The sequence below is a fragment of the Ictalurus punctatus genome, chromosome 21, assembly GCF_001660625.3.
Source record: "Ictalurus punctatus breed USDA103 chromosome 21, Coco_2.0, whole genome shotgun sequence".
Classification (NCBI taxonomy): Eukaryota; Metazoa; Chordata; class Actinopteri; order Siluriformes; family Ictaluridae; genus Ictalurus; species Ictalurus punctatus.
Genome location: NC_030436.2, coordinates 10,631,352 through 10,703,440, shown reverse-complemented (window position 1 = coordinate 10,703,440; position 72,089 = coordinate 10,631,352). Strand labels below are relative to the sequence as shown.

General features: G+C 41.3%; 2 protein-coding genes and 1 long non-coding RNA gene across 6 annotated transcripts in view; 2 read left to right on the top strand and 1 right to left on the bottom strand.

Moving 5' to 3' along the window:
* cdc42 (cell division cycle 42) overlaps window positions 1-3,367 on the top strand; it is an 11,171-nt gene extending 7,804 nt beyond the window's left edge. Inside the window, 1 exon segment of one of the 2 annotated variants that reach the window (NM_001201248.1) lies at window positions 3,180-3,367. In NM_001201248.1, the coding sequence (NP_001188177.1) occupies window positions 3,180-3,269 (90 nt within the window). In that variant the 3' untranslated portion in view covers window positions 3,270-3,367. 2 annotated transcript variants of the gene reach the window in all.
* Window positions 3,368-12,650: 9,283 nt separating this feature from the next.
* wnt4 (wingless-type MMTV integration site family, member 4) lies at window positions 12,651-25,852 on the bottom strand. Of its 3 annotated transcripts, none has more exons than XM_017450934.3 (5): window positions 25,632-25,852; window positions 15,110-15,345; window positions 14,888-15,019; window positions 14,571-14,713; window positions 12,651-14,125 (listed from the first exon to the last, which is right to left on the bottom strand). In XM_017450934.3, the coding sequence occupies exons 1-5, from the start codon at window positions 25,706-25,708 to the stop codon at window positions 13,655-13,657; spliced, it is 1,059 nt and encodes a 352-aa protein (XP_017306423.1). In that variant the 5' UTR covers window positions 25,709-25,852; the 3' UTR covers window positions 12,651-13,654. The 3 variants fall into 3 exon arrangements, with proteins under 3 accessions (XP_017306423.1, XP_053529910.1, XP_053529909.1); XM_053673935.1 differs by lacking the exon at window positions 25,632-25,852 and adding an exon at window positions 22,972-23,909; XM_053673934.1 differs by lacking the exon at window positions 25,632-25,852 and adding an exon at window positions 21,613-22,076.
* A 292-nt stretch (window positions 25,853-26,144) lies between these two features.
* Window positions 26,145-27,360, top strand: LOC108255179 (uncharacterized). The gene is made up of 4 exons (XR_001810040.3): window positions 26,145-26,268; window positions 26,379-26,428; window positions 26,577-26,828; window positions 27,160-27,360. It is a non-coding gene; the product is annotated as an uncharacterized LOC108255179 (long non-coding RNA).
* Window positions 27,361-72,089: the final 44,729 nt, after the last annotated feature.

Sequence of the window (72,089 nt, the reverse complement as noted above, 5' to 3'; positions counted from 1 at the left end):
TAAGACCTTGTGCAAATTGTTCAGTAATGCTCGTTACGACGTCGACTTCGAGGTAAGTTTAACGAAAACTCTGCTAGTGAACAAAGTGGAAGAATTTGTACAGAGGCTCAGAGACACAGTTGGTTCATTTCATTGTGGTGTGTTTTGTCATGTAGTTACTTCACTTTTAGAGTGTCGAGATTGTTTCCGATTGTTGTATATATTGGCAAAGTATATTCCTTTATTCAGGGGTGGACATATCTGTAGCTGAAAAAAACCCTAAGTTTTATAATTTAGGATGACACGCCCCCAACCCGGAAACCTGGAGTTTCCCTGCTCGTAATGACTACTTAAATACGATCTTACCGACACGACGTGAACGCACCATTATCTTCGTCACTTGTCAGAGTTTTTGCTTGCCCAGCGAACTAGCTAGAAGATTTGATTTGTCCACCCTTGATGTTTAAAATAGTTTGAAGCAATGAGTTTTTTCAGCGTAATGCATGAAGTGAGCTGGTCATTAGTGTGTTTCTCATTGCTCTTGATCTGAAAGGATACTAAAGAACTAACATATTAGCTAATAATGAACGAAAATATACTAAATCGCTGTGAAATACTGGATGTACAAAAAAAAAATCCAAATCAGATTTTCCAAATCTGAAAACGACCCCGAGCTATGTTGAAGACATTTTAAAAAGCAAATTGTTGCAGCCTCACGAGCTCGTCTGGCGATGGTGCAAGAGCTTTTGACACAAGTCATCGTCCTTCACCAACCCCCCCCCCCCCCCCCCCCCCCCCCCTTCTGTGCTCCTGCGGTTCTTTGGGCTTCCTTCCTCTTCTCAGAGGAAGCTTTCAGCTCCTTTTGTCGCACCACTGCAGTAGTCTAGCACTTTTCTTAGCTTATATCTATCTACACTGTTCTTCTGTTTAGTCTTTTTTTTTTTTCCTCTCTTTTTAAAACCTAACATCTGTGTGCTGTAACTGCTAACCTTGCTGCTTATTCTTTTCCCTTCTTCCTCTGTCTTTGTAGAGAGGTCTGAAGAACGTATTTGACGAAGCTATCCTAGCTGCTCTCGAACCGCCCGAAACGCAGCGAAAACGGAAGTGCTGTATATTCTAAAGTCTCGTTTTCTCTCTTTATTACGCCTAACCCCCCCCTCCAGATGTTTGCTGCTTCCTAGTTTACCTCTTGCTCCTGATTACTAACAAAAGAAGCTTGTTTTATGTTTCTTGCTTCATATTAATGTAGTGTTTTTTCCATCCACTCTTTCTTTTTCTTTCTTTCTCTCTCTCTGCAATCATGTGTCTTAAGATTTTTCCTTTTGTCATTTTCGTCACCTCTTGTATTAAATGGAGATTTTGTCCTCTCCAGATGTGGAGCATTATTATTATTAGTAGTAGTATTACAATTGTTAGTTTGCTTTCTCTTTTGTTTTTTTTTGTTTTTTGCACTTAAACCTGTAACAACGATTAGGTCTCATGTCGATTGTTGCTTTCTCGTTTCTTCATTCCTACTGTCTAAGAGAGTGGGCGGAGCCAAAGAGGTACACTGATCAAGCAGCTCAAACGCATTGCGCTCAAGTCTTTTTATCTTCCCCCCCTCTTCATTCCTTATTTCAATGTATTATTTTATACTGCAATCATTGTATCATAGAAATTAACTTCTGCGCATAATATTAAGGCTACACCCTGCAATCAGGTGCCGTTGATCAGGTGCACTGTCTTGGGATTTACTTATAACCTTGTGAAATGATTTGTGTCATTAATAAAGGTCGGCTAAAATCGCCATCTTGAGTGTGTCGTCAATTCCGAGAAACACTTTTATTTATTTATTTTAAACATAAGGTATGGGATACAACAAAACAGGTTTTAGTTTTCATCGTGTATCTGTGTGAGCTCTCTCTCCTATAGCTCTGTGTGTGTATTCTATGACCAATTGTTTTCAGAACGTTCTTTCGAGAGGGATTTCTTTATGAATTTGTGCATCATTTTCATAAAAATGTAGCTTCTCGGATGTTCTACCACTTAGAGGTGTGGCTCATCAAATCATAAATATAGTGCTTAGACTACCGTTCTCATGTGCCGCCCAGTCTCGGCCATGTTCCGGCTCGTTGCAAAGGTGTTCAGTGGGGTTGAGGTCGGGGCTCTGTGCAGGACACTCGATTTCTTCCGTTCCGACCATAACATCGTCATGCTGAAACAGGTTTGTGCCTCTTAGTTCCTGTGAAGGGAAATTGTAATGCTACAAAGCCATTCTGTACAGTTGTGTGCTTCTAACTTTGTGTTGTGGAGGTTGGGTGTCCACATACTTTTGGCCATATAGCGTCCTCAGTCTGATTACATCTATCCGTGCTGATTAATCCACCTAATAAAAATCGTTCTGCGGTAGATGTTGTAGTGCGTCAGGTAGTGAGATGCGGAACCAGTCGTGCACGATTTAGTTATGAGACGCATCGTGGACTACCTCAGTGTGACGCGCACGTTAATCTTAAACGTGTACACCAAATGAAATCTTGTTCAACACTACTCCTTACATCTGTAAATATCCTACGAATTAAATTTAAAAAAAAAAACAAATAACAGCCCAGACATGAAATCATGGCATCGTGCATATCTCTGATACTATGTTTGGTTTTTGTTTTTCATATAACAGTGGTTGAAAGCTAGTGTTTCCAAAATGGCCATGGTCTACCAGAACAGTCTCTCTCATTGCTTTGTAGCACTCCTCACAGATCATGTGTGTTAATTTAGTGTCTTTGTTTGTTTGCATCCCCCTGACCAGCCCTTATGTGTCTCTGAGCTCTGTTTGTATCACGTCCACTTTGTTTTGTCACAGAATGACCTGTTAGCATGTCCAGATCCAAACCAAGCAACTCTTTTTATATGTGAATTTGGATTTTAAATTTTAAAGGTTATGATTGGTTGGTTGGTTTTTTTTTGTTTTGTTTTGTTTTTTTTCCTCTCTCTTTTGCATTAACTCCTTAAAGACGATGCACTGTCCTGCTTTCTCATTTCGGAAACCCTCCAGCATGTAAACCTTTTTTTTTTTTTTGTTTGTTCGTTTTTTTTCCTCCTCTCCATTCACATGATCACATTCCTACCTGGTTTATTCCCTCATTTCCGTTTCTTTAACTTTTTTTTGTCAGCATCAGTGTTGACCCACATTGAGTCTCCATTTCTTCCCTGCTTTGTGTCCACAGAAAGGCCTAAAGAATGTATTTGATGAGGCGATTTTGGCAGCCCTGGAACCCCCTGAGCCCAAGAAGAAGCGTAAATGCGTGCTGCTATGAGCGCCCTTTTCGTTCTCTCTCCCCTCCTTTCCTCCGCTAAGGCTGGCCAATGGCTTTGTACTCTTAAAAAGCATTGCCTAAGGAAAAAAAAAAAAAAAGGAAGTGAGTTAAAACATTTTTTTGCTCTGCAATAAATATAATCTAAAGAATACCCTGCATACACACACACACACACACACACACACACACACACACACACAGAGGGCTTGAATCAGTTTATTGAGCTCCCTATCATACCACAGATTAATCTAGTTTTACATTTTAAATGTGTTACTTCACGGTGAACCGTAGACATGGAATTTTTTTTGTCATTTAACCAAGTTTTTACTGGCTAATAGTTCACCGACACGTGGGGTGGAGACGGTTATTAGCACGTACTAGAGACGTACGCTAGCAGCGCCGCAAATTCTCCCGTGTAGTCGGAGTTAAACGTCTAACCTCTACTTTTACACTAGAACGTCACCAGAAGTGCTTGGAGAAAATAATAAAACTTAAAAAAAAAATAATAATAAATAAAAAAAAAGATCCTCTTTCTTTGCCAATATCCCCACGTCGTATGAGGTTTGAAAGAGTAACCATGTAAATAAGAGCGGATTATAATAAAGGACTCGTCACACAGAATCGGGTTTTCTCACGCAGGGAACTTTTAACAGTGTTAGCAGAACAAGCGGCGTGTCCTCCTGCATTGCCAGGGACCACGGAAGCAATTTTTTGTTTGTCTTTTTTTTTTTTTTTTTTTTTTTTTTTGATTGTTCGTTTTTCTTCAGAAAACTTGTAATGCATGGAGGTGAGCTCCTCTGGTTTCCTTTACATAGGTTAACTATTTCTATCATGAATTAATTAATTAATAATGTAAGCTGACATGTTGTAGGCTCCACTTGTTTTTACCAAAAATGTTGGTCGTCGTCCCCCCACCTTTTTTCCCCCCTTTGTTCCCTTTTCCTTATTGCTTGTCACTTTTGTTTTCATCATATATGGGCCGGATCCCAGCGAAACTCTGATCCATCTCTTTATTTAATGGGCGAAAAACAAACATTAGTGATGATAATAATAGTGATAACTTAAAGGCACCGTGTTTACTGTTATGTAAAAATTGCCCAGGTGGATCAAGGTTGATCTGATTTCCTGTCGTTCATCACCTGTTTTGTTTTCATTTCAGTGTGAGACCAAATGCTATGTATGAAGTCTGTCCTTTGTACTGTATATGCATTCTTTTAAAGTTTATTAAACTTGTACCTTAATTGCCTTTATTTTGTTTGCTTTCTGTCTGTCTGATGGACAAGATCGGAATCTGTTTTTCTCCCACGCCCCCAGTACAGATTTGACATGTTTGCTTCAACCGCGAATAGTCGTAGGACTTAACGAAGGTTGTAAAAGGAAGAATGCATGATTTATTGAAGGAAATAAACCTACCGAACCTTATTTCTGCCAGCAGAGGGTGCTGTGTGATATATTATGATCTCATGCTTTACACGAATACAATCAGACATGAGACCTCCTTATTGTTCGGCCCGCCCCGATTATAGATCATTTGTAGGCTAATATGTACGTTTTGAAAACTCATTAACTACAGTTAATTAAGGTTAAAGAAAACTTTGCATTATATGTTTTAAGAGCTTATCCAAGTGTGCAACGCCTAGCAAACTTGAGCTATGCGACATGCTGATCCATGTCGGTGGTGTCAAATGCACAGAGACTGTCAATACTGTAATGTTGCACTCAACCGTGATGGATGACTGGGGATGCTTTGGAGCACTATCCCGGTTCTAGATCAACACTGCCTCCCTAAGGTGTTGATGGATCGCCTGTCATTGCAGAGGAGAATGTGTGTAGTGCTTTTACCTTGTTTTTCTTCTTGGGTTGATTTATAACAAATGGGTGATCTAAGATTCCTGAATTGAGAAGGATGTTGTAGAACATGGCGCAAAATGTATGTATATATATATATATATATATATATATATATATATATATATATATATATATATATATATATATATATATATATATATATATATATATATATATATATTTTAAACTATATTTTGGCTGTTTATATGGATTGAGAAAATAACACCCTTGATGCATCTTTAATGCATAACTTCAAAAGGCCAGAAATGCACTTTTTAACCCCTTCATGCATATTGTAAAAACATATCCATATTTTTTGTTTTTTCATGGAATGGCTTAACACGAAAAATGACAGACTCAAAATTCAAAAGTGTGGGCTGACAATGAGGTGGAACTTCTGCTTGAATGTCAAGGGTTCTTATCTGCATTCTCCCTTTGCAGTGCGCTTATATCGTGTTCTCCACATGAGGGTGTAATAATGAAACAAAGCTAGGTTAATTGTACGTTTATATAAAAAAATTACAGACAAGATCCATGGAGTTGTAACAAGTTGATGCTTAGAGAAAAACATACACTTTTTATTTCCCCAATAAAAATTTCTCCACCTCCAGAGTTTCATTTTCAGTCACTCAAAACTCATCTGGACCTGGGGACCCGATGTCTCCCTTTATAGTTAGGTGTACGTGTTTGGAGATGGACACTAGGGGGAAATCCCATATACAGAACGAAAGAAAAGCCCCTCAAGACCCATACCACGGTTTGAGCTTCACCGGTGGGGGGGAGGGGGCTGTACTGAGTTGACTGTACATGGTCCCTTTACACATTCCACAAGTGTCTTGGACGATATCTGTCAGCAAGCACTTGTGCTAAATAGCTGCGGAAGGCGATTAATTATGCCGTGTGTGGAATGGCTGGTATTCTTTAGGGTTTTTTTTTTTTTAACTAGGTGTGGGCGACCTCCTGCATGAGAGTCCTGGTTATCAGCATCGCTATCACAATACAGGTTGCTCCCACCGCCAGCTCTGCTAGGACACGCATGAAGTCAAGTTTCCACGCTCCAGCTGTGCTATCGTCACATGACCTCCGTCCAAGCTCATTTACGAATGCCATATCTTTAAAGCAGTGTTGAAGTAAGAACATAGACCATTCTGATTGGTCGGAAAGTGTCGATGGTTTAATTTTCTTTTCAATCCAGCTTGGGAAGTAGTGTGAACACACGCGATCGTCCTAATGTCAGTATCGTTTCTATAGTGACGGCTTTGACAAACGTATTTAATTGTCGACATGGTGAAGGAAGTGTTATGTTTGACATTTTTTGGAAGGAGTCTCCAGTGTCAGAGCATACTTTCGTCTGCGCTTTACGGTTTCTTGGTAACACGTGGCGATACTAACTTGTTTTTAACATTAAAAGGACTTCTACGTAAAATAGAAATAAAAATTACGTATGACATTTGTTCATGCCTTTTTCTTTAATTTTTTTTATTGTAGTTGTTGACAAATTGGTGCTGTTAATGGAAAATGATCAACTTCTGAGTGGTAACAGTAACTCTGCTTCATCGCACCACTCTGTCATTAATTATTTATTTATAACACCAGGTCCCCGAGTGAGAAACTGGTAAACCAATACCACCCCTTTCTCACCCCCATCACTCTCGATTAGCGCAGCTGTACTACACGCATATCCTCAACGGTGTGATCGAAGCAGGATTGATGCTGTCCAGGTCTACTACAATAAGATTTCATTGCACGTACTCCCATTAACGTATTCTCTCAGTTCCTAAAAGTCTTATTCAAATGCTGCATCAATCAGACAGAACAAGCCATTAGTCATCTAGTGCAGATTTAAAGTGTTGTCCGTGTGGCTGCTCTGGATTTTTGCTGGCATTAATTTTAGCCGCAGTAGAGCTGACTCGAACCCAAAACAAACGCTTGGACCTCTTTGACGTTTTGCTTCTGCCGAGAGCAGCATGATCTCTGCCTCAGGATGGCATTTCTCTTGATCGTGGCTCATCACATCTTGTTTTAACCAGCACCTCTTGGGAAGCCCAATTAGGACAAAAAGGCCAAACCCGGGGCACTAAAGCGATTACAGAATGCTAGATAAGCCCCTGAATATTGCTAGCGGATGGAAGCCCAGTTCGAGCTTAACGGTGCAGTGAGTGGCGTGTCAGGAGTAAGTCAGCGCAGTGGGAGATGAAGTGTAGATAAGCCTCGTGCTTTGGAAAAGGGGCTGAAGGAAGCGTCTGATACCGTACGCCAGTCAAAGCCGAACATGCTCGGGATTTGTTGAAAAGCGAGCCTGTGGGGTGAGACAACTATGCCGCGATGAAATATCGCAGAGTCGTAAATCAAAAAGCCCACATCTCGCCGCCTCCCCTCCCCTCCGCTCCCCTCCCACCCTTTGGCCATCTGCGCCATGGCAACGTGTGAAGCCTGATCTCAGGAAGGGGCATACCTACCGTGGCCGCATTGTAGGAACACGCATGCTGTCTTTACACTGGATCGGCTAAAGGAATGCGTCGTGTTCTCTTAACTCTGCTTTTGTTTACCTTTCGCTTCCATGCACATGACACGAAGAGCTATTCGGGACGTAGCCTACAGTACGCACTTTTATAACGTGCGTGTTCTTTTTATTTATTTAGTTATTTATTTTTTTAAATGTGTATTTAATCATTTAGTGTTTGGCTTTGAATGTTTATCTGGACTTGTTCTGTGACCCGGAACACCAAACCAGCACTTCGTGCAAAGCTAAAACGTCTTAAAGACATTAAAACTCTCATTTTGTTGGCCCTCCTATGAGATGCACGAGTTTCTTTTTGAGCGTTTTGGCACGCCCTGCTCTTTTAAACGTGTGCCGAACTCTGCTCACACAAGGTAATTAAATATTAACGCGAGTCTGCTGTTACGTCATGTGCATGCGTCGTAAGACTGTTTAATGTTATCCTCTGATGCACTGTTAAAACCCAGAATGGGATTTTCCTTCTAAATTGTTTTCAGTGGGTGTGATGGTAAGAAAAGCAGACGGAGAGACGGGGCCTGCTCAGTGCAGTTCTCACCCTGTCAGTATGTGGCCCCGTGCCAGCTTCGGCATGAGCATGAGCGCCCTCAGCGCAGCAGAGATGTTTAACAGCAGGGAAGCCAACAGTGACGAGTGCAATGTTTCACCGTGGCTTATTATGACAATCGTTTTCACTTAGGGATTTGGGATACATACGTTTCATCCATGGGCCGTCTCCTCTGGTACGGGATCCGAATCCCGACAGGTGTTCGAGGTGTCCGCGTTGACCTAGATGGTCGAGCATCCATAACGTGAACCCAGGACAACCAGTTCCAAACTAGTGATGCCAGCCAGCATGGACTCAGTACAGGTGGCTGAAGAAATCCTGGGTGAAGGATTTGTGTTGTCCATATTCTCTTTATTAACGATAACAACTTTATAATATTCTCCACACCTGTGTTCTCAATCGCTAGACATGATAATGGCTTGTACGAGTCACGTTCCACCTTTTACAGATTTACTGGTGCACCTAAAAGAACTGTGGGTCCGTGACGACTCAGAACATGGATAATTTTGAACTGTAGAACCCTGTTGGGCTTCTGGTCTACTTGGCGCCCCAAGAACCCCCATACACCTCCTACCACCATCCTCATTATTACCCCCGTTCTCTTGGATTACAATTTTGTGATATTCTCCATCACAGGGCATGACTATGGGTTTTACAGGTAGCATTCCACCTTTTATAGATTTACAGCAGCACCAATAGGAACTTGGACGGGTTTCAGGGGATCCAGTCATGGACAATTTTAGATCCCCTTGGGATTCTTGTTTACTCAGGGGCCCAAAGAATCCATCTGACCTCTCGCCACTATTCTGTATTATACCCTTCTTCGGATCAAACCTGGGCATGATATTGGGTTTTACAAGTTGCATACCATCTTTACAGATTTACAGGGGCTCTGATAGGAACTTGGATGGGTTACAGGGGCTCTAATCAAGGACTATTTTGGACCCTGCTCAGCTTCCTGTCTACTCTGGGCACTCACCACCTACCACTATGCTGTATTCTGCCCTGAGTTTTGGATAAATAAATAAATCATACTGTTCTCCACATCTGTTTTCTCATCAGTGCTTGATCACATGTTTAAAGATTAGAGGGTTTTTTTTTTTTAGGAACTTTGAATCCCCAGACATCCCCCCCCACCATGGACAGTTTTGTCCAGTAGGACCCTCTTGGGCTTCCTGTTTACTCGGGGCCCAGGGAAACCTCCTCACTTACACGGCCATCCTGTGTCATGCTCGTCGAGTAATTTGTTCACACCTGTGTTCTCAATCACAGTACATATTGGTTTATACAGGTTGAATTGCCACCTTTACAGATTTACAGGGGCTCCTATAGGAACTTTGGGTCTCCTAATTGGGCTTCCTGTATACTCAGGGCCTTCTACCACCATTCTCTTTATTACACCCTGGTCTTGTACAGCAGTTCTGTAAGATCTTGGGTTGTACAGGTCACATCCCACACATCTTTACAGAAGTACAGGGACACCCATAAAGTCTCCTGACAGCCCCACTAATTTTGTTCTGTAGTACCCTCTTGGTCTTCCTGTTTGCTCAGGGCCCTCAGACTCCGTCTCATTTCCCACCACCCCCTCCTTTTCCGACACTCTTCCAGATTTGACAGTTGCATCACTATTCTGATATGCGGATTCAAATTTAGCTTCCAAAGCATAAGCACATGGACTGGAAAAGGCTTCATATATCAATGCTTGATGGACGAGCCATTGTGGAAGCATTCTTGTGGTTCGTCCTGAAACAATGCTGCACAGTAAAGGGCTGCCGTATAGGCAAAATCTGGGACGCTCGCCTCGACTTGAAATTCAGCAACGATCGTTTGAGACGTCTACGACGGCATGTCTGTCGAAAAGAATGGGGATAGGGAAGCGTGAAATTCAATTCAGGCTAAAGCACTCTTATTCACACTACCACTTTCTGCCACGTTCTCAAGAGGCTGCGCACCAAGGTTTGCATTCTTTACCACAGAAACTCCACACCGGCACTCGCCTGGGAACACATCCAGCGGGACGGGGTTGTCAAGAACCGGAGGATTAAAAGTATTGTTTGCTACATACAGTACATGCACAGGCTTCTCTAGTCACTTTTCATAATATGATATGGATGCTGTGTCTCTGGGGGGCTTTCATAAGCTTGTCCTGGAATTTTAAAAATGCCTCCGTGTGCGTCTGCTTGTGTGAGGGTTCGACACACCTGGGAAAGATGGTGAGATTTCTGAGAGGAAATGCACCTCGTCAACCAAAATCTTGGTGTAGGCACTTGCGAGGTCCTTGGTATTGGGTCACATATTGTAAGGGCCTTGCTTGTGTATTGCACAACCTGGTGGTTTTTCCGATGGTGGGCGGAGAAATGTAACTGTCATCACAAACAAGAAACATCTGTCTGATTTGTGTAACTTGTTTTCTTTTAATATGAGAAGTATGTTGGTGGAGATTTGTGTGTTTTGAGGCAAGCCTTGAAGGAGAGACCAGAGCACTTTGAGTCTCCTTATCCTTTTTTTCCTTTTGCGATTTCAGGCAAGGATTAGGAGTGACCGTAAACCGTCATTTGTGAAATGAAATGCCGAACTCGAAGTGGAAGAGTAGATCGAAACATAAGGAAATGGCGTTGTGGTTTTGTTTTGCATCGATTTTTTTTTTGTTTTCCCAGGCGCATGTGATTTGTCAGGAGTCTGTTATAGAATAGCTATAATGTGAAAATCATATAGCCTTGCCAAATTACAGAAAGCTTTCATTTCCCAAAACAAAGTCATATTAAAAAGTAGCTGAAAGGCTCAAGCCTCTGATCTCAAAGACCCTTTATTGAATTGTACCTTGATAATCATGTTATGTCTCAGGAAAATCCTCTACAGATATTAAATTACCGTGTGGTATTTCTGTCAGAGGCGGTAACAGGACCAATCTGGATTGTATGACTGGATTGTATTTCACCGAGCGACGTCCCCCCCAGGTCTTCGCGCACTCTCTCTCTGTCTCTCTCACATACTTTTCATTCGTTTATAGGTGATCCCTAATAGTGACCTTTTTAATAATCTCTTAATTTATTCGTCAACCTTATGGAAATGGAGTAGTCGATCTCATCTTTCAGTAACCACACGTAGGCTCCAAGTATCTCTAGCATCTAGCTTCGCTGAACAAAACAAAAGCGGCCCCGATATCGGTACTTCCAAAAAAGGGAAAGGCAAAACAAGAATCCACAGGATTATGAGGATTTTGTGGCCACAGTGATGCCCTCCGTTTTAATTTTGCCTACAAAAATAACAGACAACTGCCTCCTCTTTTCAAACCTGACCCCCCCCCCCCCCCCCCCCCCCCATCCTCCTACCATAATCCCGAGCTTATTAGAGCCAGACCTTTTGAGAAAACCTGCTGTAGGGCTATAAAAGAAGTTCTGGAAACCATGTGCTCTTCAGATGCTGATCATCTGACCTACACGTTAAGTGTAACTCTGGATGAGGTTGTTTTTTTTTCCTCTAGAAGCAAAGCACTGGTGTCTTTATGACGCTACACTTGTTCTGCACCGCAATTCAAGAGATTTACACCAGACCCGCTCGAGTCGAAAGTTGATATCTAAGGACTTTTGGCAGTGTTCTCCTGTCTCCTTTTTAACGTTTTTAAATTTCTGTCCACTCACCGCACACCTTAACAGTGAAATATCTTCTATTTGTGTCCTCAAGCGATCTATATTACAAGCTTGGCGATGTTAGATCTTCGTCTTTTCCTTCCAAACACCATCGCCGTGGCAACGAGCTCGTTTAAAAACTCAGTGCTTATAAAAAGCTTCATTGGGGCAACAGCTGAGCCAGTGGTGGTGGTGTTGAGGTGATTGCAGAACCATCTTTATTATTTTAGAGCACCAAACCACACGTACGTGATGGCCAACATCCCTCATTCCTGCCACATAGTTTCCATAAATATTTATTGTTCTTGGTATGACGGGTGCAGTCCAGGCCGTGTCGCCGGGCAGCTGGGGGTACGAGCTGGATGTGTCACGCACTGACCTCTGCCTTTTATCTCTTATTCAGGCTCCAGAAGTCTGAGTCTACAGTACTACCAGTGTCGTCATGTTAAATATCTAGAACATCATGTTCATATCGGATTATTTCACAATCCTGTGCTGACATTATAGTGTGTGAACACTTCCAGCCAAACGGAGCACGAAATTCTTTTACTTTACTATTTTAATGTTATTCATTTTGCAGAAGAATAGAAAATATGTAAATGACAGTTTTGTGTGTGTGTGTGTGTGTGTGTGTGTGTGTGTGTGTGTGCGCGCGATATGGACGAGCGTTCACTTGTGAAGAAATACAGCAGGTCTCGTTCTCTCGTCTTTCAGAAGGCATATATTTCATTTAAACGTACATTCATATGCAGTATAATCCTCTTCAGTGTATAAAGTCTTTTACAGAGCTATGGTTCTTTTAGAAGCGTGCCGTATAGCAAGGTTGTACTACAGGAAAATGTGGAAGTAAGTTTATTTATTTATTTATTTTTGTCCATGGTCATATAAATAGTTCAGTCACGCTGCTTGACGTTTAGTGGAAGAGGGAATGCTCTGAGATGAAAAGTGCTGGAGACACCGTGCAGCGCATCCGTGGTCTGAACAAACGACTCGTTTAATCGTGGTTTTGGAAACACGGTCACAGATCCGTCCCGATAACCGATGCTGTTTTCGATGCTGCTTAACGACTGGATTTTAATATACTTGTGCAGGGATGTTTTTTTAAGTCCTGCCTGCTGAGTTCGCCTGGTAACACTCCACGGAAATAACACGATGCTCTTCCTTTTATTTTCCCTACGAAAGATGAGAAACTCCATAATACTCCTTAATAAATTTATATAAAAGACCAATGCTGTACATTTACGTGAGTGATATTGATTTTTTTTTTTTTAAGCAGCATAAAAATGTCCACCTCCTATCTAAAATGCTGTTGTTTTGACGATTGGAAAAATAATATAGATGTACACCTGGACTGCATCTCAGTCTGTTAGAAATTCCCTTTGATGTCCGTGACTCCAGATAAGATCCTAAAGCAGCATCGATAGTGGGAGGGGGGTGGGGGTGTCTCATCTCTTCAGCCACCCCAACGTTTACTTGTCCATCCTCCACCACCCCATACCCACTCCCACTGGAGCTAATCACATTACGAAAAAAAACCCATAAAACATAATCACTCTGATTCCAATAAGTTAGAAAACCATACAAAAATAAGAAAGTAACCACAAAAAAATGGAGAGAAAAATACTCTCAAGTGGGACTTGAAATAAAAAAGAACTCTATTTGCCCCTAAAATTGTGTCCCATGTATGACATGTTCTTTTATAACTGGTTGAATCTGTGAATATCTCCGTCTTCCCTTTTTTTCTTTTCTTTTATTCTATTTGGAGTCAAAGAAGGAAAGAGGGAGTATTTCTGTTAAGTTCGGTGGAGGGAAAGCAAGGGGAGGGGTTTGCAGGAGAGCATCACCGACACGTGTGCATCTCCACCATCTTGCGGCACTGTTTGCACTTGACGTAGCAGCACCAGTGGAATTTGCAGCTGCACCTGTCTACCACCTCCACCTCTTGCGTCTGGAAGCCGCGCCCGCAGCACATGAGCTCGCAGCCGTCAATGGCTTTCGAGGTCTTGTTGCAGTAGCGGCCCACCGTTCCCAGCATGCCCGGCGTCCTCGGGTCGTGCTCGCAGAAGTCGGGGCTTGGGTCCAAGTAGACCAGGTCCTCGTCTGTGTGCGGCTTGAACTGTGAGTTGCGCGGCACCAGAGCTCGGGTGGTGCCCACCTTACGCTGCTCCACTTCAGTGGCACCGTCAAACTTCTCCTTGATGACGTTGCCGACCTTGCGGAAGGGGGGCATGGCTTTCCAGCAGGTCTTCACCTCGCACGAGCCGGAAACACCGTGGCACTTGCAGTCCACTCGCATGTGGTTCAGAATCGCCTGAGGAAGAGATATAACACCACTCTTGGTAAAGCAGTCATACCAATTTTCCGGCATTTTTTTCGATTATGTCAGATTAGTCATAATTCTGCCTATTATCAATAATCTAGCGAAATTACCATTACACCTAGTGACAATCCTTAAAAAGAAATTCTCCAATTTAAAGATGTCAGAGTCTATGATTTAGGAGATTGTTATTTTATTGTTAGAATTAGGAGATCCTTATTATGACCAAAAAAAAGTTTTTCCACCTTCAGATCAGGATTTTATCTCGAACTCGAGATCTTGCTTTATATCGCGTTGAGGCAGATAAGTGCAGAACAACCATTTTACTACTCGCTTCATCTTATCAGCATGATTCACACACTATTAATCCATGGGTATATGGTTTCAGAATTACTAATAATCTTGGAATGGCGACCAATTAAGCCTCTGTGGGCCTTACCTTCCTCCCTGCCTCATTATTATGGAGATTCATTAGGGCTCGGTTGGACGACTGCCCTTTGCTTCTTTCCCTGACGTCCACGAAGGACTGGGAGAAGGCAACTCCGTAGGCGATGTTGTCAGAGCACCCTGACCACTGGAAACCTGGAGAGAGAGAGAGAGAGAGCTTTGTAAAAATGTAAAACCATCCCTCCATGATCATTCATTAATCTTCATGACAAGTGCTTTTATGCTTTACGACAAGCCTTTTGTATCCGGAATGAACTTTTGTCCTTTTGATTAATCGCCGGATGTTAAAGGCGTTCCTTTTCATCGTACCCTGAGGGCTCACGCCGTGCACGTTGCGGTCGCAGCCACATTTCTCGAGCTCCCCGCTGCTGCACGCCCTGGTCACGGCATACGCAACACTTGCAGCGGAGATAGCGTACACAAACGCAGCCTCCCTTGTGCCTGTCAAAAGATGTAAGAAAGTGATTTTAATACAGTGTGGTGCTGCGGGATATCGTGGATATGGTCATCTCCTGATATTGATGACGGTACCTTGCGTGACAACCTTGCCGAAGACAGGCATGGAGTCCAGCGTGGAACAGTTCCACCGCCGGTTACGGAACTGGTACTGGCACTCGTCGATGGCCAGCTGAGCGCCCCGGCGTACGGCGTCCATCACCTCTACATTGCGCTTGCAGATCTGCACCTGCCTCTGGATGAGGCCTCGCAGCTTCTCACAGGTCTCCTCGTCGGAGATGCTCCCCACAGACGACAGCTTGGCCAGATACCTTTCAGAGAAAGAAGCGGAAATGAGTCAAGCAAGCTCGGAAAACCAAACGGACAACAAGTATGTTCAAAATAGAGATGGAACTGATCAGGTACTCGGGTTCAGTATCAGGATGATACTAGCAAAAAAAAATGGTGGCGCGAAGATCACCATTGTTAACCGGAGTGAAAAAGAACTAATTCAATCTGATCCTGTAATGAATCTATCCTGAATCGATATCAGAGAATTAATTGGGTGTCATTTTACAACTGTGTTGCATCTGTTTCTAATAAAGTAAAGAATATTAGATGGCTGTCAATGTCCGGTGATACTCAAAGTTTCGTTGTCTGTAAGAGAAATCAGAATCGTGCCATCGTACTCTCAATCTAGTTCATAATAACCGTGTATTCATTTAGGCAAATAAGAGAATATTAAATCTGTGTGTTAGAAGAATATATAAAATGCGTTACTGTCTGAATGAAGTATGGTGTGATGCTGAATCAAATGGTGTATGAACGCGATACTCGAATATGTTTCAGTTTCCTGTCAAGGTTGCTCAAACATAAAAAAGAAAAGGACTTCCAAACTGACTTTACAATTACAAAAAAAAAAATCATTCCACACTATTGTATGGAGCGTGGAAGACGAGAGAAGTATTTATGGGGCGGGTTGTGGTTTAGGTGGTATACCGGGTTGTCCACTACTTGTAGGGTTGGAGGTTTGATTCCCGGCCCACATGACATGCTGAAGTGTCCTTGGGCAAGACACTGAACCTCAAGTTGCTCCTGATTGCAAGCTAACTCCTCGCATGGCAGCTCTGCTCCTACTGGTCTGTGTGTGAGTGTGTGAGTGAATGAGAAACAAAGTGTAAAGTGCTTTGTAGAACCGCTAAGGTTAAAAAGCTCTATATAAGTGCAGACCATTTACCATTTAAATGAGTTTCATATATTTAAATGAGTTTCTGTGGTATATTTAATAAACTCACATTTACATTCATGTTGTTTTTTCATCTTTGTTTAAACAACACATCATTTGAAATTAGACGGTTGGAAAAGTAGACGCATTCAGAATGGCTGAACAAATAAAAAATAAAAAAAAGTCTTTATGTTCTACTCAAATAGCAAGCTTTCTAGAATGATGTTAAACATTAATTACTTTTTAGGTAACAATCTAGCTAGTCGGTTTATGCTAATGTTTGCTTGCTGATAAAAGTTAGCTGCTTAACAGGAATGTCGCTATTTCAGTAGAACATAAAAACTATAAATGCAGTTATGTCATTGCGGTTCATCTTCCGTCTGGACTCCATTTAACTCTAATACATATCTCAGGGCAGACGGGTAGGATTGGCTAACTATCTGAAGTGTGCGACCTAAAAGAGTGTCTATTTCTTCTGTGGGGATTAAAACCGCAGCCATCATTTCTATTCCTTTTAAAGCCAAGTCTTGCTTCTAGCAAGCTCAAAAATGTGAATTTATTTAATACACCACAGAAAAAACCAACCACAAAATTAATTGAATGTGAAATGTAATATAATTCACATTTTCAAGTACTTTTGTCAGGTTCCAAGCTCCATATTGCTGCATCATGCAAGCAAATATCCGAAACCAGACCAAACCCCACCGAAAAGAGCAAAGATGCTGTGCTCAAAATCATCCAAAACTGACCAAACAGAGCGTCCGGGTATCATTCCACAGGTTCAGCGACCCGTCGTAGCTATCTGTTTGTTTTAAGCATCTGGTAAGCACAAACAGTATAAAATGTAAACAGAGTGGAACTGCTGAGAAGTTCGTGGAGCGCTTACTGGAGAGTCGGGCAGACGGGCTTGACCGGGGGGAACGCTGAGGGGGCAGCTAACTACAAACATTATCTTTCACTCTCACCGCAGGGGCAGACGGGTCAGGGGCATGGTGAGGGGTTGGTTGGGGTTGGGGGGGAGGGGGGGGTGATTGAGGAGACGGTTGTGGCATTGCTCAGGCTCACACTGAGTTCCAGGTCTCTCTTAGAAGCACCTTATAAAAATAGGTTGTTTCACGAGCTCGTCAAAAACACACTTAGAAATTCCCATCCAAACAAGTGTCTACTTTGGGGTGCATTAATGGCAGCAAGCGGAGATGTCTGGGTAAAAACAAATCGTTCGAGTGGAGGGGTTCGTGAACAGATTAAAACTGTTTAATGGCTGGATTGAGCAGTAATGCAGCGTGTGTTTTAAAAAAGCTTGACATTTCCCTTCATAAATGTGATTGAAGATACCATGGGGGATACCATTTGATTGTAATTTCTCTACGTGACGATAATAATTTTGTTGTTGTTGATACTCGAGCACTGATATGAGTTTTCTCCTCGTTTTTGACCACCAGTGATCCTCATGGTCAGTCATGCCAAGTCTGAGACAATCTGTTGACAGGGGCTAATTTTGTAGGCCAGGGATGGGACAGACACCTTCTTGTTCCTGAAGCACTCATATCACCACACAGCTGCTCTGATAACCTCCTTCTCACCGTCCTCGTCCTCTATCTCATCCACGTTCAGACAAGTGGGGTGACATCACTGACTAGACCAGACTAGACCAGCCGTCCTTTCTGATCTTATTGGTACTTATTGGTACTCGGACAACACCGCTGGTTAAACCGTCTAACCAGGAAGCATACGCGTATTGAGCTCTTGAAAGGATTTTTCTCTGCGTCTAACGTTTCCCACCACAAACCTTCACGTCGTCAGCGTTGGTCCGCGCTCACCCTGTCTGTATGCGATTATAATTACAATACGGTCTAAAAAAAAAAAAACAAAGCTGAGAATATTGGTACCAGCTGCTTGTATGATGCTAGCGTTCATAACAAAAAAAAACATTCAGAAGGAAAACACCTGCTAAACCACACGCGAGAGGTTTTTTCATGTGGGAACGCTTGGCCAGACCTTGGGGGTCTTTGTTTGTGGTGCTTTACGTTTTATCTTCCATTCCCTCTTCCTCCCTTGACTTTCGCCCTTTGTTTTCCGAAAGCGTACCTTCTACATGCTAAGGTTAACAAAACACGGAGATAAAGACTGTGGGATTTGGAGTGGGAACTGGACAGTTTTTTTTGTTTTTTTCCCCCTCACAAGAGTTACGTTTGTGTTGAACTACCTTGCTTTGGCCCCTGAGCACAGCTTAGCCTGGCACGACTTAACATGCAACCGCTCAATACAAGACACAAGTCTACATGAAGGCAAATTAGGAAGACACCTCTTACTTAATGACCTACATATTCACCAGACATATCTGAGCAATTCGCCAAACTAAAGAAGGTTTACGTTTCCTCCTTTGGAGGACAAAAAAAAAAAAAAAAAAAACAATCGGTGTGAGTAACCAGACCTAAACAGATCTCTTGCCAGATGAAGACGCTTGCAACAAACGAAGACGAAAGCAAGGCCCCCACGTCGCTTGTGTTTACACCAATATTTACTATTTACATATTTCTCTGTTCTGCATCACAGGCTGCTCATGCCAGAGTGATGAAAGGCATGTTTATCCAGAGTCATTTCGCAATCCTTCGGGACGTTTCTATTCACCGCTTCAACCATTATATTCCCCTCTCACACTGTTCGTTACGCCCGTTCAGGTACAAACCATCGTTTGCTGAAGGTTGAGAAGAGAACAATGGCTTTACATGGTCACAACTCGCTGCTGGTATAATAACATAATTACCAGTCATTATGTTGTAAAGGTACACACACACACACACACACACACACAGGTATTTCTTGATTATTAACTAATCTAGTCACTAATCTCTGTGAAAATAGAAAATGCAAAAAGTTTTTGTGTCATTACGCAAGCATGCAGATATTATCCAGGTGAAATGATGCTACTACTGAAATCACACAAATCACTCGGCCGTTAGCGTTCCTTGTTGTCCGTCATGGCAGTTGGACATGACCAAACAAACAAACAAACAAACCCCAAGACAACCCAGAACCAGAATCACTTCTGTACAGATCTCTATAAATCTCATTTTAACTCTAGAGGGCAGTCTTTTCTCAGTTTCGCCCTCGAGCATCGGCTGGACAGCGCCGGTCGTCTTCGGAAAGTGTTTCTAAACCATACAAATCTGATGTCTTGGCCCAGGTTGTTGTACATCTGATGCGCATCCAGTTCATCGTGACGACAGCATGAAAAACTTCAGCATGTGACATGTCAAAGGATTCACTGTTTTTTGTTTAGTTTTTTTCTATACAAGCCATCTGATACCATGATCCTTGCCAGCATTTCCTGAAATAAAATGGATATGGAGTGAGATGGAAGATCGAGGCAATACAATGGAGACAAAATGCATCCTCTTGACACAAACGGAGCAGAGATGTGCTCAGAAATACTCCTCTATCTACACAGGAGGCATTCGGGTACATGAGTGGCCTCGAACTCTGTTAAACGCACCGTACACGAAATGCTAATTTGCTTTCTTGTTGTTGTTGATTTGCCAGTATTTTCATTCATCTTTATTCAAACAACAGCCTAACAGTGCTTCTCTGTCACCTGTCACTGATTTATACCTGCACTATAAGCAGATATTACTGATGCAAATTGACTGCAGAGTTCTGGAAAAAGTGTTCGAGAAGATCTTTTTCTTGGGGACAGAGTCTCATTCCTGAAGCTCAGCTGGCCTTCTCCGACGTTCAGCGTGATAAAACGCAGATCCTGAGGAGCGACGATGGATTGAAGAGAAGCTCAGGAACACACCGCAAACGCGGAGAGAGAAAAGGGAATGTAGAGCAATTAACCCGAATACGTTTTACTTCTGGGTGGACGTTAAAGTCAAGCAAATCCACATGTGTAGAAATAATGGAAAGATGAGAAAAAATATCAAAGTGGGAGTCTTTAATTTCTTATGACGTGACGGCCGTGGGACTGTCCTCTACTCTCTTACTCTTACCGCTTCCATTTTCTTGAAATGAAAGATTAATTTAAAGTGAGACGTTTTTATTAGGCCTGGACAGGATCACCTGCTGAAAGGACTCGGGCGTATGTGAGAACACAGCTTTCACAACTTCATTGACCTGTTGTCACTGCTGTTATTTGTGTTAGCAGCGTTAGGCGCCAGGATATATTTTGCATTAGCGGTTTCTTCTCGTGTTGCTCATCAGCTGTGGACTATTTATTGACTGCCGCACACAGAACCTTTGTTCTTTCCGTCGCAGGCGCTGTGACATAGAGCCGTTCTCTCGAGTGTGACCCGGTGCTCACGACGGTGATCAAAACTAAACAAAAAGCTAAACAAAGCTGAAGGCCAGATGAAAGAATTACCTCTGCCTTAATTTTATGCATATGGACATGGACATGGATACAAAAGTGTATCGGGGGGGATAGTTTTGGAGATTTTTATTTTGCAGTTAAGCTATTCTGGGGAAAACGCTTAAAATTTTCTGATGACGCATACAAAGCATCCAAATAAATGCTTTCTAGAATGTATATGCCCCGCCCCCTATATACATTCTGTAGACATATGCGTTCCAAACATGGTTCCCGTTCCCAAACGACATTTGGTCGAGAAAAAAAATGGCCGGTTTAAATGGTTTATTCCTCTGGAAGATGGAGAAGCTGATGAGAATCGGTCACGGTTAAGTGACGTGCTTCTTGGAGGCGTTTTACCGACTAGTGGTTCTTCCGACTGAAGTATGTCGCTTCCTCAGACTGACCCAGAACGGCAGGTGGGGTTACTCCATCAGTAAGAGTCAGCAAAAGACTTTCGCTGTCCTCTAACTTGGACGTTCTCACTAGATTTGGCATATCTTGAATCATAAATCAGTCGAGCAGTTCAATGCATCTTCACTCTGACTTCCTGTTTCAGAAGGCAGTACGTCAAAATCTAACTTAAATCTTTTTTTTAAAGCTAGATTATGTCTTTCCTGATGAAATACATATTAAATTACTGTAAGTCTGGGCAGTATAACGATATAACGTTGATATAGTGATAAATTGGGCGTATCATGATCTTTTATATTCTTTTATTTTATTCTCTTTTATTTTAAATAATAACACATTTTTAGTAACCTGAAAACAGCTGATTTGATCGTTTTCTTTATGGAATCTTTAATTTTTTTTTTTCTCCTTTTCTGTTCTATCCATCTATCTGTACATCTTCTATATTGCTTATCCTATGGGGTTGTGGGGAACCTGGAGCCTATCCCAGGGAGCACAAAGTGGCGTACACCCTGGACGGGGTGCCAATCTATCGCAGGACACGATCACATACACACTCACACTAACACACACATTCATACACTGTGGACACTTTGGACATGCCAATCAGCCTACCATGCACATCTTTGTACTGGAGGAGGAAACCGGAGCACCTGGAGGAAACCCCCGCAGCATGTAGAAAACACGCAAACCCAAGTACCGCGATATGATCTTCTTGTCACATCACTCAGCCCTGTATTAAATGTACAGAAGATTACAGCAACATGGAAATGTACAGCTTAGTACACCCCCCCCCCCACTGTGCACCATTAGACCTTCATAAGCTTTAGAATTAACCTTTTATATATACCCTTTAATTGTGTAAAACTCTTTAATCCATCACTCGACTTTGTGTTTACGCAGCCAACCCAGTATGCAGCGTATTCATATGTATTAATGATTAAGCCCATTAACCTGGCATCTCTCTGTTAACGATTGAGCTCATTAAACTGATGCTGCTTTATTAATGATTAATCCCATTAAATAAAGCCCTGCACCTGCACTAAACCGGCACTGATGATGGACAAAAGCTTTTGGCTCGTTTAAGACGTGTGCTTAATAAAAAAACAAAAAGTTGCGGCGACGATCGTAAATGGATTATTAACGATTAGGATATATTTATATATATATATATATATATATATATATATATATTTTATATGGATCAAATAATTCAGATTAGAATTTTTTTTTTAACTAGTCCTTCTCTGTCATCAATGGTAGACAGATTCTGCACAAAGATGTTGACATGGCGAGCGGAAGGATGTGAAATTCACTCGTATCGCAGATTCGGTGGTATTATCAAATATTGATTCATTGCCATAAGAATCACTATAGTGAATTGTATCATATTGTACGACAGGAGATTTATCAAATATATCTGTTATGAAATAAAATCGTATCGTATTTTCGTGTCTATTCTTACGAAGCTGTCTGAAAAAATCTGCCTCATGATTCGATATTGTTGTAATCCTCTGAGCAGGCCGCTTTATCAGCTTCTCCTTTATCAGCGAATCGGACGCAAAGGTTTGTACGTGTGCGTTTGCCTGTAGATGTGAAGAATGATCGGTTTCCCATGACTAACTCTCAACAATCCTGCATATTCAAAGTACGTCATGTAAGTAAATGAGGCATGCTCAAGTAAATAAACACCAGTGTTGTGTTTAGAGTTTAAAACAGGTATTGAGTCATTATTTTGTCGACTGTTTACATACTTGTTTCATATTCTTTGAAACTCGAAGCTGCCATTATAAATGACAGATCTGTAAATAGCTTTTATCCCTTTCATTCAAGATCCAACCACGTTTTAAGCCACAGCTTAAGGCAAACTTGCATTCAAGGCACACACACGCCTTTTTTTTCCATCATTTTTTTTTCTTCTTCTTTAATTTTTGTCAGCTCTGCCAAGCACGATGTGAAACTGCCTGCTCCTACCTGCTCCCCGGGGCTCCCGTTCAAATCGCTCTGTCAAAATAATCATATTTTTCCAGACAGGTAAAGATTTTTTTTTCTTTTTGGTGCCTTATCCTCTCGTGGGCTGCATGCCTGTGCATGTCTGAGAGCTTCTCCTGTCACCACGCCTAGAGCTCAGGTCCAAAAACACGGCCAAATAAACCGACTGACGGGCACGAAGGACGCTTGAGGGGGAAAATCTGCACAGATAAATATCAATCAGTCGCTTCTGAAAACCTGTTCTGTATCATCTCAGCTGCTCATAGGCTTCACTACTAAAATGAAAAAGGTTCCAGGATCATGTACTCGTTCTCTGAGCAGCCTCGCTATAGCAAGTGGTGTACGAATTTCAGTGGTGCACGAATTTCAGTAGGAACCTCTACATGTTTACCTGCCTACCAGATTAAATAGTGCATGAAAATATACCACCGGGTCTGACGTACCGATCAGGTGAGTTCCACCAGAAAACCTTTTGAAATTCAAGCTCATTTAGGAACCTGTTCCTCACTGTTCACGGTTCATATAAGTGCTGTGAAGGTTTCTGAGCGTGAGACTGTTCAGCGAACCTGCACCCGGAGATCTAAAACACACAGAGTAGCCGGCGTGTTGGAAAACCTTTTGAGGGTTCTTTGGATCGTTTCGGCGAATAAATGTTTCAGATGCAAACGATGAAGAACGATACTAAGGAGCTCCAGAGTTCTGCGAAGTCTTTCTTATGTACTTTATGAACATTTACATATTAAGACGCTCCATAAACAAGCGGGAAATATCAGAAAAGATCACGCAGAGTAAACTGCTAAAAACAGAAGGTTCTTGGAAGATCTTTTAAAAGTTCTTTGAAATGACACTCTTTCAGAATCGTTCACCGTGCCTATATGAGCCATAATTGTGCATAAATGGTTCCTAAAAGAACCTGATTTCAATAAGTTTGCTAATAACTGTGAGCTGGAACTCATATACAATAATAATCTTGTGAAAGATGGTGGAGTGCTGTTTCCTGTGTCCTGTATAATACATTTAGGGGTTCTTATTGAAATGATAGGGTCCTTAAAGGACCATTAGTACCTTCTAAAATATCTTCTATAGTAGGCAATTTAGCTACGCTCTAAAAACCGAAAGGTTCCTGGAAGACATTGTATAGGTTCTCTGAACAGTCTCACTATCAGAAACATTCACTGTACCTATAGGAACCTTAATAGTGCATTAATGGTTCCTAAAAGAACCCTACTTTTGATAAGAACCCCCCTAAATATAGAGGTGTCATCAGTAGTAAACAGTACAATGCAACACAACACCCTGTTTGGCATACGAGTTAAGTGGGTTCTAGCTCAGAAAATGAAAGTTCCGTTTGAAAACTTTGGGGTTCCTTAATTGAAACCAGGGTTCTTTTAGGAACTATTTGTTTCAAGAACCTTGCCCTGTTCATTTGGCAAGCCTGTCTGAAAAAAACAGCTATCTTCCAGGAACCTTTGTTTTTAGAGTTTATCTCAATTTCAGATAAGAGAAGATATTGTTGAAGAACGTTTAAGGGTCGCAGAGGAGAAGTTTATGGATTACAAACGCTTACTTAAAGAACACTAATTTCAATAAGAACGCTTAAAATAAAAAATAATAAATGTAAACAACACACAGTAAATAACACTCCACCATGTTTGACATTATTATACGTAAGTTCCAGCTCACCAAACGAAGGCTCCACTAGAAAACTTTGGGGTTCCATCTTTTAGGGAACGATTTGCACTTCGTGAACCGACGGCGTTTTAAAATTCTCCACTAATACTCTTTTCAAATGTCTTCTTTTAGGTACATTGTAAAACAAGACCTTTATGGAAACATCATTGTATAGTCTTTACAGCAGTACCTTATACAAAGCTTGTTGTCGGTTCCTGAGACAAATGATCCCTAAAGGATCTCTAATTTCAGGAAGAACTCCAAAATCTTGGACAACAAAGGTTCCTCAAGGGTTCTTTGGGTGGAAAAGGGATCCCACTTAGAGCTGTGAGAGTTTCTTCTAAGAACATAGCCTAGTCTGGTTGCAGCCAGGACCCTGACAGTTCCTCGTTTATATTCATTGTTGGTCAAGTGAACGGGAACCTAATTGTGTATCGTAAATAAACAAATGAATAAATAGGAACACATTTCCAGTGCTACGATTATCAGTACCAATGAACACTTTTGTTCCTTACTGTGTTGCTATAAGTTAGAAAAGACAGAGTTGTATTTCCTGGCATGCTTTTAAACACACGGGGGAACTTTGTGGTGTGACACACGTACAGGTGTTGTACAGATACAGCCTGAGATATCTGTCCATCAGTCTATCTATCTATCTATCTATCTATCTATCCATCCATCCATTTTAAACACTAAACTCAAATCGACACAAGAAGATAATGAGAATAAAGGTACTGAAGAGTGGGACACCGTTTATAGCGTTTCTATCCATCTTTCACCTTTAATCAGAGCTTTAAAAGATCCACACGGACCTTCTCAGGTAACAGATACACACCACTGCAGAGACAAGTTACAGTACAGTGTGTGTGCGTGTGTGTCCTGGACGCGTGGCGCAACACACTCTCTTGGTCTGATCTATCAGCTGTCACTAAGATCCATGAAAACGTGAGAAAAACGTGTGGTTCACTTACAGCCAGTTGCTCGCGTTGGCGGAGAGAAGCGCCAGAAAGAGCATCAGCAGAGACCTGAACAAACAGCCCGAGGTCATCTTGAAACTTATATCTAATAATAATAATAATAATAATGATAATGATAGTAATAATAAATAAAATTTATAACAAGAACAACAGCACAATCCACAGGATGGAGAGGCGCGAGCGCACTTATTATTATTATTATTATTATTATAATAATAATAATAATTATTATTATTATTATTATTATTATTATTATGATTGTTGTTGTTGTTGTTGTTGTCGTCTTTTCCTCTTTCTTTTTAAATTTTTTTTTTTTTTTTGAGGCAAATCCCACTTTAAGCGATTAATCCGTATCCGGGTATCCAGTCGGAGGAGCGCGCGTGTCGGTTCCTCCTCATGCACTGTTCAAATCAACTTGACTTTTTTTTTTTGCAATATGTCGCGCACGGTGTCTCCTTTGGTCCCTGTCCGCGTGCACCGGCCGTTAACTCGCAGCCCCGCGAGACTCTCCGGTGAAGTTGAGCGCGCGGTGTGTGTGAATCAGACGCAGTGACGCGCCGCCGCTCTGAGCGCCGAATTTAGTCGCTCCTGGAGGATTTCGGAGAGGGGCGGTGCGACATGTGGGGGGCAGGTTAGTGTGTGTGTGTGTGGATAGAGGCGGGTTTAAAAACGCGTTATGTATAATTTCTGCAACAGTTCATACTAGTCTAGGTCTAATTTCTCTCTTCTCTCTTTTCCCAGCATGTCAGTTGTGCACTTTAAATAAAGTGAAGGTGATATGTATGGTGAGGGTAAGTTCCATAATAATAATAATAATAATAATAATAATAATAATAATAATAATAATAGTAGTGCAGTAGTAGTAGTAGTGGTAGTAGTTAATATTATTAGTGTATATATCTCCATCCATCCATTTTCCGTACCGCTTATCCTACACAGGGTCTTGGGGAACCTGGAGCGGACCAGGGCACATGGTGGGGGACACCCTGGACGGGCTGCCAAGCCATCGTAGAGCACGCACATATTCACACATTATGGACAGTGTAGAGATGCCAATCAGTCTATAATGCAGGGTTTTTTTTAGGGAGGAAACCAGAGTACCTGGAGGAAACCCCCGAAGCAGGGGAAAACATGCAAACTCTGCGCACACCGGGCAGGGGTGGGATTTGAACCCCCAACCAACCATGCGAGGTAAATGGGTGAGAGAGCGAGAGAGAAAATTAATATTTATATTAATTTAATATTTAAAAAATTACACATTATATTCATTTTTGTTATTATTAATAATATATTACCTTAGAGACAATAATTATTATGTTAATGATTGTAGTACAGAAAATTGTTATTATTGTTACATATATCTATTAATTAAAAAAGAACATTTACTATTATGTACACTTTTGTTATGATTTTTATCTATCACCTTAGTAACAATAATTCCTATTTAGTATATTATATTATATTATATTATTAACACTGAAAACACTGTTTGACTCATGATTCTGTTGATGTGTTCGACCAGTTTCCTGAAAGCTGTATAATGCTGAGACTCCCCTGACCCTGACATTATAATGACCTTCATGATGCACAGCTTTTGGGAACTTCTGACCAAATTTCTTCAGTCTGTTTATAATATACACCAAACTCTACTGATCTGTATATGTTCACAAACAAATAAAGCATGATGATGATGATGAGTGTGTGTGTGTGTGTGTGTGTGTGTGTGTGTGTGTGTGAGAGAGAGAGAGAGAGAGAGAGAGTGAGAGAGAGAGTGTGTGTGTGTGTGTGAGAGAGAGAGAGAGAGAGAGAGAGAGTGTGTGTGTGTGAGAGAGAGAGAGAGAGAGAGAGTGTGTGTGTGTGTGTGTGTGTGAGAGAGAGAGTGTATGTGTGGGTGTGAGAGAGAGAGAGCGTGTGTGTGCGTGTGTGTGTGTGTGTGTGTGTTGGGGAGGGGATTATCTGAATCTAGAAATGACCAACAGAGGGAGAGAGTGAGTGAGTAAATCTGATAGATGCTTTGGTATGCGTCATCTGAATACAACTTAGACTCAAGCCATTAAAGTGACAATTATAGAAATATAATTACTAAAGCCATGATCTTTTTCTGACCACTTCCTGACTGATTATATGTATCATCATCATCATCATCATCATCATCATGTACTGGTCTTGAGGCACATCATTTTTGCTGCTGAAATCCTGATCTTAACCTTGTGATGAATTCCAGGACTTCAGTACTGGGTTCGTAGGTGAACGGATCGGTCAGAAGGTGTTGATTAATTTCCTCTAACAGCAGCTCTGGCAGCAGTGCAGAGTTTCTAATAATACACTCATTCTAAGACCTTATCGTTTCTATAATAACATGATGAACACGTGAAAGGATGTAAAATTGTGAATAATTGTTGATATGGTGAAGTTTTTTTTGCAAGGAGACGATGGAAGGAGTCTCCAGTGTCAGCGAGGAGTTTACTTTATGCCTTCTGACATGTCCAGCGGCGGTGACGGAACAGCTGTTCATCGCCCCGGTGATGTAAGTAAAACTTCACAGACATGTCACGATATCGTTTAAACATCATTATAAATGGATAAAGCGTAAGGAGTTAATTATAATGCCTGGCGGACGGCTGCGGTATGAGAGGATTAAAACATTTCAGAGTTGTAACACTAAACTCGTATAACAGCACAACACGGAGTGTTCCATTCCTTATTTGATGAATAATCTACCCCGTGCACCTTCATAATCACATTTTAACCCCTGCTCCTGTCAAAATATCATCGTCAGGGAGTTAATTCCTCTGCTCAGGCTCCGATCGCTCCTTCAGCACCCGCTGGTGTGAATTTACTAAGCTTTGGCTGCTGCACAATCCCACACTCACAAAAGAGGTGCGATCTGTTATCCCCGCAGACGCCGCCGACGATGCCGGCAACAAGACTCTCCGGAGCCAAGGAGATGGGGTTTGGCTTGCGGACAGCTCACTTCTCTCTCTCTCTCTCTCTCTCTCTCTCTCTCTCTCTCTCTCTCTCTTTAACACGCTCCACATTTTCCATTAAAAACGGCGCATCAGTCTTGGAACCGCAAACAACGCAGGCAGCTTCGCTTGTACGGGCTAGTGGGAATCACAGGCCTGCTTTAGTGACTGGCTGAGTGTGAAGGTCTCCCAGAGGCTGCGCTGTGGCTGGCGCTTTCCATTTGGATCGACGGTTTCAGAATATTTGAGTGTCACTCAGAACGTCCTGCCCCGTGTTTCACAGATGAACCCGCTCTCATTTCTTTAGCCATGGAAACAGCACAATGATGCTGAATCAGTCCTGGGAGAATGATTAAAGCGGATATCGAGGAGATCTACTTGCTGGCTGTGTAACAGACTTTGGTACTAAGTTGCTTCAGGAGGTTGGAATTTTAATGTACAAGCTCTCATGAATGACTCAAAGCAAACTCTTCGTTTGTAATATTCATTATCCCCCCCCCCCCCCCCCCCCCAAAAAAAAAAAAATAAAAAAATAAAAAATAAATAAATAAATAATAATAATAATAACATTACGTATATTTCTCTAACTATGAGCATGGATTTTTAAAACTGGAAGTCACATTCAAACAAGCCACATTTCAGTGACGAGCATACGGGTGAGGTCATAAGCTTACATACATAAAAAAGAAGAAGACAGATGTAAAAATTGCATTCAATTTTTTATTTAGTTCTGCCCTGAATAAACTATTTCACATAACAGATGTTTACATATAATCCACAAGACACAATAATAACTGAATTTACACAAATGAACCGGGTCAGAAGTTTACACACTGTACGCCCGATTATTAATACTGTGTGTCGTTACCTGGATGATCAGAGACATGATGTGTTTATGTTTTGTAATATGAGTCCCTTGTTTGTCCTGAGCAGTTAAACTGCCCACTGTTCTTCAGAAAAATCCTCCAGGTCTTGCACATTCTTTACTTTCCAGCATCTTCTACACATCTGAGCCTGCCCCTTTCCAACAGCGGCTTCCTGCTGAGATTATTTTGTCCAAAGATGTCTAAAACCTCGCTAGTTGCGTGCTATTTTCTCTCGCTCTGAAGTTCACGCTTTGATCAGGTTGCTGTATAGCACCGTGCAGTAGCAGAACGGACAAAACCCTAATCAATTCGGTTTGTAATCAAGACACCTTCCGTCAAAATGCCCACAATGCTCCTGTGCCACAGTCTTGTAATGTCGTGATCTCCCGTTTTTAACTTTAAAATGGCAGATTTTTAGATTCTCGTTGAGATTCATGCAAAAGAAAACCACTTCACTTCAGGAACGTGCGTAGTTTTACAACAATGTTCACGTACTGTCTGGAGGAGAAAATGTCAACATTTCACACATCTTCTTGCGTAGTTGTTAAGACATTATCAACCTAAAAATCGCATCAAAATTGTGTTTAAAAACAACAACAACGTATTCTAGTTATCCAAGATGGCCGCCCCATAACGTTACAATGGTTAGCTACCGGGTGAAGATTTGTCCATGTTTATAGATTCCAATAAGTCAGATCATGTCCTTAAACACATTGCCAAATTTGGAAGAAAGAACTGGATGTGGATTGAGGTGGATATTTTACAGAAATGATTTTGGGCTAACTAAAGAAACCTCAAAGAGCGAACGGTTTTACATAAAAATGATGTAAGTGAGGAACTAACTTTAACGTTGTTTTCTTAACTTTGTAATCAGAGAGTTATTTAACTCGTCTCTCGGGTTTTTGTGATCTCTTTTCGCCCCTTCTCTCACCAAACGTGATCCGTATAATCGGGTATAAAAAAAAGTGAAAAAGTTTTTAAAAAGTTTTTTTTTTTTAGCTAGCTAGCGTACATGAGTATGTCAATACATCATAAGCTTTGCTAAACGAACAGAAACCTGTTGAGCCTAGAGGTTAAAATGAGGCATGCGGCACGAATTCATGACAACCTGTCAGCACGTAGCGCACGCTAACAGCCTGGTGTTTATGTGGTGCATCCGTCTGAAACACGGCACTCCGAGACCGCAGGCTGCCCGTGTCAGGCTCAGGGTGTGATAACTGATATCCGGGTTTCTGCAGCCAGCTGCCTCCCTGAAATACCAACGTCTCTGGCATTTTCTTTCACACCTCTTTCACTCTTCACCCTTTTATAATCCTCTGACTAATTCTATTTTGTTTCATAGTGAATGCATGTTTCTGATAGATGAGGAAGAAGACACTGAGTGAACCAAATTTCTCCATAAGTGATCACAGTTCGATTTGAGAGAGCACTGCAGAAATATTATCGCTCTTGTAAAATCGCCTGCTCCCGTTTTTCATCATCGTTGGATTAATCTTGTTTTGTAACGTGACGACATCACTCACAGCGTCTATTATCAATAATCTTTAGGAATGGCAAAACAAGGTGTGTTCACTGTCGTTATTGTATGTTCGTAGAATAAAATTCGATGGTTAGTTTTGAATTTTGCAGTGTCATTAACAGGGCTGTTACATTACATGACTAGCTAGCTACTTTTTAACCTGGTTCATTTGGGTTCGGGGTTTTCCTTTCGTCAGCGTAGCACGGTTTCTGAAGTAAAAAAAAACCTTCATATTTCTAATTCACAATAGGAAATATTTATTTATTTATTGTTTAACATGCGTTTCCGAAGAAATTTAATAACGACGTGAAAAATCCTGGCTAGCTACATTATAGCTACGTATTTTAAATGTAGCTATCCTTCCAAGCCTGACTTCGTTTGAACTTTCGATCCCCCCCCTGCAAATGATTCGAGGTAAGTTTGGCACTTTTCTTTATATTATTTTAAAAACTAAAAGGTTTTCAGTCAGACAATCTTCACAGCACCGGGCCGTGGAGGACACGACCCGAAAAACCAAACAGCAAGTTCCCAATCCATCAGGTTGCCTTCACATCCCTTTTCACACATTTCCACACATACACACACACACACACACACACACACACACACACAAACCTCCTTAACTAGCCAATGACAGAGGTGCAGAGGTTAGGTCCGAATCGAGCGTCCCTGTCCGTGATAAATGAAATCCACCGTGAATGGAGAGGCTGGGAAGGAGAAAAAAAGGGGCTTAGTCATGGAAAGGCTTTCCTTAACAACCCCACCGTCCATGGCAACTGGGACTGGGACATATATCTGGCCACAATGACATTCCAAAGCTGGACAGATTTTATATAGCCTCAGCTTACACAGGCGTAACCAAGGCAACGGCATCCCAGAGGTATGCTAACGGTGTCGAGCGAGACCCCCTTTAACATTTGCGCTGAGCGTCGGCCACTATAAACATATCCCACCCTTCCCTAGCGCCCGGCCGTGAGTTACGGCTGTATTGTGACGGACTTTTTCATTCCGAGTCTCTTGTACACACACCTGCTGTCTCGGAGAGAGAGAGGTTTAAATTCTCCATCCTGATTGGTCAGAAGGCGTTGATTGTGTTGATTTTCTATAACTGCAGCTATCATTTCTACATCACATATTATCATAAGCCACTTTCCATATTGTATGTCATCGTCCCTATAGTAGCAACAGAGTATAAAACCAATCGGGTAATCGTCGAAACGGTGACGTTTTTTGTAAGCACACGTTTGTTTATCGTTTACGGAAGGAGTCTCCAGTGTCAGAGGTACAGCTGTAACTTTAAGTTACATCTTCAGGACAGAGGAGTTTATGCTTTTCGGTTTCTCCGTAACTTGACAAGATGAATATGAAGGAATGTGAACTGATGATGTGTTTCACAGACGTTCCACAACAAGTGTAACTATAAAAGGATAATAAAAAAAGGGTGTTGAATCGCTCTTTAATAAATAAAAAAAAGATTGTAATCTTTGGCAAATTGCTGTAGTGGAAGAGGAATGAAAGACTTCAAGATATGCTGTTATAGGACAATAATCAACGTCAGGGTGGTGATGCAGTAATAATCATCTTCTTCACCACCCTGCTGTTGATTATTTTCCTATAACAGCATGTCCTGAAGTCTTTCATTCCTCTTATATGCTTATATTTTTCAGCACAATGCACTACTATGTGTGTGTGTGTGTGTGTGTGTGTGTGTGTGTAGATACAGTCTTTTCTTACAGGGAAATTCTCACTGTCACTGCGCATCACGGTGAAAGTGTTTGCACATCGCTTATCTTCGCAGATCTCACCAGGTTGCGTTTGCTCCCTGCTTTGTTCCTCCTCTCAAATATAGAGACGCAATTCTTTTAGGACCACACAAATATTGACCAGGTAAAGAGTTAAAGAGCGAGGGTGTGTGCGTGTGTGTGTGTGTGTGTGTGTGTGTAGATCGAAAGCATGGATGTGGTTCGAGACTAAAAACGATAATTAACGAGTGATAATGAATCCTAAACGACGAAGGCGTGTTCTAAGCAGAGTCTCTGCATTTCACGATCAAAATTACACCAGTCGCTACTGTACCTTTTAAAAGGATTAAACGAACATTTAAATGAAATATCTGCAACACTTTACAGATCAGTGTTCAGCAGGTAATACTAAATTCTACGACTCTACGTATCCTACAAACACCATATGTCCGTTTTCAACCATCGTATACAAAAAAACAAAAACAAAACAAAACAAAAAAACTGTTCAATCCCTTAAAGGTTCTTGAGCCATGTCAAGTGTTCCAAATACAACCAATTTAGAAATATATCCAATTAACCCTTGAGTGTATTTGTTACTAGTTAATAAGATGTCAATAATTAGTCATTAATTAGTCATGTCAATAATCAAATTCTAAAATAACACCAACAAAATGCTGCTATTATTTAATATCAAGTTGTTACCAAATATATATATATATATATATATATATATATATATATATATATATATATATATAGCTTAATAAAAAGCATAAAATATTGTTTACAGCTTCTCATAAATGTTGCTTTAAAGAAAATAAAAATAAAATTATGAGTAAATTATTTCATTATGAAGTGATTCGTTCCTGTGGTTCAGTCATTGCTTTATTGTTTAATTTTCCATTTAAAACAGAAACAGGACTTCACCCAATTTCATTAAAATGTCTGTACTTCACTCGATAAAATCATAAGAAATAAAGATAAAGGGTAATAAGTCTGATGTAGGCGTTTAAAACTGAAAGAGAAGTGTTAATTTAGTGAAACTTTTGCTGTAAACATCGAACATTTTATGTCCAGAATTTTTTTTTTTTAAAGTGTGCTATTTATTTATTACAGCAGCAGTGACTGATTATTAACGTACTAGAACATTCTTATTGTTATTTTCAGATTTTATTATGGACTTATTATTTAGAAACAATCCCAAAATGGACATGATGTTGATGTATAAGTGGGACTTGGTATCCATTATGTTTAGTTATACTCCAGCATTTACTTTCCTGCTCGTGATCTTCCATGTTCATGTTCATGATGATGATGATGATGATGATGAGTGGTTCTGCACACAGGTTTCAGTGGCGCCTCTGACATTCACCACCACCCTTGACCATGCGCTCCAGTTCACTTCCACCCAAAGCCGAGAAAAATCGATCGGGGGAGGGGGGGAACGTCCCGATGGAAGATAACGCACAGATGTGCTGTTGTTCTCTCGACATGAGATATTAGACGTGTTTGCTCATCCTAGCAAACATTTGCTCACACAAAAACATGCAAGCGCTCTGAAACCTCTGACCTTCTCCGTTCTGTTGATTCATTTATAGTAATGTTCTAATACAGTAGGTTTCTACAGTAACAGGGATGCTGGATGCACTTATAATAATAATAATAATAATAATAATAATAATAATAATAATAATAATAATAATAATAAAAGGATTAAAACCTTTGGAATTGTTGATACGGTGAAGTTCAATAAAATTTTTATTTGTATAGTGCTTATAACAATGGACATTGTCTCAAAGCAGCTTTACAGAAACATATAAACACAGGATACAAATTTTAAGTGTGTGAATTTATCCCTGTTGAGCAAGCCAATGGCAACGGTGGTGAGGAAAAACTCCCTAAGATGATATGAGGAAGAAACCTTGAGAGGAACCAGACTCAGTGTCACAAATCGTGACGGAGCAGAGATAAGGCGGATGCAAGCGCAGGATGAACAGTGTTTATTTAGAAGACAGACAGGCAGACAAATCCAAAACGTGATCCAAGACGTAATTCATAAACAGGCAAGAGGTCAGGCGATTGGCAAACAGGTATACACGGGGCTAGGCAGGAATCCAGGTCGATAACCAAAACAAGAAACAAACTATGACGATTAACTGGAAGCGGATATCCAGCACGAACTGACTATGACTATGACTATGACTATGACTAACGCCAAACATACACTTCGTATTACTTACTACTTACTTAATCTTCCGCCAAAACATGGATGCAGCAGGAGAACGGAGGAGACGCGGAACCCGGAAGTCGACGCCAACCGTCCCCGCTATGGACTCCGTCCACTTCCCACAATGGACATTTATGGAGCTTCCGGACCCATTTGACGGATTTTTCGGTGCCCCAGAGTATTTCCTGGTAGACTGTCAATACTACTTCGCCAGTCTGTTAGACCCTGAGCCAGAGGAGAAGCAATGGCTCCGATTTATGTGGTCCCGGTTCTTTGGACCGGCCCGTCAATGGGTTCAGCTCAAACTGGAGAAGCACTGTAGGAACCTGGACGGTGTAGAACAGTTTGTGGGGGATTTCATGTTGCGATTCGGGAGTCCGGAGGCGAAGGAGGAGCTAGAACAACTTCTCAGGGGTGTAAGTCTGGAAGGCGAACCTGCCCTGCCGTTTACCCACTACTACAGGCAACGTCATACAGAGCTCAACCCTGAGATCCAAGCCAAGCCTCCAGTCAGGAAAGTCCAAGTCCCAGTCAAGTCTCATGTACCTGATGTCCAAGTCCCAGTCAAGTCTGAAGTCCCTAAGGTCCAAGTCAAGTCTGAAGTCCCTGAGATCCAAGTCAAGTCTCACGTCCCTGAGATCCAAGTCAAGTCTCATGTCCCTGAGATCCAAGTCAAGTCTCACGTCCATGAGATCCAAGTCAAGTCTCACGTCCATGAGATCCAAGTCAAGTCTCACGTCCCTGAGGTCCAAGTCAAGTCTCACGTCCCTGAGATCCAAGTCAAGCCTATAGTCCCTGAGCTCCAAGTCAAGTCTCACGTCCCTGAGCTCCAAGTCAAGCCTCCAGTCCCTGAGCTCCAGGTCAAGTCTCACGTCCCTGAGCTCCAGGTCAAGCCTCCAGTCCCTGAGCTCCAGGTCAAGCCTCCAGTCCCTGAGCTCCAGGTCAAGCCTCCAGTCCCTGAGCTCCAGGTCAAGTCTCATGTCCCTGAGCTCCAGGTCCAGCCTCCAGTCCCTGAGCTCCAGGTCCAGCCTCCAGTCCCTGAGCTCCAGGTCCAGCCTCCAGTCCCTGAGCTCCAGGTCAAGTCTCATGTCCCTGAGCTCCAGGTCCAGCCTCCAGTCCCTGAGCTCCAGGTCCAGCCTCCAGTCCCTGAGCTCCAGGTCCCGCCTCCAGTCCCTGAGCTCCAGGTCCAGCCTCCAGTCCCTGAGCTCCAGGTCCCGCCTCCAGTCCCTGAGCTCCAGGTCCAGCCTCCAGTCCCTGAGCTCCAGGTCCAGCCTCCAGTCCCTGAGCTCCAGGTCCAGCCTCCAGTCCCTGAGCTCCAGGTCCAGCCTCCAGTCCCTGAGCTCCAGGTCCAGCCTCCAGTCCCTGAGCTCCCGTTCAAGGCTGCTGACACGCACAGCCAGGCCCTGCTCACGCCACAGGCTGCTGACACGAATTGTGACACTCAGAAGGGAACCCGTCCTCATCTGGGTAACTATGGATAGTGTGAAAGTAAAAGAAAGTTCATTATGGTTTTATACGAAGTATGTTTGTTGAACTAGTCCAGTGTTCACTAAAGGACACCTGAGTGCAATACTGCATGTGGTAATTGCAGTCCCAAGGCCATCGCAGCAACCATAGTCCCAGCAACCACAGCGAGAATGTGGTTTACGGAAGGACACATTTAGGGAAGGAGTCTCCAGTGTCAGCGCTTTGTTTTTTTCTGACATAGCAAAGTCTTCAGGACAGACAAGTTTATGCTTTGTGGTTTCCCAGGAACATGACAAGATGCTTTTTTTTCTTCTTCTTCTGTTCTTATTTTCTCGTGAGAGAACGATTGTCTCATGTTTACAGGTGCTATAACGTACGTAAGTGGGAAGAGGAACTAACTTGTTTCATGGCCGACTATGACTATGACTATGACTAACGCCAAACATACACTTCGTATTACTTACTACTTACTTAATCTTCCGCCAAAACATGGATGCAGCAGGAGAACGGAGGAGACGCGGAACCCGGAAGTCGACGCCAACCGTCCCCGCTATGGACTCCGTCCACTTCCCACAATGGACATTTATGGAGCTTCCGGACCCATTTGACGGATTTTTCGGTGCCCCAGAGTATTTCCTGGTAGACTGTCAATACTACTTCGCCAGTCTGTTAGACCCTGAGCCAGAGGAGAAGCAATGGCTCCGATTTATGTGGTCCCGGTTCTTTGGACCGGCCCGTCAATGGGTTCAGCTCAAACTGGAGAAGCACTGTAGGAACCTGGACGGTGTAGAACAGTTTGTGGGGGATTTCATGTTGCGATTCGGGAGTCCGGAGGCGAAGGAGGAGCTAGAACAACTTCTCAGGGGTGTAAGTCTGGAAGGCGAACCTGCCCTGCCGTTTACCCACTACTACAGGCAACGTCATACAGAGCTCAACCCTGAGATCCAAGCCAAGCCTCCAGTCAGGAAAGTCCAAGTCCCAGTCAAGTCTCATGTACCTGATGTCCAAGTCCCAGTCAAGTCTGAAGTCCCTAAGGTCCAAGTCAAGTCTGAAGTCCCTGAGATCCAAGTCAAGTCTCACGTCCCTGAGATCCAAGTCAAGTCTCATGTCCCTGAGATCCAAGTCAAGTCTCACGTCCATGAGATCCAAGTCAAGTCTCACGTCCATGAGATCCAAGTCAAGTCTCACGTCCCTGAGGTCCAAGTCAAGTCTCACGTCCCTGAGATCCAAGTCAAGCCTATAGTCCCTGAGCTCCAAGTCAAGTCTCACGTCCCTGAGCTCCAAGTCAAGCCTCCAGTCCCTGAGCTCCAGGTCAAGTCTCACGTCCCTGAGCTCCAGGTCAAGCCTCCAGTCCCTGAGCTCCAGGTCAAGCCTCCAGTCCCTGAGCTCCAGGTCAAGCCTCCAGTCCCTGAGCTCCAGGTCAAGTCTCATGTCCCTGAGCTCCAGGTCCAGCCTCCAGTCCCTGAGCTCCAGGTCCAGCCTCCAGTCCCTGAGCTCCAGGTCCAGCCTCCAGTCCCTGAGCTCCAGGTCAAGTCTCATGTCCCTGAGCTCCAGGTCCAGCCTCCAGTCCCTGAGCTCCAGGTCCAGCCTCCAGTCCCTGAGCTCCAGGTCCCGCCTCCAGTCCCTGAGCTCCAGGTCCAGCCTCCAGTCCCTGAGCTCCAGGTCCCGCCTCCAGTCCCTGAGCTCCAGGTCCAGCCTCCAGTCCCTGAGCTCCAAGTCAAGTCTCACGTCCCTGAGCTCCAAGTCAAGCCTCCAGTCCCTGAGCTCCAGGTCAAGTCTCACGTCCCTGAGCTCCAGGTCAAGCCTCCAGTCCCTGAGCTCCAGGTCAAGCCTCCAGTCACGCACAGCCAGGCCCTGCTCACGCCACAGGCTGCTGACACGAATTGTGACACTCAGAAGGGAACCCGTCCTCATCTGGGTAACTATGGATAGTGTGAAAGTAAAAGAAAGTTCATTATGGTTTTATACGAAGTATGTTTGTTGAACTAGTCCAGTGTTCACTAAAGGACACCTGAGTGCAATACTGCATGTGGTAATTGCAGTCCCAAGGCCATCGCAGCAACCATAGTCCCAGCAACCACAGCGAGAATGTGGTTTACGGAAGGACACATTTAGGGAAGGAGTCTCCAGTGTCAGCGCTTTGTTTTTTTCTGACATAGCAAAGTCTTCAGGACAGACAAGTTTATGCTTTGTGGTTTCCCAGGAACATGACAAGATGCTTTTTTTTCTTCTTCTTCTGTTCTTATTTTCTCGTGAGAGAACGATTGTCTCATGTTTACAGGTGCTATAACGTACGTAAGTGGGAAGAGGAACTAACTTGTTTCATGGCCGTTAAATGTAAATATAAATGGATACACTGCAAAATAACTCATCTTAGCAAGTGAAAATCTTGAATATAGTCAGATTTATCTTGTATTTCTTATTATAAGATTACAATAAACCAAAGGCTTAAGATCATTAAACCTGGACATTTCTGGGCATTATTACTCATTTCAAGTTAAGTTTGTAGTTTTTGTATTCTACTGTCAGATCATTTTGCTTCTTTCTAGAAATAAATGCTTGAAATGAGCGAAAAATGATCTGTCAACAGAACAAGACAATTTCAAGCGTGAAATGAACACGAACGCCTTGATAATCTTATTTTTGCTTTACTGTGATCTTATAATAAGAAATACTCAATAGATTTTGACTATATTTAAGATATTTCCGCTTGCTTATCACTTCTGTGTCAGTCTTTATTTGCTGTGCAAATCGTTGTGGCGCAAGAGGAATAAAACAGTCCAGGACATGCTGTTACGGGAAAATAATCAACATCTGGAGGATACAGTAACTCCACTTCATTGTTATTTTGCCAGTACCATTGCTTGTTTTATTTCTCTTGTACCACAGGAGTATATTTTATTCATTAAAAAAAAACAGCAACACGCCGTTCTTTTAATCAGTTACGTTTAATGCTGTGGAACGTCCGTGAACTGTCCATTTCATTACATTTATATGACTCTGAATCGCAGGCAAAAGAGAGTTGCAGGTGACCGAAAGGAAGATAAAAAGAGAGAAAGTAAAGTAAAGTAAATAAATGAAAGACTGCACTTTGGTGATGGAGAGCGGCTTTATGTATGTAATGCGATACGTTTCTGTGAGAGCTGGAGTTACTTTGCCAGTCTGAGTCTAATCCTGCGCTGGCCCAGTACCCTGCTGTGAGAGAAGGAGTTACTGAGTAACCCAGCTCATTGGCCATCATCGGCATTCTCTCTCCGACCGCTGACCTCAGTGTGCCCCGGCGCTCGCCTTTCTCACTCTCGCTGTCTCTCTCTCTCTCTCACACACACACATACACACACATACACACACACACAAAACACAAAACGGTTCTGTTTCTAGTCCTAATGCTGTACCACTGGAGTTGCTTGGGACCATTATTAATGACTTTTTTTTATCGCTTAGCATTAGTGGGCCGATGTAATTCGGACAGATCACGACGAAGATTCATGGGTTTGGAGCTTCAGAACCACACCACAAGTTCACAACAGTGCTGTATGGATCATACGGTGCTGTGGTAGGCTGAAAAGTGTGTGTGTGTGTGTGTGTGTTGGGTGAAGGTGACGGGGTTGAGGGGTTAGTCCCTCCCAAATGAACAGCTGAGTTATCTTATTTAGTCTGTATAAAAGCTGCCCAACTGTCATAACAAAGGGGCTGGACAGCAGGCCTCTACGGCAGACAATAGGGAGTCAATGGCTCCAAAGAGCGTCCTGATTGTGCTGATTCACTGAAAGGAGACGCCGCTCGAATGTTGAATGGTACGGAGGGATGCTCATAACAAAGCTCGGATCCGAACTTAATTGGGGGGCATCAATCACGGCACTCACGGGCTCAGCGGTCACTTGGTGGGAATTCGGGTTTAAAAGCAGACTCCTTTCCAATCCAAGGACTTTGGACTTCAAGCAGACAATGACGAGTGGAAAAAAAATATATTACCATGAAAAACACTGAACAGCATGAAAAACTGGAGTGCATACTACAAACATGGCGTACACTAGCATTCAAGAAATGGGTTCTCCAGAATGATTCATTTGTTCATGGCTTTATTTGATTGGAAAAGACGTCTAGAACCAATGGAAAAACTGTATTAGGTTGGTATTAGCGCACGACATACGCAGTGTGTGCGTTATAATTGAAACAAACACTCTCTGACATCAACTGTAAGACAAATCTCAGTTTAAACAAACGTAAGTAATGGCTTCACCAAACAGGTGTACTCGCCTTTAATAAAGCAGTCGTTTAGAGAAGCATTAGAACCTGAGAGAAGTCCTTAAATACAAAGATTTAATGATTGGATGGACCCTTGGCGTTATTTGATTTCCAATAGCTGATGTCGTTATTTGATTACCAATAGCTGGCTTGTTCCTGCAGGAAACCCCTTAAAGGTTCTATGTAGAACTGTAGAACAAAGGGTTTTGCTACCAGAAAAGGTTCAAAGTAGTTTTGGAAAGCTGGAACTGTTGATCATTCAAGGAACCCTTGGGATGAGTGTGTCAGGAATTAGTCAGTTGAACTTTACTCTAGAACCTGTATGGGTTATTCATAGCGACTTTAGGCAGCTCACATTCAAGGGTTCTTTCTTTTGATCCTCTATGGAAGCACTTAAAACGTTTGTGTAGAATCCCATAAGAGAGGTTCAGAAAAGGTTCCAGTTGGAACTCCTTTGGAAAGCCATTCAAATAGCCTTTTTTTTCTAAGAGTCTTGTCATGAAGCAATCAGTAAGACTAGAACCTTTATGGGTTCTTCATTTGTACTTCAAAAGCTTTAATGGACAGTGCACATTCAAGGGTTGTTTGGTTTGTTCCTTAATGGGAACATTTAAAAGTTATGTGTAGAACCTTAGAACAAAAGGGTTCAGAATAAGACCACTTTGGAAAGCTGGTACCGTTGATAGTTCAAAGAACGCTTAAGGAAATCATCTTTTTTTTTTCTTTTTTCTAAGAGTCTTGAATTCTTATGGGTTCTATGTTTGTACTTCAAACACAATGATTGGCAGTATACTGGAGAAATGTTGGGGAAAACTCTCAAGGGTTCTTTCACTTGTTCCTATAGACAAACTCTTACAAAAGAGGAGCTTCTTTTCAGGAAAGGTTCCAAGTAGAACCCCTTTGGAAAGCCCAAACTGTTTGTCATTTAAGAACGCTTGAGGATTTCTTTTTTTGTTTCTGAAAGTGTGTCAGGAAACAATCAGTTAAAGTCCAGAACTATTGTTGGTTCTTCGTTTTTGTACTTCAAAAACTTTTCACTGGCTATGCATGTCTATTTGGCACTCTCAAGGGTTTTTTGGTTTGTTCCTCAAAGGAAACATATAAATGTTCTTTGTAGAACCCTTGTAGAAAAGGAGTGTAATCAGGAAGCTCTCAGTTAAGCTTCAGATAAGTCGAGAACCTTTTTGGGTTCTTTAATTGTGCTCCAAAAAGTTCTGTCTGTGCACTTTGAAGGGTTCTTTGACTTGTTCCTGTAAAGAAAGCCTCGATGGTTCTATGTAGAACCTTGTTCTTGTGTCAGAAAATGTAGATCCTTTCTGGAAAGCTGGAACTGTTTGATAACCTAAGAATGTTTCAGGAAGCAGCTAGTTAATCTTCAGTGCTTTATAAACAAGGTTAATTGTATAACCTTTACGCTTGTTGTTCTTGGGGGAACCCTTAATGGTTCTGTTGCAAACCATGCAACACAGTGTTTCTTTATCAGATTTGGTCATTTAACACCAAGCTGTTTTTCCCATATCTATCTGCAAAGAAAAAGACTTGCATTGTTGTTGTTTTTTTTCCGGAAAGCCCGGGGTAGAACAGGAATTCAGGAATTCAGAAAAGGAATTATTGTCCTTATTTGTGGGCGCAGTTGAAGTAAAGCCAGATCCTGGTGTCACGCTGTGCTTTGTAATGGGAGCGGGTTTATTACGGCCAGCAGACAGCTCACAGACTGCAGGATTTCTAACCTGCGCTTTCTTACCACATGTTCGTCAGAAGAATGGACTGACTTTCCTCACTGAGGCAGGCCTAACAGGATTTAGCGTGAGGCACGACACTGGGCTTTGTTGTTTTGTCTGCCCATCTTTCACACCGCTCTGAATTTAGACGTACTTAAATCCACAGCAAAGCTGTCTTTGTTTAATATTCAAATGTTTGCGGACCATGCGAGAAACTTTCCCACAGGACGACCCGACGCAAACGTAACGCTGCTCTCTACAAGAAGTGCTTTTCATGTGCTAAAACATTAAATACGAAGTGTTCATTTGAGGCGGGGGAAAAAATGTTTAGTCAGGGACATGCTGTTAATGGAAAATAATCGACGATGAGGTGTGGTTTGATGAAGTTATACAAAAGAAGTTACAGCTTTACATCTGACACTGGAGACTCCTTCCTTAATGGTTAAATAAATTCACGGCTCCTTACAGAAAGCGCCACTGTATACGAGCCCCTGTTCTAGACAATTAATTACATCAGTAATTAATGTAATTAATTCCAGGAATCAGGATCCAGGATTCAAGAGCGCCGTGGGTTTGGTTTTATTGGGGTTTTTTTTTTTTAGTGTAACCAGGTCAACACTAAAGAAGCAGTGATGGAGTTTTAATATCAGCGAAACACCATGACAGCCCGCCTCACACGTAGAGCAATTAATAATGAAGAAGACTTGGGGGTCCATCATTTATCCGAGCTACACCCTCCCATCCACCCGACATGCCCTCCTCCCCCTTCTTACTGCCTCAGTGTTCAATGCAACAGTGATGTGTAACTCAGTGACTGTTAACTTATTAACGCATTCCTCAGACTGTTTTCAAAATCCCTAATTTAATTCATTTATCAGAATTACTTTCAACACAAATCACAGGAACACCTGGCCATGCTGCGGTAACACTCACAGTGATAAGATCTCAAATTTTAAATAACATATTGTCCTGCTATGATGTTATCGTCACTCCAAAATCGACATTAATAATAATAATAATAATAATAATAATAATAATAATAATAATAATAATAATAATGCAAGCTGCTTTATAGAGAAGTTCTTTAATTTGCTTACAAATGGAAACCTTTTCTTTAGATTTTTTTTTACCTGCATAAATATACTGTAAATTTGATCATTTATGCAAGTTTCTGCTGTATAAAGATTCAGAAAATGTTTGAAAGCAATTTAGAAAATAGAAAAATCGTCAGAAAAACATCATTTAACATCGTCAAATAAAGCCCTTTGGGCCAAAACAGATAAATAAATTTAAAAAACAACATTTTTATCATATTTTGAGAATCTCTATTTAACCCTCGCTATAGTAAGAATACATTTTCTATCTGGTGCTGTTGTCTATGTTCTGTAAGGAATAAAACACTCCGTGTTGTGCTGCGATAGAAAAAGAATTAAGAACAGAGTGCTGTGATGAAAAGTAACGCTTTACCTCTGGACACTAGAGACTCCTTCCATCTGTGTTACATAAACATCTGTTTAAAGCGAACATCACCATATCGACGATTATACACGGTTTTAACCTGCCGTTCGAACCCCTATGTAAGTGTCAACACTTTCTGAGCAATCCGACTCAGAACTTGATTAGCAGCGTCATGTTCTTTGTTCTGTGTAGACTTAGAAATGCGACATGATAAAGAGAGTTCCTGATAAACCCATAAAGCTCGTGCCACGAGCTCTCAGAAGCAGAGGAACATCCATTAATTACACTGTGAGCTTAGAGCGCTCAGCAAGGGAACAGGTGCTGTTCATCTCTGTCTGAGAGAGCAACGTGCCCTCGCTAATACCCCCGTCCCCCACCCCATCACACACACATTGCTCCTCCATCCTGAATCAGATTCATCAGATTTCTCTGAGATCAGATCCAGCTGTTGATTGCACCTCGTCACTCCTGACCTCTGCGTCACGCCTGAGATTTAGGAGACAGAATCGGGACAGTGGCTTTCCCGGAATGCTTTATCGTGCCGCTCGTGATGATTTTAACAAGTGTCGCATTAGGGAAGGGAAGTCGTGTATAAGCAACAGACGAGGAAACGAACGAAACGTGCAAAATCGTAGCCATAAACCAGCAGGTTTAGTTGGAGAGGAATGAAAAACACGAGAAAAATGTGGTGCTAAACAATCACATTAACCGTGATGGAAAAACAAACAAACAGCTGGACTCGATTTTTGTAATTCGTTTTGTTTATTTATTTATTTATTTATTTCCTCCTGCGTCCCCACATCGCGCCACTGCTTCCTGTAGTTGGAACTTAATGGAATCAATTTACACCCCACTCGCTTGCTTTCTCGCGCTGTGAGAGAGCACTGGGAATTTGATGAGTGGCACTTCCACTCGAGAATGAAAGGAATGACTCGCCACTTTTACAGCCTTGTGGTTAGGCCTCAGAGCCAAAGTTCCCTCTGTACCACATTCTCTATTGTTTATGACCCAAAACGTGTCAGATTATACACACACACACACACACACACACACACACACACACACACATTCAAACTGCAGCTCTACAGAGGTCAGACGTCTAATTACCGAGGTATGAACTGAATGTTTTCAGCAATTTTATCCACTCTGAAGCATGCAAGTGAGTGGAAAATATGTTGTTTTGTGTTTACTGCAGCACACTGGACTCTCAAAAGAAACCGTGAAAGCATCGAACTGAACGTCCGAGCAGATCCGAGGATACGGACACGTCTACAGGAACTGTCGCCTGTTTTATATGTAGGTCTTCGGTGGTTTCTTCCGCAAACAAACAAATGACTTTTTACGACAATGCAGTAATACCTCTCTCGTGTGTTTGAATTCCATCACAGTTCTCACACATAATCTCCACCATGGCCTGGGTCCCAGGACCAGACCGGACCGGACTGGGACATCGTTTCAGGCTGCGAGTCTCACACTCGTACAGGCCGCTCCACACACCCACAACAAAGTTCGAAACCACAGAGAATGCTATTTTTCTTTCCTAAATTCGATTTATTACACACGGTACCGCCATCCCGTAAAAAACATAAACAAGCAACCTAGAGGAAGTGAAGCAGTCCTGATTTATTTATATCAGCTTACACGCGTCTGCACAGAACATTGCGCCAAGCGTTTAACAAACACCAGACGTGCAAAGCAGCCAGTAACTCTCTACTTCTCACTCACAAAAGTACATTAAATGCAGGAGAGGTAAACAAAAGACACGTTTATTATTTTTTGGCCGTTTTTCTTTACCAGGTCTACTGTTATGAACAGATCTGTCTCTACATTGTTAGAAAAACTACAACTTTTTAAACTGCATGTAATTTGTGGCCTGAGAATCTAAATTCCTTTAAGTCAAAATGAAAGTATCACATTAGGGCAAATGCGTGTGGGTTTATTTTTTTTTTCACTTAAAAACCTAAAAAAGATTTTTAAAGTCACAATTCATCATTTTTATTCGCCAGTTTAGACATCCGCAGTACCTGAAATGTGACTGACGTCACGTGACGAGTGCGCACTATCGTCTGGCTTTCCACTTCTTGATTGGCTGATGAGTGTTGTCCTTACTGTATATATCCAATTTGTCGAGAATGATTGATGCTTTGTCGGTGCTTTCTTTATAACTTACTAGATGTCAAGTGGATGGACGAGCATATTGCAAGAAAAATAGTCAGAATTGTTAGATATAAACACAAAATTGCCGGAAATAAAGTAAAAATTGTTCGATATGAACTCTTATTGTGTGAGCAAAAATGTCAGAATTGTGAGATATACTGTAAACTAAAAATTGCGAGACAAAAGCTCACAATTGTGAGATATACCGTGTCCGCCACTAATATTGGCACCCTTGGTAAATATGAGCAAAGAAGGCTGTGAAAAAATTGTCTTTATTGTTAAACCTTTTGATCTTTTGTTAAAAAACAATTCACAATTTACAAAAATACTGTGCGCTCATAGATATCAAACAAATGCAAACAAAACGCAGGTTTATTAAAAAAATTTTTTGTTAAATACAAATTTTGGCAAATAACGTCAGAATTGCAAGGTATAAAGTCACAGTTGTAAGATTAAAAGTCGTAATTACCCTTTAAATTTTTTTTTTCTCCTTGTCAGAAACGGGCTTCCATAGAAAATGCAACAAAACAAACAAACGAAGAAAAAAAGAAACAATAGAAGTAAGGAGGAGTAATTCTTTCTTTAGGCGGCTTTTAGAGTTCGTTTTTCTAAAATATGATGTCTAAAATATCATCATACGAATGCCACTTATAAAAAGCAAAGCACTAATATTTCCTGACGCGACTGATGTTCTGTAAGCACCGCCCCTGTAAATTCTGATTTGTCATTCGTTAAGGCTGAATTTGCCGTTGCCTTTGTTTCTGATTTTCTGTTGCATATTTTTGGGGGTCTTTTAAAGTGTTTTGCACTTATGGGTCACTGTAAAAAAAATATAAACAAATAAATAAATAAATCTCTGTATTGCTCTGCTCAAACCTTAATATGACACGCACCATAAATTGATTGCAATCTCTTCCCCATTAGATCATAGCTCTGGAATCCCCAGTGGAATCAGTGTTCTGTGAGCACACTCCACATCTACGGCACAGAGGTTCAAAGCAATGCCGTGTCTTTCCTTTTACACCCCCCCCCCCCCTTCTTCCCCTGTTCTTATCCAACCCAACAATGAGGTTAGAAATACTCTCGAACCCAAACCCGCTACATGCCCCAAAAATAGTCAGGTGGGAGACCGATGATCAGGGGATAGATTAAGATACCATTGGTGTGAGGTGCCAGTGGGGATCAGAGTGGAATCCGTGCCAAGAGCTCAGCCTCAGAGGTGCCACTCATGGAGATGCGGGCGTGACGGACACGTTTCAGTGTGGAACTATTTTTAGGAAGCATTGTGATCAGGCGAGGAACATATTGTCCTGGGAATTTTCTTACATTTATATTGTGTTTTGCTTGCGATAGAGATATTTAGACCTCAGCGCTGTTAAATGCTACGTTATGATTGGTTTACTCTTCTACTACAAGGTTTATATTAATGCACAATCTAATCTCTCCTATAGTAACACCATACACATGGACTTATATATGGCAGAAGAACAAATTCATGGAAGGAGTCTCCAGTGTCAGCACTTTGTAACAGAAATTTTCCAGCATCTTCCGGACAGTTTATGCTTCTTTGCAGTTTCTCAGTAAAATGACAATTTTTTTTGTCTTCTTAACTTAAAGAGAGAGCGTAAAGACAGGCTGGTGATTGAACAACTGTTTATAGCTGCTATGACATAAGTGAGAACAGGAATTAACTTGTTTCATGGACATGTGTCGACGATCGTTGGCGAATTGCTAGATGAAACACTTCGCGTCGTGCTGTTATAGGAAAATAATCAACTTCAGGTGCTTTCTTCACACGAACCGTCATGTTTTATTCTTTACTCCCTGATTGTGATTACAGTCTATAGGCACGACATGAAGCAGGAAAAAAAATTTTTTTGGGGGGGGGGGGGGGGGGGACACAACAACAACCTGACCAAAAATCTTGTTTTGGATCTGGTGCGAGTAACCAGGACATGAATATCACCAGGACACTACAACACTTAGCAGGACCACCCACTGGATCAGCGACAGAACTTCTTCCCTTTGTTCTGAATGTGTTTATTTCACAACTTCAATCACACCACACAAAGTCTATTTTTGATGCCAGCACCTAAATCCAATTGTCAATCCGTGTGGCGGCTGAATTAAAGGAAATGGAACAAACAAACAACTAAGAGAAAAAAACAACAACAACGAAGATTGCCTTAAACACCAGCAGGCTCCAGCGACAAAAGCCTCGTCATGCTCCAACGGGGGTCCTGCCTCTAATCCGGAGGGCTTTTGAGTGGCACGGACACTGGTTTTGTTGTTCTTCATCGGGGACAGCTAGGCGCTAAGCAGTCGCGAGAGCTACTGGCGACAGGTCCGGCCCGGCGAGATGACTCTCTAATCCTAATCATGTTGTCTGGGTCACATGACCTTTCCCTAGCTGTAATAGGGAGGATCATGATTGGGATTTATGTTGAGAGAAAGGTGCCAAGCCCAGCGTCCCGGATGTCTGGCTGCAGAGCCATGACTCACTGAGACAGTAATAGGCAGGAAGACACATGGTGAAGGCTACACAATACTGCACAGGGACATATACACAAAACGAAGTTCCCCCTTTTTTTTTTTTTTTTTTTTACAGCGCTTTTTGTTTTTTTGTTTTTTTGTTAATCAACTGTAGCAGTTCTCAGACAGTTAACATGAGGACTCTCATTAAGAAGTGGCTCCAGAATGAAAGAGTGTTAGTAAGGCTTTATTTCTTTCCACCAAAAAGTCCTCTTCGACAAGAGGACTAGTTTTTTTTCTTCTTCTTCTTCTTCTTCTTTTTTTTTTCTTTGTTTCCAGTGAAAGGCTATTCAGGGTGTCTTAATCCTGTTAACAAGATCCCTGACTGTGGGTGTCTGGGAAGTTGGATCAATATCAAATTCTCCCTTTTCAGTCTTTTCCTCAGGCGACTGATAGGCCTGCTTAAGAGGCTCTGGTAAAGATCTAGAAATCTCTGATTCCAGAATCGAGTCTCATGGATTTACTTGATTGTTTAAAAGCATGATATTTACTGATTTGTTCTGATGACATTACATTCTATCAGTAGTGTATAATGTGTTTTCTGTTCTCTTTAGTATATTTGGTTATTACTTAATGAAATGGTTACATGACCAAACATCAGGGTTTGGTGGTTATAAAAAAAAAAAAAAAAGGATTCTCCATTGGTTCTGTAGATTTATCTAATAAGAAAACACTAACATCAAGGGTTCTCCAAAGAGTTATACACTTCAGGGTTCTTAATTTAAGAATGAATTTTTAATAGTATACCTAGTGCTATTATTTTGGGGGCCAAGCACTTAAGGTGCGTAGAGACCCTATTTTTATTCTATGTTGTCTTCTTCCTCTTCTTCTTCTTCTTCTTCTTATTATTAGTATTAAAGAATAGTCCATATGCAGGAATCCTTAAAGGTTCCATATAACCCTGCAACTGATTGATAATAAGTAGGGAATAAAACTCTTGGGTTATGCTGTTATAGGAAAACAATCAAGAACGCGGTGGTGTGATGAAACGGATTCGGTTTATTTTCCTATAACAGCACACCATGTAGTGTGAGTTGATTCCTCTTATATACAGTAATTCGACAAGTATTATGCTTTACCATTTATTAAATATCAACATGTCATGCTTTTTTTAAAAAAAAATACATTTACATTTAATGGCGGTGATCGTCTCTTATATCAGCTATAAAGTCATTTCATTAACAGCCTCTCTTCTTTTCCCCTCTGTTACAGCTTTTTCTCCGTTGACTGCTACAAAAGACTGACACTGGAGACTCCTTCCAAAAATCTTCTACAATCTGAATACAAGACTTCAGTCCCTTTAGGATTTTACAAATCTTTAACTGTTCAAAGAAGTATCGAAGCACCATTTTCATTAAGATTGTCTATAAACAACTGTCATCTCTTACTCCATATATTTACACAATCATTGGCAGCCATGTCTTTGTTGAGACGCTTAGTCTAATACTCCGAATTACTCATCGCGGTGGTAACCTGATCCTTGATTACTCGTGGTCTTGACTTGAGCTGCCGGATCACACAAGGCCCTTGATTTAGCTTTGCTAAATCTGCCGAATTTCTGGTGACTAATGTACCAGTAAATGATGCTACGTCTAAGTAAAACGGGAATGAGCCAAGCCAAGTGGAACTCAATTACCTCTGACAGCTTCCCGAAAGCTCTGAACGAGTCGAGATTTCCGTGTAACACGGTCGTACGTTGCAGTATGTTGTTCAGCGGAGAAGACAATGCAAACCAGACCCATCACTTGTTGTGGTTTGATGCTTCAGTTGCTTTCCCATGTGATTAATTGTCCGTTACTGGCACTGACGCTGCTACCAGGCAACAATTGTTCATTTTTCATGATCAAATTCATTGTGCATAAATGAGACATGCAATAAAAGAGAAAATATTTGCACTGGACTGGATGGATGATGCACTGGATGTCTGAGGTTTTCGTCACGTTGTGTAACCATTGTCAGATTCTCTCGAAATTCAATGCTTTTTATGCATCTGGATGACATTTGTCTTTTCCAGCGTGGCCACTTTGCCTAAAAGCCCTGTGAATGCTCATCTTTAGATCTTCTTAAACACTTAAGCATTATACATATGTAATTAAAATAAAATAACTGTAGAGCTCTCTTTGCTGTACTAGCTCTCGCAATTCACTCCTATCTAACAAGGTTTTAGTTTTACAGCTTCCTCAGGATGAGGATATGTTTTTTTTCCCCCTGACTTCATAGCACTTCTGTAAACATGAATGTTCCAGAGGTAGAGAGTGTGTTCTTAAAAGCCTTGATACACTAAACCCTTTTCTTTGTCTATATAGATTATGATTTTGCTTTTGTAGAAAATAAATCGGACATCGTAAAAGAATTCTTTATCCTGGTTCGTCTTAAAACAGCCAATTTTGTGCTATTATGACCAAAGATGGACAACGTCAAGTATTTGGATTAAAATATCATAGTGTGAGTGCTGCTAAAGTGCGATGCTTGTCTAAAAGCTATCAATAGGAGGACGGAAAAGTGACGGGACAGCTACAGTTATATGCTAGCGGCGATGAAATGCCATGCTAATGGAGAGAAAAATATCCTTATTAACTTGAGCTCATGTTGAAGAATGTTTGCGTTCAGAACGTGTACATTTTTCTTTAGTCATTAGAGTGCCTTCATCGGATAATCTGACCTGACGAACACACGTCATCACATGGTCTGTTTTATTTATTTGGGGTCTTGTACATTGTGATAAGTAATAATTTTAAATTGCACGCCAGTCTTTATTCCTGCCTTCGTTAATCTGTAAATCTAGCGTTCTTTTCTCCTCCTACTGGAGCCACTACCTGAATCTGCACTTCTGCAGCTCTCCTTAAATTGCTCTTGACACGTCCGCTGAAGCTTCAGCTATGCTAATCGTTCTGCTTATTTTTATCTGTCCTTTCCCTCCCGTTTTCTTTTCAGCATTGAACAGGAGAGCACTTTTAAAAAATACATTTTTACCCCCACTTCCTCCCGAAGCCAAATCAAACTGCGTCCAAAAAAACAGCCTCTACGTGTGGGCTAATTTTCACATCTGCTCGAGTGTGAGCCTTAAAACAACAATTACTTAAGATAACAAGGCTATATAAATTACAGCAGCAATGAATTTAACTAGCAAAGCTCTTAAACCCTTGATATTCGGACGGTTCCAAGTTTTCCCCTCAGTGCAACCCAGAGAGTGAGTCAGATAACGTGGCGTGCGTTCAAATATCGGCTCCGTAGGGAACCGGTTATGGGATGTGCCAGGTTTCTGCAAGGTTTCACATGATTTATTAGTCAATCCTGTTTGTGAGGTTTTTACTACGTTTGTTGCAGCCTGTTACGCTGACTTCGTATACTTTCTGTGAGGAATAAAAAACAACAGGGTGTACTGTTATAGGAAACGAATCCTGAAACGTTTTATTCCTCTTACACCCCAGCAATTTGCCAACGATTACAACGTATCAGTGTATAAAAAGAACAATTCATCATACTTTTTATCCATTTAGAGTTATAGTCCATGGAAAATACTTAATTCCTGTTAGCGCTTAAGTGTCGGAAACGTTGCAGTTTAATCTCAGACTGTTATAAAATCAGTCAGTACAGGATTTTGCAGAATTTGTATTCGCTAATACAGATGCAGGATGAAGGTGTGTGTTGTGAGATCGTTATCAGGCCCTCGTATGGAATTATCAGCCTTTCTATTCCTTCTCGTTCGGTGACGGCTCCCTCTGGGTCCATCTCTTTCTCTCTCTCTTTCTCACAGGTCCAAGGGGTTAGCGATGTTTTTACTACCAAGTGTCCATCCTAATGTCCCGTCCTTTGATATTCCTCAAAGCAAAATAGCCCCCCTAAATAGCTTATCTCACACTTAAAGTGTGTTCATCCTGCTGTCTTGAGAGCAGCACAATCACAGCGCAATCACGATGCCGTGGGCTTCACGCTGTCCAATCGTTACAGTCGTAAAACCGAATTATTCTAGGTAGCCTTTCTGGAAGCGTTTCTGGAAAGTGCACTTGTGGTAAGCATTCTTCCAGGCCATTTTAAGAGTTTTTTCCCTACGCAGCACCCACATTATTATCACAGGCCCAAGCAGCAAGTGATGAACTGTGGGAAATGTGGTTTAACAAAAAAAAAACAAGCAAAAAAAACCCCAACAATTATATTATAAGAATAAGAATAAAAAAAAGAAACAGACTGTCCGTGTTGTTGTTGTTATTTATGTTGTTCCTATTGTTCTTGTTGTCTATAATTGTCATTTGGGCTGTCGTCTCAGCAAAATGCCTTGGTCTTAATAGTGCCCATTCAAAAAGTACAAATTCAGTTACAGGGTTCATGGAAAGTCACGGATATGGGTGGTCTTAGATATTGATCAACCGGCGCTTGGTGCTTCCAGTGCAGCTTGGTTTTCAGCTTAAAACCATGAGGCTAATGCATTTCCCTAGCTCAACGGCTGTCGCTCCAGGCCTTGTTTTTATACATTAGCGCATTCCCTCATGACAATCCTTTCGCCAGTGTCGTTTCCCTCCATCCAAAGCCACCCAAGACGCCGAACCAGAAATGGTGCAGAAATGTCCTTGGGCCACGTTTAGAGAAGAGGCTGTTTGCGGTTCCTCCCGTAGTTTCCTTTACTTCTCTTTTGTTAACCACCAGGGATGGCCTCTCTCTTTTGTCTCTCACCTTTAAGGGATTCCAGTCGAACCGATCTGTTTTGGGCCTGCAGGCACATTGTCAGACATGACTGGCTTGTCATGAAGAAGGCCTGAGTGATGTCCAGGATGGGGGGGGGGGTCAGGGTGTGGGTGTTTGGGTGTATGTGTTGCTTTTCTCCAGCAGGTCAGGTCCAGCCAAAAAAGAGCCAGAGGGGTTTCCCCTCTTTTAGTGACTGGATGACACGGGCCTGTTTAGTCAACAGAGAATGGAGGCAGAGGCTGATTAATATGTTGTGGATTTAGCTTTAGACGTCTAGCCTCCTCTTTCACCTGTTGGCTTCACTACCTATTATAATTTAGGAACCCAATCAACAACAGGATGGTGTGATGAAGTGCTGTTAATGCTACCACTGCCAAGTTTTCCAATAACAGCACACCCTTTATACGTGCTTTATTCCTCTGTTACACCACAGAAATTAGCCAAAAACAAACAAACAAACAAAAAACACACAACACATTGTTCTTTATATCCATTTCTAGTTACACTTAATGTTTTAGAACATCCATGAAACAAGTTCCCCTTCATCAATGAGTTTGGAAGCTATAAGTTAGTTATAAATTTAGTGTCTAAGTATATCATGGTCCATGCTTCATAAAAACTAAGAAAAACAACAACAACAAAAAAAATCTTTCAAGCAATTCCCAAAGCTAATGAGAAAATGTGAAAGAATACAAATAAGTTATCATAAAGTCCTGTATAACATATTAGCACAAACCAACACAAAGTAATGCAAATTCGAAACAGAGACAAAACAAAAACGTCAGCTAAATGCCACAAGAGAAGCAAGGACATGTGATACTGATTAACACAGAACCACTAAATGAACTGTCACAACATCTGACATTGACATAAAGGCTGTTAAAGACATTTAAGAAAAGGAAGATACTGCTCGTAAAAGCGTTTCTGCTTTTATTTTATTTTTTTGTGACACAGTCTTTCATTTCTTGTGTAGTTGTGCTGCTGAATCTGACTGAATTATTATGGATAATTGCATATCATCAGGTTGAAAAAAAAATCAAAGCTAACTTTGTGTTCAGGATATAAATGAAGAATAGCTGTTGGCCTAGAACAGAACCTTGTGGGACGCCATATTGTACTTTTTTATGCTTTGAAGTGTCTCCATTAACACTAAAAATCCTGCTGTTAAACCAGTCTACTAAACTACCGTGGTCAATAACGTGGCACGGAAATGGGATAAAAAAAAAAATCAGTTCGGTCCAAGCAGAACAAATATTTTAATATTTCGTTTCAGTTCTTGCATTCCAAACCTAACATAAGGTTCCTGAAGTGGTTAGAACACAGATATATTTTTAAAAATGTTAATTTTATATCTTTTACATAAACATATAGGTGACCTAATATAATAAAACTGTAGGTTTGGAAAGCTATTAGACCTGCAGCTGTGTTTATATTGGTAAGGACATGTCCACACACACACACACACATTATGACATTTTACTCTTTGTGCTCCAATATATAGCTGTAAGGTTGTTATTATCAAATGAAGTCCAAGTACATAGTTATACATTGTCAGGAAAGTAAGCAAATTCCCATTTAAAAAATACATATTCATGCTAGCTGGCTAAATGCTAATTGCTAGTTTAGATTAGCTAGCTAAGGTGTTTTTCTCTCATTCTCATGACTGTGGTGCAAAAACAATTGTTAAGTTTATCTGATCTGGTCCAAAACACAATGCTGTGTAACATTAAAGCCTTACAGAAATCATGTGAGGTGCAGTGTGATGTTGACGGAGGAGTTTACAGGTGAGACATAAATAAAAAGCTAGCAGGCTACATAGATTTAAAACATAATTTATTCTGGTTTTGTTCAGTACCAAAACGAAACAAGCAGACCATCATGGATCATTTCAGCCGGCACTGACGATCATATACTAAGATGTTTCTGGAAAACAACGATGAGGAAAAGAATCAACGGCAGGGTGGTGCAATGAAACCGAGTTACCTTTAGCGCCCCCAAAGTCGATTGTTTACCTGTAACAGAACATTTGGAAGTCTTTCATTCCTCTTATACCACAGCGATTTGCCAAATGTAACCAAAAAAAGCGCTGAGACTGGAGACCCCTTCCATAAATATTCTGAAATGAATCTCCTCACAGAAAACTTCACCGTATCAATGATCTGAACGAACTGTTCCCACAGAAACGATAACGTATTAATATGAACCTGCCGATCATGTTACTCTCAGAGCCGACCGTTATAGAAAATCAGTCAACACCTTCTGACCAATCAGAAACCTAGAATTCGATGGCCCTTGTTCCAAGAAGTCATCTCTCTTGCTTGAACACTCCTATACAAGCGAAACGATCTACGCAGCACCCCGGTTGGTTGTTGCCATTTTTAAAAAAAATGTATGGCATGACTTTCCCGTTCAAGTCTCCAATTTGTGTTTGTGCTGCATATATATATATATATTTATATATATATATATATATATATATATATATATAATATATATATATATATATATATATATATATATATATATATATATATTTTTTTTTTTTATTATAAATAAGCATTATGCACTATACCTCCCTCCCCATGTTAAGCACTCTTATAGCCTTCTTCTGTTGTCACAACACATCACAAGCCCGTTTCAGTCTGATCTGAAGCACGTTTAAAGATGCCCAAGGGTGCAAACCGGTGCAATATACCGTAGGTGGTCGACACTTCAAAACAGGACTGTGCATGAGAGACAAACGGGTGAGGTGTGTTTGCAAACACCACCGAATCGACTCTGTGTGTGTGTGGGTGAGGTCAATGGCTACAGGCAGCAAGAGATGATTAGCAAGCCACTCAGCGTTGCCAGTGCTACACTTGAGCGTAGTGACTTTCACAAAAGTGAAAGTCTGACTACTGTACCTGACCAGCTTTGACACGAGATAACCGTGTACCATGATATATATCACTTAAATTGTATTCACAGACCTACACAGGATCCTGGGCTGCATCTCAACCACATTTTGACCTATGACAGCTGTGGTTTTTGTTTGAAAAGGCAGATGGATTATGATTTTTAAAGGCACATTAGATCTTTGGTTGGAGCTACACGATATAAACGATGTCATTTTTGTAGAGCTGGCTTTAAAGCCTCTGTCGGTACGTTCACAGGTTGACATGTCGCAATACAAAAGTTAATAAGAATTTTTTATAAAAGCGTGTAGGCGTGCCGAATTGCGTAAGGATTGGTGGTGGCGGTGATAAGAAGTGTTTATTGTGTTCATTTGAAATTGCATGACAGGAAGAAGAAGAAAAATTCTGAAAAACGACTCCGAATAAACGACTTTCTTGTGAAAGTAATTCGGACAAATTTTTCGTCACGAAATGAAACTCTACATCGTGTATTTTCTCAAACATAAAGCATATTTTGTGGAGCAAAACTCCACAAACTGATGTTTCACTCATAGTAATTTTTTATTGTATGAAAATGAGAGCTTTGGTATCAAATCACTGAATAAAATAATGCATTTTTCAATGAAATATGAAATTTCTAGCCTACATCTGCATGATTTGTTTTTATTTTTCTCAGATTCTACACTTCGAGGAAATTCACGAATGAGAACCCAATTCCTCGTGCGTTTCCTATTCCCAACAACCGTCACCCGGTTTGGCGCCTGCATATCTGTTCAGTGACAGAAAACTGCTCCCTGCGTGCTGGTCAAATTATTAGGAATAAGGGAGTTCATAGTGAAACAGTGAGATTCCATAAACATCGTCATTTGATCCCAATGAAATGAAATGGAATATCGTGCGTCAATCTAGTGGCGTGAACAAATTCACATAATTCACCAGTCATGTTCAAAATTATGCTATTTCCACAAAAAAAAAGTTAGCAAGTACACCTAAACATTTAGACAGGGTTTCAGCTTCCTATATCTCCCAGTTGTGTTTATAAAACAGAGCAGGTTTTCCTCTTGACCCATGTTTAGGAGTTTATATACCTCTGTGGGACTGGAAACTTTTTTTACCACGTTTTTATAGTATGATTCAGCGAAATAGGGTCAGTTCACGGTCATAGCTGTAGAAGAGCACAGTGGCCTCACACTTCATCTTTAAGAGATGCTGCAGGTGCAAAAAAGCAAAAAAACGGTTCCTCGAGTGGCACCCGTTCCATTCTGGGATTGTTTGTGTATGTCAAGGATTTCCAAGCAACAGTTTCTCAGCTGTAAAAACATTTATTCATTTCTTAGAAGCAGCGTTAATGTGCACGCTTACTACACACACATCACAATCTGTTTTTTTTTCTGTCCTCCCCATCCAGTTAACCTTATTCAAGACAAATAGCATACTGTATAATGGAAACATTTCGATGCCATTCAGATCAGCTCACCCACAAGGCTGGCGTTTACGATGGATCTAATCATTTATAGCGTTTTTCGACGCGGTGCTTCAAGCTGATGGATTTAGATTATGTAACTGTAGAGCAAATAATCTCAGAGTGACTGAGTTTGAGAATCTCACCTTCTTTCTTTCTGTCTGTTTAAACCAGCCTTTCTTTCTTGACATCGTTTCTCAGTTATTGCTCCGTGTGCACGACGCCCTAAAGCAGTCGCACAGTCTTCACTCTTCAGATATCTGGACTTCATGAAGTTCTTGCTTCTTGAGCTCAGATCAGATTCGAGATTTTTTGAACACGTATAAAACGTTACACGAGATGAGGAACTTAGAGGAACTAGCTGTTCTAACCATTTTCAATTGCATAGTGAAATTGCTGAACGTACAGTTTCCTTGTCATGGGTATTTCTAGCTTCACCTTCCCTGCTTGGTAGACGTCATATCATAGAGGAGAGCTGGCTGGTGGCTAGGAATTGACCGAGACTAAATTCAGGAGAAAATGGAGGGGGGTGGGTGGGAAAGGTGCATTAGACGTGGACAGGCACAGTAACTTACTTCAGTGAAACGGTCTACAGCTCTTTACATACAAACGTGCCACTCTTCAGCGCAACAGTGCGAGTGTAAAGGGTTTGGCCGTGCCCGTGTCCGATGAGTGAAAGCTCTCGGAGCTACTATAATACTGCTCTCACTCGCAGTGAATCACTGCGGCCTCCAGACTCTCGGGAATGTGAGCCTGGGGTGGCGTATCAATCAGTCCAGTGGGCTGACAGGGCCTTCATGGGAAACGATCAAGCAGGACTGACAGCTGAAATGTGGAAGTAAACGAGTATGCAGAGCAGAGGCATACAGTACACGTGCAAAGAAATGCCATAGAGCAAAGATGCCTTCAATAATAATGAAATTATTAAGAGTTTCTTAATTTAAAAAAAATACTATAAAGAGCAGTAAACAGAAATAAATGAAACAAAGGCAATGTTTGGTGTGATGACCCTTTGCTTTAAAAAAAAAAAGTAGTCTCAGGTAGAATTAGTGCAGGTTTATAAGGAAATGAGCTGTACATTTTCTTGAGCATCTTGTAGAACCAGACATGGTTTTTCTGGAGACTTTGATGGTCGCGCTCGCTTCTTATTTTTGCAGCGAAACCCAGCAGCCTCTGTCTGACAGGATCTGTCTAACTTGACGGTACACATTCGTAATATATAGGCACTGCTGTTGTGGTCCTTCATTGTTGTTTTGCTGCAACACAAAATGATGATGGCAACAGTGATATGCATTGGAAAAATTGTTCTCGTTCGTGTCTCACAGCCATGCATCATCCATTCTTTGCGCTTGCACCACCTACCTGGGTGAAGGTGCTTATTTTTGTTATTCCAAACGCTTTTTGTAACCTAGCAAGCAGCACTGTTCCTCCCATGCTAAAACCTGCCTCTTGGAAACTTTATGTGCTTGCTGTGCATATTTGCATTGCTGTGTTTTATTACACTACTCCCCCCGATCCCCCCCCCCCCCCCCCCCCCCAATCCGTTTCCTTTAATAGGTGATCCATGGAAGTGTCGCCAAGGGGTCGCTGTTTGTAGACTGTCAGAATTAATGTGAGTGAGGCAGCTGGAGAGAAAGTATTTCACACCGAGCACTGTGGAGAAGCGAGGGTGAAAAACTCTGCAGGTCATGGCTAGAACAGGAGCTTGATGACAGGCTATATTAATATGCACGATATGTGAGCCACTGAGGACCGTCCCGACAGCGGTGACCTCGAAACTCTCGGAAAACTTGGTGGGAAAAAAGGCAGACGAGAACGTCCTCCAGATCTGACTTGTCAATGTCAATTTTTCAATGACCCCATTTTCTTTGGCCCTCTGAACTTTTAGCTGCTGTGTAAAATAATAGCCGGTTACGGCTGAGCTATATAACTCTAAAGCCTAATTAAACAACGATGTAGCAGTGACCTTAACACCTGTTTCCTTGTGTAATTAAAGACAGACCATGTAAGAGTAAATCAGCAGACGGGAGTAGCGGGTGGCTGAACCTACGCAAGGTGCAACACTGTGATCGTCAGCTCAGTTTCCTTAGGCAGCATGCTAGGAGTGATTGTGATAGCTTTGACCTTTGACCTCCAGTAGCCTGTACTGTCTGATGTTTCAGGGAAGCCAGAGAAGGCTGCCGCGGGTCAGATAAACAGGAACTAATTACGATATGACTGGAAGGATCAGTAAGCGTGGAGCAGTGGGTGCGGTACATGGGTCCCGTTTGCCACTGATGGGCAGTGAATCGAAGACTGTGGTATAACTGCAGTGATTTCCATATGTTCCAGATTATCAGTGATTTCAAATCGAAATACTTTTCAGAGAAGGCAGATCACAGCATTTCAACTGTCTGGTGAAAATAAGTTCGGAAACGAAAGGCCTGATGACATTATAAGACTGTTAAGGTGTATTCAGGGACAAAGTTTCCTCCGACTTTTAGTGCACACACTCAGTGGTTTTATCACAAGTAACTATCAGGGACACACACTGGCACACAAATACACACGCTGCCTTTCTGCACAAGGCATAATAGACCCCTGGATCGAACATGAGAAAATCAATCCTGAGCTTCTCATCACATCTGACCTCTGCTCCCGGTACAAATCCTGAATTAATTAAAGAGGGAAATCCCACTGGCCAACACAGAGGCAGATTGAGTGTCTCCACCCCTCCCCATTCAAGCAGAGGATTAGAGGAGCTCACTCCATGATGAGAATATGTTTTCCCAACCAGCAGGTAACTGCAAATGGCAAAAACAGAGTGTCTGCTCCTACCTGGCTGCGTATTTGTCCACCAACCTGTTCATTACTGTTCAAACAGAACCTATTTACACATCATCAGATTCCTCCAAACATATTCCCGGAAATGTTTCTGGGATTTAACCAAACGGGGTTTGGTTTTCACAATGGCTCTTTCTGTAACCGAGATGAACAATTTAGTGAGTTCCAGAGTGTAGAAATATGTCATAGTTGATATATCACAATGTCGAATGTGTACTACATCAATAATAACAATAATAATACAACTATAAGAAAGTATAGTGCTTACTGTATATAAGACCCCCCCACAATGTGGTTACTGCATATACCCAAAACTTTCCAAATCCTGAACCTCTGCGCTTTCATGGTTAATTACAGTCATGCTCATAATTGAGTCATCCGTGTCCATGCCCTTAGTCCTATCAACAGATCACTGGATGCTTGGCCCCCTGGCCATTGACCCAGTTGGATATCAAGTCTTCCAGCGTCAGTTTACACCGCTTGGCCCTGCGGTCGCTTCCCAGAGCTACACACATCACGACAAGGAGGAGCAAGGGCCCTATTGTTCCCCAAGCTGGCCAGCATACCATGTCCACTCTGTCATCAGGGACTTGTTGAGCAAATACTCGCAGGTATGACCACAATCCGCCCTCGACACAGGCCCCTCCTTATTCACAATCTCAGTCTGGACCTACTTGAGAAACCTGATCCACTTTGTACAAATTACCACAACAGACTTTCATCTTGCATAAGACAGACTTGATTTTTTTATTCTTCTTTTTTTTTAAAAATTACTTTTAGCCTTTCCCAGTACTTTAAGCTGAGATCTTGTTTTTCTCCCACCCAGAGCACTTCACTGTGCGACCTAAATTTTTGGAGGATTGTAATCTTAAATGAGAAGGGACGAACCGCAAGCCTCGTGAAAACGATCGAATTGCCCCGCTGCTAGGGCTCGGCCTGCAGGGAAGCGCTCTTGTTAAACTGCCATTTCTAATCAGCCGTGCGGCCGCAACACATATCAGGGGGCTGGGGTGGAGTTTTAATGGAGGGGGTGGAAGAATAAGAGACCTTTCTCCCTCTGCCTGTAAAAGCTAAAGGTGCACTGTGGAGACTATCAGCTCGCAGTATGCTTACTTAGAGGCATGAACTCACAATGGAGTCTCAATGACCAGGATCAGCAACTTGTGGTTCTTGTAGCCAAGCTTATTACAAAACTATCTTTGTTAGCAGTTTTTCAGGCTCGATCCTAATGTTAAGCAGCTGCAGTTTTCTGACAACATGTTGACTAGTGTGAGGAGTGTAGAGGGGGTGAAGCTAATCGAACAGTTGCGATTGAACAGGATTATTATCGGCCAGCAAAACAGGCTTGAAGTCTTTTTTTTTTTTTTTTGATAGGATGGCAACCAAACTACACAAATAACAAAAGAGACAGCCTGTGCTCACTCAGGATCTCTTAAAGACCTATTCATCGTCGTAAAATGGTCATCCCTCCATTTCAGAATAAACAGCCTGCAGATTTTAATGCGCTCACTCATGGGTGGCCATCCGTGCCCACCCAAACAGTCCATTGGAAGGTCTGGGGAGGTAATTTACTCTAATAACATACCCCACATAGTCTGAACATGGTTATTAAATACCACTGCTATTCTGGGCATGGGCTTTTTGTGCCAGCTAACATCCTTCTGTCAGCCTAACATCCCGCAGCTGAGCAATTGAAGAAGAAGAGCAAAGTCACGCAGCAACCGTTATGACTGTGCATATTATTTCAAGAAAGTACAAGTGAAACAAACATGGCTGCCATTGTTGCCATTGTTTGCTGCAATTAATAGCAGTAATGTGTTTTTTTTGTTGTTGCTGTGTATAGTGTCTGTCTCAAGCAAATTCACTGATGCTCAAGAAGGCAACACAGGATACATTAAGAGCCAGGGGGGTGCAAACGTTTGAACAGGATGATGGTTGTAAATTGTTGTCTTTGGGGAAACATATAAATATCTTATGTAGCTTCTTAAGGTCAATATTAAATGGGGAAAAAAAAATTTTTTCAAGATGTTTTAAAAAAATTTACACTGATCACCCTGTTCAAAAGTTTACACCCCCCTGGCTCTTAATGTATCCTGTGTTGCCTTCTTGAGCATCAGTGAACGTTTGCAGATTTTGTAATAGTCGTGTACAAGTCCCTCAGTCGTCCTCGGTGTAAAAAGACGGACCTTGACATCATATAATCGATGTTGGAAAGGGCTTAAATATGCAGAAGATGCTGGAAAAGTAAAGAATGTGCAGGATTTAGAGGATTTTTCTGAAGAACAGTGGGTGGTTTAACTGCTCAGGATAAACAAGGGATTCGTTAACAACTTGTTAAAAACATAAACACATCATGTTGCTGATCACCAGGTAACGACACACAGTATTAATAATCGAGCGTACAGTGTGTAAACTTCTGAACCGGTTCATTTGTGTAAATTCAGTTATTAGTGTGTCTTGTGGACTATATGTAAACATCTGTTATGTGAAATAGTTTATTCAGGGCAGAACTAAATAAACAAACTAAATGCGATTTAATGAACATTTTGCAGATTCTGCAAGGCGTACGTAAACTTATGACCTCAACTGTATATAGTTCGATGCTGTGATGTGTTTGCGAATCTGAGGTTTAGGCGAATATTTGAGCGAAGGGAGGCATGACATTCTTGCAAACAGAAGGGGACACAAAACTGAACCTTGTGGAACACCTTGAGCGTCGCCTGTCTGTGAGAGATGATTCGCTCCGTACCAAGGTCTGTTTAATGAGATATTTAATCACTTTATAAAAGCTGGCGCTATCAAAATCAATGACTGAGATGTATTTCAATGATTCTACAGATTCAAAATTTTGTACTACAAATAAACTTTTGGCAAATTCTAACATAAACGCAAGTCTTCTTGTAATGTAATGTGATTAAATCTTAGTAAGATAATTTATTTATTTAAGTTGTTGTTTTTTTCTTCTTCTTCAGATTGACGGCCTAGCCTCAGGGCTCAGGAGGCAAGTTTACTAAAGGCAGGAGTACTTTATCCCAGGCGCTTAGCATCACTCAAGTCTCTTGACATTGAGGTTGACACAATGGCTGCGCTGTGCCTTTAACTCCCATGATGTAAAAAGAATACAATTAAACTTAACTCCCTCCTTGCCTTTGCCAAATCGCCTGCAGGTTAGAAGATAAAAATGTTTCTTAAAGATTAACTAAAGCCCCCCCCCCTTTTAATTATTGAAAGCGACTCACTAGGTTCTGCTCTATTGCTTTTGACGATCAGAGATCATTCAAACGTAATCATATAACAGAAAAAAATGCCTTCTTCATTAAGAAATTCAGATCATATTTAAATGTATAAATTAGAAATATCCTCAATTATGCACAAACCTGCTTCCCTTTTCCAGGTAATCCGGCTCTGCGTGGCCTAGATTTGCATACCGAAACGTGATTGGCTCTTATATTTAATGACAATGACATAACAGCGTCCATCTGTGACATGTTGAGTACTAATTCAGATTTCCAATTAGCCTTGTTTCTTAAAAGAATGGGAGTCAAATAACTTTAATTTCGCACCTCGATCATATCTTTATATTTATCTTCATTTTTTTTAAACATTATAGAGTCACTTAAATGAGTCATATCACACTTATTTGATTTGATAATGAATGCTAATGTGAAGTTAGCCTACTAAACCCAGATGCAATGTGGCAGAGTCACGCTAGTCCAATGACACATTAAGCAAATACGTTTTAGCCCATGTAGGAAAACACAAAATGATGAATCTCAGCTAGCGAGCAAGACCAACGAGAGGTGACGTTTAGCGGGCAGCTGCTCTAAAGCAGGCTCGAATCTGGATGCCCTTTGTGAAATCAAGCATGAAAAGGCAGGAAAAGCTGTTTATGATCAATTACACGGATAATATGTGCCTGCCACTAACCCTTATTACTGCTATGAATTAGCGAGACTTTAGCTTCACGGATAAGCAGCTGGGGGAAAAAAAAAGTTCCCATCCCTATTGGAAAAGTGGTTAACAATTTGATTAAATATAAATATAACTCAACCATGTCTTTGTTTTAGTTTTGTTTTTTCATTTAAAAGATGAAGTATGAGAGGACTCAAAGCTGCTCACTCCGAAGTCCTGTGACGATAGTGATGACGATGTCGAGCGTCGTTCCAAGTCATGTTCTTTTGCCAGAAAGCAAAGATCTGTATTTAACTCCATGACGGGGCTCCAGTGAGTCTTAATGCTCTAATTACTGTCAGCACTGTGTGTGTATATGTCTGCGTGTGTGCTTAGCTAGGGACGAGAGTAAAGGAGAGAAAAGCCGGAGAGTAGCACAAGGTTTCGAGAAGTGTACGGGTGTTAATAACCAGCTGACAGGTGTTGGAGCTGGAGTCGCGCCACTCCGCACGTGCTCAAAGCTCTTCAATAATTAGAGAGAGCAGAGGCCTAATAAGAACCAGCTGTTTCAGCACCGAGGCCACTGGTGCCCTTGCGAAAACTCTCTGCACCGGGGCTTTGTTTGAGCCTGTAGAGACTAGGCCTTTGTTTGGGTACATTAGGCTCACAGTAAATGCTATAATATCAACTCCTGTCTTGTGTTAGCAGTGTAGCGCTTGCAAAAAGAAAAAACAACCTTTTCCCAGAACGCAGCATTGCGAGTCAAAACAAATAAACGATAAGAATCGAAGATCCAAGAATTTTCAGCCGAATAAAATCATCACTTGCTAGTCATGCCGTGAGTCAGAGCTACGTGAACACATTCCAGTCTACACTGCATTTCTCTTCCATAAGCACATCATCCAAATAAACAGATAATCAACAACTAATCAGCAGAATGACTAACCGGGCTGCGTGACTAAAACACGCTGTGTGACTGTAAAACGTTCTGCTCGGGCTTCAGGTCACTTACTGTGACGAAATTACCAGGATAGCAGGATTAGCCGGTCGCGCAAGAAGACGTTAATCAAGAGGCGTCTTTTATGGGGTGAATTACACAGGAAGACTCGTTAAAACGCCACACGTCTCGATGCATCGTAGCGCTCTCTCTCACCGTAGTGGGTTAGGGAGTGAACTCTCAAATGAGTGGCATGTCTGCAGAGATTACAATTCATGTCAACGTATGGAGTTCGATTTAATCTTATATATGTACACATGTTTTTAAAAATGTCGTTTTTTTTTTTTTTTTTTACCCATCGACACAAGCAGGATTTTCCAAAATTCACAAAAAAAAAAAAAAAAAACGCTCACATGTGCACTCCAGCCCTTTAGGTGGCGATAAGTACACCGACGCCTCAAGCTAGAGAAAGCAAAATACCGGGGTGGGGGGGTGGGGGGAAGACAAAAACAAGGATTGATACGTGTGGACTGACGACAATGTAGTAGAACTACCACGTAAGGTTACGCTCGAATACGAATCGTTCTCCCGGGTCGTAGCCAAAATCTTCGTTCGCACTGAGATTTGCAGCATGGAATTAAATTGCGAACACGTTGTAAAGTAAGAAATTACAACTAACTACAAAATAAACCGCGATAAACGGAGTTGTAGCACGTTAGTAACACACACGGAAGTGTAAATGGCATGCACAGGTTGTCCCTGTGACGTCACCATTTAAAAAAAAAATTTACGAAGTTTTATTTTACTTTATTCGTCCAGCTTGGAATGCTTTTTGAAAAAAAAAAAAAGAACGCTTTTCATTTTCACAAGCCAAAACTCAGTGAATAAGTTACTTTATTTTTGTTTATTTTCAAAAATACGTGTGGATGTGGCCTCGGAGCTCTACAGTTTCCATCTGCAGGAATATAGCTTTTATTAACAGTCGACTGTTTACCTAACGAATCACCTCGGCTCCTCGGGGCTCCAAAGGTTTCTTGGCCTTCTCCCCGTTCTGGAACGTTCACCTGTGGGGTCGGTGGAGCTCGTAAAAAAAAAAAAAAGAGGCGAGAAGGTTTGTCTTAGAGAGCTAACAGGGCTGTGGCTTTGTCAAACAAGCACAGCTGTGAAATCAGTCATTTCGGAAGGTGTGCTCGGCTGCCAAGGCACATTAGCATCAGGCCGTGTGAGCCTAATTAACTGTGCACCTCGTGCGAGAAGGATCTCGCTCTCTGAACGCTCGAACACGCTGTCCACTCGAGAGTTATTGGATCATTCCATATATTATAATTCAGCATGATCAACAATGTAATTGGATATCATGTGACAGGATGTCATCGTTCTTTGCTTTGTCAATCCTTCACAACCTCAAATTCCATTCTTATTCTCCGTCTCTCTCTGTCTCTCTCTCTCTCTCTCTCTCTCTCTCTCTCTCTCTCTCTCTCTCGCTCTCTCGCTGTCCCTCGTCTGTGTCCTTTCTGTGTGATTATGTCCTGGACATGTCTAAGCCTGTGAGGTGCAGTGTTTGATGTCAGTTCATTTTCTCCTGCTGCTGACAGACCAATGGTCACGGGAACTTTCGGTTCCCAAGGTAGTCCCTCTGTAATTGTGGAACCACAATCCCTCTCCAGTGGATTCCAGGATTTCTGGCAATTTAACCTCCCCAAGATGATGTTGCTCTGTGGGAAAAAAAAAAAAGGTCAGTCCTTCTTCAGGATGCAGGAAGAGAAGAGAAGACCAAGCTGCTAACTCACTCCCTTATGTTGCTGTCATCAAGCACAGAAAAGATATCATGATATTGACCTTTATTTTACCTTTGTTCAATTGTCCTATCACGATAGCTTACGATTACGATACAATCTATAAACAAGAACGGGATTATGCGAATAACATGTAAAGGTGTATTTCAACCTTACCCTTTTTAATTAAACAAGTGAACTCCACTCAAGTACAATTTGTGGAAAATAAATAAATTGTATAGGGAGGAAGAAAAATCACGTAAAAATAACTGAATCATGAAAAAATAAAATCAGGGATCGTGTGACGTTCATGTGGCTTTTTTAAAAGGTTCCCCAAAAAGACCAGTGTATGTCCAGCGTCTAGGTATAATATCCATCAGAATGCATGGTGCGGAACGTCTACGTGATGTGTGTGAGAACGTGTCTACTATTCAATGGCGTGGAGAGTCACATTATGACTTTTCCTTGTGAAATTGATGGGGAAATGATGCTACATTAGCATGAGCAGCTATTCATTTTTGGCTGAGTTTTTGAAACACCCCAGGAAGTGAATTAATGGCGGGCGTTCAGTTCCTGTGATGAGCTTTCAGGGTTCGGTTTCAACGGACGGATGATTCCTCTCTGCCCTGAGTCACCAGCCTGAAGTTTCTATATCTACCTACAGACCTTTACAAGAAAATAAACCGCAAAACATAAACCCGTCTGTCTTGAAGACGTCGGAAAACTTACAGAAGTTACAGCTGTACCACTGAGAGTTACAAAGCGCTGATGCTGGAGACTCCTTCCATAAATGTTACAGTAAATAGACATCTCCTTACAGAAAAACTTCACTGTAAAATCTTCGACATTGATGCAAAATGTCTGCCATGCTGTGTAAGTCTTTACTATAGAAACGATAACATGTTGGAACGAAACATATTCATGTAAACCTGTGATTTGCAGCTGGTATAGAAAATTGACCAATCAGAATTGAGATTTTGGTGATAGTTGTGAATAAACTATAGATTTTGTCCTTCATTTCAGTATTATGGGATATTCCCCGATCATCCATTAGGCAGCAAGTGAACAGTCAGTTCTCAATGTTGATGTCTTGGAGGCAGGAAAAACCTTGGGTCCTTCATGACAAAGGTATTCGCTAATGGCATTGCCGTCTTTCAGCAGGATAAAGCGCCCTGACACTGCAAAAATTGTTCAGGAATGGTTTGAGGAACATGACAAAGAGCTCAAGGTGTTGACTCAGCTTCCCAATTCCTCAGATCTCAGTCCAATCGAGCGTCTGTGAGATGTCCTGGACAAACAAGTCCGATCCATGGAGGTCCCTCCACACAACTTACAGGACTTAAAGGATCTGCTGCTAACGTCTTGGTGAGAGATACCACAGCACACCTTCAGAGGTCTTGTGGAGTCCATGCCTCAACGGGTCAGAGCTGTTTTGGTGGCACAAGTAGAGGGGGACTTACATGATATTACGCAGGTGGTTTTAACGTTATAGCTGATTGGTGTATTGCGTAGATTCCTGTTAATTTCAGTTCCAGGTTGTAACACTGGGAAAGTTCAACCGGGTGAATACTTATTCCAGTTTAAGTTTAAGTGAGAAGGAGAAAACTCAGTCATCATTGGTGATGAAGGTAGAAGTCTTCCCTCCCTTTCCCCGTCTTCCTGTGTCCTCCTCCGTCGCTGTGTGGTACTCTATATCGACAGCTCCATCCAAGCATCTGCTGAAACACAACAGGTAAACTGTTCCTGCTCTGCCATAGCAAAATCCTTGTCAGTTAGTCTCTCTCACTTATCTCTTAAGTAATGGACTGCTATTGCTCGTTCGCCACTGAGAGCTGGTATGAATGAAAAACGCGGCCACTCTCCACTATCTAAACTAGCCTCTTATCTAAACTATACCGCTATGATTTAATTTTCTGAACATTTGCTTACATTCCACTCAACAGGAACCGAACCATTGAGATAAATGATTTGATCTCTTTTGGGTTTTTTTTTCCTTTTCTCCCTCCCTCCTCCCCACCTTCTAAACTTGAAACCGTACTTTGTAACCTCTCAGACCATTAGTGAAAATTTATCACCACTGAATCCTGCTGTAAGTCACTCAGCAAGCTGCGATTTGCCAAGTCCTAAATTTCCTGACGTGTCAGGGCCTGAAAGAGTGCGGAGGCCTAAGCGAAACTCTGGGATGACTCCTCTTTACCAGAAAAAAAAAACAAACTGTAAGTGAAAATGTGAGTGTGTATTATGAGATTATAAGGATTGTGGATGTTAGCATGTAGCATATAGCAGAGAGAGAGACCTGTTGTAGAAGTTTTTCTCTTGAATTGCATACTAATTCAGACTCATTGCTAATAAGGGCCTTTGTTCAGGCGACGCCTGTTGCTGAGTGCCGACTTGATGGTGTCGCAATGATGGTGCCAAGTTGGCATGCCAGGAAACAGGAAATGGATCACTGCTTTGTGTCACCCTAAAGAAACAGTAGATTGGTTCCCAGGGCCAAATTGCTCCAAAAGAATGACGTCACCTTTGCAATGTGCTACACTTCTTTTTCCCCCTTGTTCACTAATCAGCTGATTAAAAGCACTGCAGTGTACAAATGCAGTAGAGTTTAAGCGATGGTAGGGTTCTGTGCCAGTTGTGCTTTTAGTTGTGTTATATGATTGTATTAAAAGATATACCATAAAAATGCAAAGAAAAATATACCGTACTATTATCCTTCTATGAAAGACGAGTGTGCAAATGAGTGTGCAATATGTAAATTATAGGAAATTACTGTGTAATATGCAAATTTATATGCAATATGCAAATGACTGTGCAATATGTAAATTGTAGGAAATTACTGCACAATATGCAAATTCCTACACAAAATGCAAATGAATATGTAATATGTAAACTGTAGCAAATCACTGCACAATATGTAAATTTATATGCAATATGCAAATGAATGTGCACTATGTTAATTATAGCAAATCACTGCACAATATGTAAATGTCTATGCAATATGCAAATGAATGTGCATTATGTTAATGATAGTAAATATCTGCACAATGTGTAAATTTATGCATAATATGCAATTATAGTAAATTATTGCGCAATATGTGCATTTCTCCGCAGCACACAAATAACTGTGCAATATGTAAATTACTGCACAATATGTACATTTCTGTGCAATATGTTAATTATTGTATATTACTGCACAATATGTAAATGTATATGCAAATGAATGTGCACTATGTTAATTATAATAAATTACTGCCCAATATGCACATTTCTGTGTAATATACAAATTATAGTACATTATTGCGCAATATGTACATTTCTGCACAACATGCAAATGTGCAATCACTAAATTATTGTGCAGTAAGTAAATTGCCATAAATTACTGCACAATGTGTAAATTTCTATGCAATAAAGACAAAAACTTCCTTCATGATCTTTTAAACTCATTGAATATTTTTACTGGCAAATTAAATAAATGACTCACTCACTATATTCCATGATGAAAAGACTCGCTTTTACATGTAACACATGTATAGTATGGAAACTGATTATACTAGACCTGCAGGACACGTCGCTCAAATGAGGAGAGGAACGTCAATGACTCAAGTATCAAAAAGAGTTCATAAAAAGGTGGAACATGAGGAAGGAAACACATCACATCACCTTATCACCATGCAAGTCATCAAGTTTGACCTCTATCCCACGCAAAAGTGTGACCTGGAAGCAGCGTGACTCTGCGAGGCAGTGATTTGAGTGATGCAGCTTCCCGCTGACTAATAGGATGGGATTTTCTCCAAGAGGAAACATCCCCGACCACCACTCTCATCATCCATCATTGTTAGTGAGTGGCTAGAAGTAGGAGGTGGAGTTCTACATTTCAGCTTGGCACCATCTGTTTTTTTTTCTTTTTTTTCTTGCAGCATATCATACATGATTCCTCACATTCCTCATCTTGCATTCTCCTGCATTCGCGGTGTCGCCGTAGGCCTTGCGTGCTCATTGACCTCGGTTCAGTATTTCTTAACTATGCAAAGGACAGACTTGTACATGCATACCAAACGCACTCGAGAAATAAACAGAAATCAAGATATTTCATGGGGTGAAAGCACAAGGGATGTCTTTTACACCACACTCATAATAACATAATCTTTATGCTGAAATCAAATATAAAAGTGCAAGGGAAGTTTTTTAAACAATGTCGGTGATGATTAGATAACTGATTTTTGCAATCACTGATAACGTAAACAAAGCAATTAGCGCTTGTGTACAACATTTCAACCTTTGTCAGGAAGTGAGTCTCGATATAGAGCTTGCAACATAAGGTGTTATGTTTACATTTTAGGAAAAGTGAACTACTTTTATGAAAGATTTTAACCCGTTAAAACCCTCATCAAAAGCACGACACTACAGGAGTTCCCCAGGGGTCCATTTTCAGTCCATTCTTGTTCTCCCTACACGGTCACTTACTGGGTTCTCAGAACCGAAATGCTTTTATGAAAGAATGACATCACCTCTGAAATGCTCTATATAATTTTTTATGCTCACAAATCAGCAAATTAAAAGGACAACTACAGTGCAAAATGACGTCTACAACCCAAGAGAGCTGAGTTTTTTCAGAAGTATTGGTTAAAGAAGTAAATTCCCAATTCACATTCCTCATAGACATTTGGGGAAATTCTTCAAGTGAGGATTTCAAAGTAAAATTTTTTGAAAAATATGGAAAAAAGGGGATCAGGGTACCAAACGGTCAGTCCACTTATTGTCTTGATATGTATGCAAATGATGAGAGTAAATCACTTTCCCTCCACTTTGTTTTGCCTGTTTCTACCAACCTCATTTACTAAGATAAATACGAGCATATTTATTTGTAAATCATTCACAGCAGCATTTACTCTAGAAATGTGGTATTTGTGGAACAATATACTCCGGAGTTTGTGTAAATTTAATACTCGTGAATCATAGAATTAAGTGGTGATAAGTTACGGCAACTTTATGCATAGATAATGCTTTCGAATCGAGTTATTAAAATAACAGACCAAAAACAAAACTATATCGATGACTTGAAGGATAGCACAAATTTAGACAAA

Bases quoted from the DNA above. Each gene is read 5' to 3' on its own strand.
- wnt4 (XM_017450934.3), bottom strand. From the start codon at position 25,708: ATGACCTCGGGCTGTTTGTTCAGGTCTCTGCTGATGCTCTTTCTGGCG. The intron at 14,714-14,887 runs GTACGATGAAAA...CTCTCTCTCCAG, and splicing joins GCACGGCGTGAGCCCTCAGG to GTTTCCAGTGGTCAGGGTGC. The intron at 14,126-14,570 runs GTAAGGCCCACA...TCTCTTCCTCAG, and splicing joins ATAATGAGGCAGGGAGGAAG to GCGATTCTGAACCACATGCG.